At 43.1% G+C, this 72089-nt stretch overlaps 1 protein-coding gene and 1 pseudogene across 2 annotated transcripts; both read left to right on the top strand.

Annotated features, from left to right (window-relative positions):
* The first annotated feature begins 21624 nt into the window (after nucleotides 1–21624).
* On the top strand, nucleotides 21625–54055 carry ENTPD4 (ectonucleoside triphosphate diphosphohydrolase 4). 2 transcript variants are annotated; one of them, XM_044225141.1, is made up of 13 exons: nucleotides 21625–21766; nucleotides 29202–29300; nucleotides 30520–30717; nucleotides 31224–31429; nucleotides 34739–34889; nucleotides 35497–35600; nucleotides 42966–43025; nucleotides 43723–43877; nucleotides 45791–45957; nucleotides 49327–49651; nucleotides 51412–51497; nucleotides 52419–52580; nucleotides 53610–54055. In XM_044225141.1, exons 2-13 carry the CDS (start codon nucleotides 29293–29295, stop codon nucleotides 53836–53838), a joined length of 1851 nt encoding a protein of 616 aa, XP_044081076.1. In that variant the 5' UTR covers nucleotides 21625–21766; nucleotides 29202–29292; the 3' UTR covers nucleotides 53839–54055. The 2 variants fall into 2 exon arrangements, with proteins under 2 accessions (XP_044081076.1, XP_044081077.1); XM_044225142.1 differs by having other exon boundaries at nucleotides 43723–43853.
* On the top strand, nucleotides 46285–46988 carry LOC122889674 (annotated as a pseudogene).
* Nucleotides 54056–72089: the final 18034 nt, after the last annotated feature.

The raw sequence follows: 72089 nt of genomic DNA on the forward strand, positions 1-72089 counted from the left end.
CACCCGGCTACCCCATCTTCCCACCCCTTCCCTTCTGTAATCCTCAGTCTTCTCTAGGACGTGCCGTGAGCTGTGAGCATTTGTACCCAGATGCCTTGCAGGGAAGGCAGCCTGGCGGCTGGGACCATCCTCATCTCTAGACCTCCAGGTGCCTCACTGCACTCACTCCTCCAAACTCAAACCCCATGTCTTGTTTCTAAGGAAAACAGCTTCCAAATGATACCTCTGGGTGCTTACTGCTCTCGGGGCACCCTGCTGTACTGTGGAAGGGAAAAGATCAGAAGCAAGCAGCTGACTTTTCCCTCGAGAGCACCCAAGAACTCGGGGAAGCCCACACCCAGATGCTCTCTGGGCTTTGTGGGCTACAGGATTGGGAGGCAGTGAGCCTTCTCCCCCACTCAACTGGGGGCCTCCATGGCATTCATTCTTGGGAGTTAGTCCTCTTCTTGGTAACAAGCTTTCTTCCAAGGGTCCGAATCTCATGGTTTTCTTTTCTGGTTTGGCTCCAGCTATGCCCTAGGACAGTCCTAATCCCCGGGCCCCAGGATCCCCAACTTCTCGTTAGGTGGGTCGTGCTCAGTCGATCACAGATAAGCAGGAGTCTGTACTAGCCATCTCCCAGTATGGCCTGCTCACTTGGCAGATCAGGAAACTGAGGCCCAGAGAGGGGAAATGACTAGGCAGAGGTGGGAAAGAATTTGGGTGTCAATTTCTGTCTTTGCCTTGTCTCCTCAGCCAACTCCTCAGTAACTCAGAGGCAGCAGCTATGGCTTCCTGCCTTTTGAATCCTTCCAGGTGCAGGCCCATGGGTGTTGGGGTGGGGGGCATGTAGACGTGTATCGACTGGGGGGACCTTGTTAATGGAACACAGGATTGGTGGATTCGGGTTGTCAAGAGCGATCCAGATTGTAGCAGGCCCACAGGGGCAAGTGCGGGGTGGTGGCAGCCCCTTACTGTCTGGGTGACCTTGGCCAAGTTTCTTGACTTCTCTAAGTCTGCATTTCTTCAACTGTAAAATGGGGGTTTGCAAGTATCTACTCCACATCGTTTGAAGATTTACTCGAATTCACTAAGCCTAATAGGCTCTGTAGTTACCGGCTTATTTTTGTCGTAGTTCCCATTATGGTGTAATTCCACAGGAGCAAGTGCAGGGTCCCTAGGGGAGGTGGAGAAACAGTGAAAATATCAGGGAAAGATGTAGGAAAGCACAAGGTAAGCAGTCCCTTGCACGGTGGCGGGGCTGCAGGAAGTTCTGCCGAGTCTGCTGGAGGTGCGGGGAGTGGGAGGAAATAAAGCTATTCTCCTTCCTCGTGAGCAGAAGACCGGGGGCTCCTGTGGGCAGCCCAGAGCCAGCAGCACCAGGTCCCCACAATGGGGGGGGGGCGCCCCTCCCTGTTTGCACTCCTGGCCTCGGGGGTAGGGGACCCTTTGAGACAATTCAAATACAGTGCTCCATGTTGTTGAGGACCTGGTTTCCCCTGGGAACAGAGGAGCCTAATCCAGGGCAGAACCCCCCCTTGGTGTGACCTCCTCCTGGACGTGCCTGCTCCCCCAGACAGCATGGGACCCGCGGCCACCTCCTGCAAAGTGCTTGGGACAATGCCGGGCCGTGGAGACAAGATGGGCCAAGCTCCAGCTGGGTGGGCCACTCAGCTAAAGGATGCAGACACAGCTGTGAGGGCAGCTGTTACCCTGGAAGAAATGGTGGCAGAGAGACAGACGGCTTGCTAAGGAACTGGAGCGATCTCACTTGGCGGGGTGGTGGGGGGAGGCCAAACATAGATATTCATGCCTAGGTTGGCTCATTTCTGGAAGTGGGCCCTGGCCGACAGGTGGGGCTTGGCATGGGTTCAGGGGGGTTCTTCCAATTCCTCAGGTACAACTGTCTCCCATTTGTCACAATGTGATCATGTCCTCAATGAACACCTGCTTATCACTGCAAAAGTGTCAGCTAATAATTCAGCAGTGAGATAATTGCCAAACCAGAGGAAGGGATCTGACATCTTAAAGAGGGCAGAGTGAAAGGGAAACCCAGTTAAGACCAAAGAGATTGGCTCTGGAATCTGAAGACGGGTTTGAGTTCCAGCTGTACCATAGCCTTGTACAAGCCGCACTTCTTGGTTAGACCTCAGTTTTCTCATCTGTGAAACGGGAATGACTATCTTTCTTGGCCCCGATGGTCATGGTGAGGCTCAAGTGGGATATGTGTCTGCAAGGTTCTTGGGAAAGTCTAAATGCTTGGTACTTGTAGTGGAACGCTATAGCCAACCGTCCCTCTCACACTTCGTTCCAAGGAGCTTTAAAGTTGGGAAGGGAATTCTCAGCTGTACCTCAGATGACAGAGCTTGGGACACCCCCATACCCGCCATACTGCTTTTGGAGAGGAGCTGTGCCCTCCAGTCTCCAGACAGAGCCGCCCTTCTTAACCTGGCAGTCCTATGCTTGGTTGAATCCTTTCCTCCAACCTGATGGGAATGAAGATTTTCCACCAAGTCAGAGCAGGCCTGCTAAAAATGGCCCCTTTAAGAAGGCAGGGATGGTTGGGTCCTGTGCTGGCCACCAGGTGACTGAGTCCTTCCCAGGGTTTGGAGGGCTTTGCCCACCTGGGTGATCCTGAGCCTTCAGGATTCCCTGAGTGTGGGAGCAAAATAAGATAAAGACTCTACTAGCTCTCCAGGTGGGCTGTGTTGGCAGTGAGCATGGCTGAAGGGGAATGTGTGTGTGTGTGTGTGTGTGTGTGTGTGTGCGCGCGCACGTGCACAGGGGACATGAGAGAGGGGAAGCAAGCGAAGGGGAGGGGGTGGATGAGTCTCATTCACTCTTCCACACCAAAATGCTGTTTGAGAGTTGACTGTATGTAGGTCCTGGGTGCGTAAGGAAGATGGGAAAAGAGTCAGGAACACGAGAAATGGGGAAAGGCAAATGAACGCAAAAGGAGACTGTTTGCTAGAATATATTCCCAGGCAGGTGGTTGGACAGGAGAGACTTCCCCCAGAGAAAACCTGTCAGGGGCTGCATGGGAAACCTCTTCTGCAGGGTCATCTTAACCTCCTGGGTTTCCTTAACTCCTGACATGCATTTAAAGCAATGAAAAGGGCTCTGGCCTGAAAAGCAGCTGCAGCCCTGACCCTTAGTGGGTCTCAGCAAACAGTGATGGAAGGCCAGCGTGGTGGTTCCAGGCCTCAGTTCTCCAAAGGAAGCTGCAAGTTTTAAAATCCTGAAGCCTGATGCAGAGCCCTGGGGCCAGCTCTCAGTGGGAACCTCTCTTGGAGATTCAGGAATACATTTTGTATGTGGCCTCGGCATGAAGGAGGCCGACAGCACAATCCACTTCAGGAGCTTAACAGCAGAATGTCCTTCCCTGAGACCAGAGCAGGGCATACACCGGGACCTACTTTGCCCATTCTCAGACCCCTACCAGGAGCCCGGGGGAATTCACTCAAGCCTGCTGGTTGTTATTGACAGTACATCCTGTCTATGGACAACGCAGCGAGGGCTTGAGACACACTATGAATGCAGTCCATTCCCTGCCCTCCGGCAGCTCCCAACTCAAAAGAGAGAGAGAACATCAGATCTATTTTACAGATGAAGAAACTGAAACCATATGTGATACCATTGAGACACTCATGCGTTCTTCCTCTCATTCATTCATTCAGAAAACTTTCCTTGAATCCACATGAGGTGTCGGCCCCGTGCTAAGTGCTGTAGGCTGATAGAAAAGTCAGGCTGATGGAAAAGACCCAGCAATGGGACACCAACACAGATGGGGACAAATAAATGGGACACTCTGGAATTTATATTTTGGTTGCACATTGGGGCCTTGTGATTTTATCTGTGTAGATTCAGTTTGATCATATAAACGCCATTCAGAGGGATAAATGAGAAAATGCCATGGGGGGGTGTAAGTGTGTGTGTGTTTGTCTGGGGACACACAAAGGCCACTGAAATTGCTGCCTCACATATCAGGGAATTGAGGAGAGAGGGATGACTGGAGAATGATGTGGGAAAAGATAGCCCTAGCCAGTTTAAGTGGTGGGGTGGTACCTACGAGAGGAGGGGGAGACAGTATAGCTCAGAGCCTGGGTTGGGGGTTCAACATGCACCAAGATGGTCTAGAGCACAGACCAGGGATGGTCAAGTAGTTCTGCCACTTACTAGCCATGGGATCTTGAGGAAATGGCCTAATCTCTCTAAATCTCAGCTTCCTGATCTGCAAAATGAGGAGAAATCTGTGTATCTTTCAAGGGTGTATAAGCTTCACTGTGACGATTCATGTAAATATAGTTGGCACATTCTAGGAGCTCAGTAAGCTACTGTCATTCATCAGCATCAGCATCAATATCAAAAGTGTCCCATGGGGAAGGAGTTAGGAGAAGGTGACAATGAATGAACAAGGAGATTTTTCTGGTCAGGGCAGGCCTGAGCGGACAGAAGTCCCCTCCCTATCTCCCTGGGGGTTTCCAACACCTAGGGGAGAGACCCGCATCGTGGACCGAACCTTGGGGGCCCAGGCTGCATGGGGCTGGGACAGAGAAGGCTGCATCTGACAACAAGTGAGTGGCGGGGGCCCCAGAGGCCCCCCATCTGGGGTGGGGCCCTGGGGCTCTTGAATAGTCAAGGACAGCAGTTATCAGTTCTGTCTCCCCACAACCCCACAAGGAGGCTCCTCAGAAGGAGATAAGCTCAACCCACCCATCTCCCTCCCAAAGAGCAGGTACTTTTTAGTTTTAAGTAATTGTATGTTTCTTTTCTATTTACACAAACGGTTGTCTTTGGAAAGTGTAGAAAAGTAAAAGTAACGTTTTACAACAATCCTTAGCCTACTACGGACACAGTCACTCTTCTACAGTCCAGATTACTTTCAGTACTTTATTTTTTGCCTTTAAAAAAAAAAAACAATAGAGTTGCAATCAGCATGCAATTCTAATCTGTTTTCCCACTTAACATTACTTCGGAAGCTTTTGTTACTACAGACTTTATACACATAATTTCAAAAGTCTGCCTTTGGTTTTAAGTAGATTAAGTGCTTTTATCTAATCATGCCTGCATTGTTAGACTGTTTCCAATGTCATATTTTTATAAATAACATTCATGTCTTTGCAATTATCATATGATCTCCCTGATATGAGGAAGTTGAGATGCAACGTGGGGGGTTTGAGGGGTAGGAAAAGAATAAATAAAACAAGATGGGATCGGGAGGGAGACAAACCATGAGAGACTCTTAATCTCACAAAATAAAGTGAGGGTTGCGGGGGTGGGGGCTGGAGGGTAAGGAGAGGGTGGTTGGATTATGGACATTGGGGAAGGTATGTGCTATGATGAGTGCTGTGAAATGTGTAAACCTGGAGATTCACAGACCTGTACCCCTGGGGCTAATAATACATTATTAATAAAATTATTAATTAACTAACAACCATTAATGATAATTATTAATAATTAATAATGTTATTAATTAAAATTTTAAAAATCACGTCTTTGTACACAGCATATTCTGTAACTTGAATTACTTTCTCAGATTAAGTCCTCCAAGTACCACTCATTTAGTTAAAGGGCATAAACATTTCAAAAGCCTTTAATGTTTTAGGTATCTCCCAATGTTTTCCATTTTTTTAAAAAACAGTATAAGTAATACATACTTGCATAAAAATGTTAAAACCTAGAGCTAAATAAAATGAGTGGAAAAAATCATAAATAATCTTACCGCCCCAAAATAACCACTTCTGACACTTTTGTATACTTCCTTCCACGTTGCTCAGGGATCATTTTTTTAAAATAAAATCATTATTTTCATGTATTTCTCCACATCATTAGAAATCTGTCTACCACATGAATTGTAATTACTGCAAAATGGCCCTTTAGGTAACTATATCATAGTTTCTTTTTTTTTTTTTAAGATTTTATTTATTTATTTGACAAAGAGATCACAAGTAGGCAGAGAGGCAGGCAGAGAGAGAAGGGGAAGCAGGCTCCCCACTGAGCATAGAGCTCGACGTGGAGCTCGATCCCAGGACCCTGAGATCATGACCTGAGCCAAAGGCAGAGGCTTAACCCACTGAGCCACCCAGCCACCCCACTATGTCATAATTTCCATCTTATTGGTTGTTAACAGGATTTCCCCCTGATGTCTATTATAAATAACACTCAAGTGGATGATAAAAGACCACTGCCTTCCTGAGGACACTACCCTGTGGGAGCTCAAGCACTTTTGTATTTCAAGAGATTCACTCATCCAATGCCCTGCAGCTAGACTCAAGACCATGATACCCTTGCCTTACATATCAAAGATACTGCACACAGAGCACTGGAGTGGCCTTTCGCAAGTTCATAGATCTAGGAAGCAGCAGAGATGAGAATGGAAACCTAATGTGTTGGGTCCAATGCTCCTACTGAACGGAGGTGACTGGAGCATTCAGAGAAGACGTGAGAATATACAGGGGAACGAGGCAAGCTCTCCACCCGTCTTGGAGAGGGCACAGTGAAATGGCCTCCCAGAGCAGAGGGGTGGGAGGGTGCTTCAGGTTAGGAATTATATTACGACTTTGCAGTTTCAAGTGTCAGAGATCCAACTCAAATATAATTAAGCAGAAGAAAAGAGAAGTTAATTGCTCACCTACCCAAAGTCTCGTGGGACTACTGGCTTTAGTCGCCAATGCGTCAGGGACCCCAAACGTGGGCTCAGGGTGCTTCCTCTGCGTTGGCTACATTCTCAGGCAGCTTCTCCCCACAGAGCAGTGAATGGCTGCCCTACAGGTAGACATGGTCTTTAGCCACTGCCTCTCCCCTTAGCGCACCAGTGAAATCCCAACCCCAGCCATCCGCTGGGGTTAGTGCGGAGGCGTCTCTGATTGGCCAGGCCCACATCCCCTGCCGGCTTAATGGTGCACAGCACTCACCAGAACCACATGTTGGCAAGTAAGGAAATGGTTCTTCAAAGGCAAGCTGCAATGTTGTCACCAATAGGAGGAGGGCCCCGCACCGGACTGGCAGAACAGGTGATGTCCATGTTGGGTGCACGTGGAGCAGGATGGGGATGAGAGGGTGATACTGATCGGTGCAGAGGCTGAGATTTGGACGTCTGGTTCACTGAGGAAAGCGGGTGTGATGCAAGATGGCGTTGGCAGTGACGGCTTGTTAGGGACAGAGGGCCATCTTCAGCACCAGAGTGGGGCGTTGGCCATCGCGCCATCTAGCGGCGCGCCGTGGCATAACCGGGAGGCCCAGGAGCAAGATGGCCGCCCGGCGGTGGTTCCCTCGCTCTGCGCCAGGTAGTGCGTGGTCTAGGAGAGCCAGCAGTCCTCTGAAAAAGTCGGAAAGCAGAGCGGAAGCTGGGGGAGAAAAAGCTGAGAAAGATATGACTGACAGCAGCTCTTTTCAATCTGAAGAACTGACCTCTGGAAGAGGGAGGAGACTTAATTTAAGGGGTCCCAAAGCCGAATCAGCACCAAGGTGTATTGATGAGGGAGAAGTTTTGATCTAATAATCACAATTAGAACTGTCGAATGAAGACAGGGCTTTCTTCTGAGGGGGTGAATTCCCTGCCCCTAGACGTGTTAAAGCAATGATTTAAATGCCTCTAGCCAGAGATATTATGTAAAGGCTTCTATTTTGGGTATGAGATGAAACCAGAACACTTTTAAAGTAGTCTCCAGATTTAAATTCTGTGACTTTATTCACACGAAGGAAGAGGAAGAAATCATCAGCCAAATGGTGCGTTGGCTAAATGTTGTCTTCAATATCCTCTCACTTCCTTTTTTTTTTTAAATTCCTTTTTTCTGTCTACGGCACCTCCGTCCCATCCATAGAAGCTTGATGTTCTCCTGCTGTTTGTTGGATTCCCATCCAGCCTGGCCTTGTAGACACAATGTCCCTGCTGTAAAATTAGTCCTCCTTTCTCATCAAAATGTTCAGCCTACTACCAACAATACAAATGTAAACTGACACTGTCAAGGTCAGACTATGAAAAGCTGAGCCTGTTGGGGGAACTATAAACTTAATTATAAAGTATGTACCATGAATTGTTAATCATTTTTTATATATTGGCTTCTGTGCTCACTCTTTTTTTTTTTTTTTTTAAGGTAGGCTCCCTGCCCAGTGAGGAGCCCAACACGGGGCTTGAACTCCCAACCCTGAGATCAAGACCTGAGCTGAGATCAAGAGTCAGATGCTTCACCAACTGAGCCACCCAGGTGCCCCTGTGCTTCCTCTCAACTGTGCCATGATTAATCTTGTCTGGTCCAATCAGTTTGCCAGAAACTTCAGGCAGGAGATACAATCTTCTGAATCCTCCACAAAACTTGGCATTTCAGTAATAGCAGATTAGTCTATTAAGATGAGTGAGTTCTGGGGAGCCTGGGTGACTCAGTTGGTTAAGTGACTGCCTTTGGCTCAGATCATGATCCTAGAGTCCTGGGATCAAGCCTGCTCCTCCCGGAGCCTGCTACTCCTTCTCCCTCTGCCTGCCACTCGTCCTGCTTGTGCTCTTTCCCTATGATTGGATCCAGAGAATGAAGCAAAAATTGCCTCATGTGGACAGGAGTGGCTTTGTCTTACTAAATAGAACTCGGTGAGCGATCCTGTCCAGTCCTGTGATGAGCCCGACTCCACCGAGGTGCCTCCGAACACAAGTTTCGGGCCTCCTTGCTGCACAGGGAGAGCAGTGGCGCGGCTGCCATCTAGTGGTGAGTCTGCAACCTCGTTGCAGAGCTTTGAGAAAGGATCTGGCGCCGATATTGCTTTCACAAGGCAAGGAGCTAAGGCGCAGTCCGTTGTTTGGGCTGAGTCTTGAATCTCAGGCCTAGAGCCCATCATAGCATCGCCAAAGAAATTCACCGGCTGCCCACGTTGTCATCAGATCTATATCCTTGAACTCAGTGGAGTCTCTCAGCCCACACCTTCATCTTCTTGGCTTTCCAGAAAGAAATTTGAATGCCCTTCTATACTCTCCTTTGTACTTCCATTGATGTGATAGGTGAAAAAAAACAGGACTCAGTTAATCTCTCCTTGCAGCTCCAAACCGCCCCCCCGCCCCCGGCCACACACACACACACTCAGGGTCATTCACCAGGAAGCCTCTCTAAGGGAATTTTCCTAAACACGAGATTCAGGTGGAAAAAAATCAGCAGCACGAGAAAGCTAAGCGATGAAAACCACCAAGGAGGAAAATTCTATTCTTGCAAAAGGAATCCCCCTAAACAGAACCTAACAAACAGGAGACTCCTCAGCTCTCTGTCAAGGGCCTGGCTACCTTTGGGTTCTCCCTCCAATTCTCCCATCCTCTCTCTTTGCCTGGATGGCGCATTCCAGCTCTGTCCCCACCTTCCATAGGACAAACAGTTGCGCGGAGCCTGGACCTGGACAGGTGGGGAGACTGGAGGTTTCAATGATCCAGAGCTGTGGATTTGGCCTTGGTGTAAGAGATGCTGGAAGAATCTACACGGCCTCCTAGAGGATTTTCTTGACTACACCTGGGTGAGGAAGAGTTCTCCGCGTTCATTCTGACTTTTGTCCTGATTCACCCAATGTAATCATTCATGAATAATGTGATATGTTCTGTGAATACATATACTTTAATTTAAAAATAAATTTCCATTTGAGGTCTTCTGGTAGGCAGAATAACCCTCCCTCCAAAAATGTTCATCATCTTCATTCCCAGGACATATGAATACATTACTTTGCATGGCTAAGGAGACTTTGCATATGTAATTAAGGTTAAGGATGTTGAGATGGGGAGATTATCTTGGATTACTGAGGTGGGCCCAATCTAATCACATCAGCCCTTTAAAAGCAGAAAACCTATTTAGGCTATGGTCAGAGAGAGAGAACAACATGAGGTAAGTTTGAGAGATTTGACACACAAGCTTTGAAGGCAGATAAAAAGGGCCATTATGAACCAAAGAGTGTGGGTGGCCTCTAGAACCTGGAGAAGGCAAGGACTTAGATCCTTCCCTAGAGCCTCCTCCAGAAAAGAATGCAGTCCTGTAGACATTCGCTCTTAGCCCTGAGAGACCATGTCAGACAGCCTTCCAGACTTCTGTGAAGCTGGAAGGTAGTTTGCATTGTTGTCAGGCGCTACATTTGTGGTAACTTGTTAGAGGAGACATACAAGCTAACAGAGGTCTCCTTGGGATTTGAGATCTCACAGTCTCATTCAGCATCAAAGCAAGAGCCTCCTGGAGCCAGCTGTCTCTCAGAGACTGTGCTCTGATACAGGCCAGGGTTTTGGGATTTTATTTCAGGACCTGGGGGAAAGGCTTCATTTCTGTTAATAACCGATTCTGCTATTCAGAAACCAAAAGATCTACTCAGCTGCACCTCATGGGCCTCCAACAAACATTTTCAGACTCTTCAAAGAGTTTTGGATTAGGGAGTTCTTGGGGATAGCTTCTGTGCCCCTCATCATTGACTTGGACACACCCAAAAAATAGATACGTGAATATATACTGGAGAGCAGGCATAAATGGATTGCCTCTCCCAGAAGCACTGGCTGCTTAAGAAGTCTTTATTGAGGGATGCCTGGGTGGCTCAGTCGGTTAAGCATCTGCCTTCAGCTCAGGTCATGATCCCAGGGTCCCGGGATAGAGCCTCACTTCAGGGTCCTTGCTCAGCAGGAAGCCTGCTTCTCCTTCTCCTACTGCCCCTTGTTGTGTTCCTGCTCTCTTTGTCTGTTTGTCAAGTAAATAAATAAATTCTTTTTAAAAAGGATACCTTTATTGAACCATAAAGTTGTCCAAAGCTCCTAAACACACAGTAATTCCATTCTTGGGAATTTTTTTTATTTGAAACTGATTCCAAAAAAGCTAAATAAAATGTGCATTAAAAATTTTATGATAAGGGGCGCCTGGATGGCTCAGTGGGTTAAGCCTCTGCCTTCAGCTCAGGTCATGATCTCAAGGTCCTGGAATCGAGGTCTCTGCTCAGCCTGGAGCCTGCTTCTCCCCCCTCTCTCTCTGTCTGCCTCTCTGCCTACTTGTGATCTCTCTCTGTGAAATAAATAAATAAAATATTTTTAAAAATTTTTATGATAAGATTATAAGAGTAAAAACATTGACAAGTGAGGAAACATCAAAATTCCAACATAAGGAAAGCTTTTATGAATTACTATCCCATACTATTGTGGAAGCATTAAAGATTGCCATTAGTCATGCTATGGAAATACAGGGGAACGTTCTTATGACACTAAATGGAAGGAGCATATTATGAAATAGTATTCATTCAGTAACCTCTTATTGGCCCCAGGCTATATATCAGGGATTGTGCTAAGCAATTAAGTGGATCCAAAGTAGATAATACTCATGGCCCTTGTGGACTGAGGTATGCCAGTATTGCAAAAATGTAAAATCATCGATACACATGGAAGGAGATATGTCAAAAAAATGAAGCAAGGTGTTATGCTAGGGCACAGTAAATATATATGTTTATTAACCTTCTCAAATTATCTTTCCATCTATAATCATTATATTAAAGGATGGGACAGGACAAAATGTATGCCACTGGACCTAAGTCCCGATGCAGAACAAGAATGACATCAGGCTCCTCAAGGAGAAAGTAAGGTCTGGATCTACTGTTTAAAAATACAGTGAATAGGAGCACCTCAGTGGCTCAGTGGGTTAAGCATCTGCCTTCAGCTCAGGTCACGATCCTAGGGTCCTAGGATCGAGTCCCACATTGGGCTCCCAGCTAAGCTGAGTCTGCTTCTCCCTCTGCCTTGTCCCCTCCCCCTGCTGGTAATCTCTTCATTTCTCTCTCAAATAAATAAATAAATAAATAAATAAATAAAATACAGCAAACAACAAACTGGCAGTTCAGGAGGCCAAGCTCTTTCCCACCGGGGGAGCAGGAATCCAGCTGTACACACATGTCCCTCCCAAAGGGGTCATCTGAGCCTGACCTGACCCCTCAGTTCTGTGTATTTGGGAAACTTTCACTGTACCAGGCGCAGCTCCGAGGGACACCACCTGTCTCTACCTGTCTCCCCGGTGGCTGAGATATTAACTGTGAAAGCAGATGCTGCATTACCCATCATTTTATGCCATTGTCTGTATCTGGCAGGGCACCTACACTGGGCTGAACAAGGAAAGTCAGAGCTGTTCATTTCTAAAGTGCCTTCTAAAGGCTGGGGCGTTGGCAGCTGTTCTGGGTTCTGGCCAAGCGAGATGGATCCTACGTAAGCACAGCTCTGACCATGACTGTAATCTAAAGATGCTTTTCTGATGGCACAGGTCAGAAGCCCACTTAGATGACTGAACAAGAGCAGAGCTCATGACAAAAGTGAAAGAGAGACTTGTTAGCAATGAACGTTAATTGCACAACGTGGATATGTAGGGTAGGGTGTGGTTAGGAAAGGCATTCATAGAGGTCTCTTCTTCTCTTTGGACTTACCTTCTCCTAGCAAGCCCGAAGTTGCTTTTAAGTCAGATGAAAATGACAAGTGTTGGTAAGGATGTGGAGAAAATAGGACACTTGTGCACTGTTGGTGGGAATGTAAGCTGGTGCAGCCCTTATGGAAAACAGTAGGGAGGATCCTCAAAAAATTAACAATAGAATTACTGTATGATCTAGAAATCCCACTTCTGAGTATCTATCTAAAAGAACTGAAAGCAGTCTCGAGGTGGTGTCTGTACACTTGTGTTCATAGCAGAATTATTCACAATAGCTAAAACGTGGTACCATCCCAAGTGTCCATCAGCAGATGAGTGGATAAACAAAATATGGTCCATCCATACAAAGGATATTACTCAGCCTGAGAAAGGAAGGACATTCTGACACAGGCTACAACGTGGATAAACTCTGAGGACATTATGCTAAGTGAAATAGACCACTCGCCAAAGTGACTCCTCTTATGTGAAGTATCTAGTGTAGTCAGATTCACAGAACCAGGAAGTAAGGTGGTGGTTGCCAAGGGTTGGGGGAGGTGGGACCAGGCAGTTGTTACTTAATGGGTATAGAGTTTCAGTTTTGCAAAACAAAAATGTTCTGGCTATTGGTTACACAACAATGTGAAGATGTTTAACACCACTGAACTGTACACTAAAAAATGGTTAAGGTGGTAAATCTTACGTTGTATGTATTTTACCACAATTTTTAAAAAGGGGGAATGAAAATCTTTCCTGTTCCTCACTTTGATTGCTCCCTTTGTATCCTCCATCCTATTTCATGCCACTTTTTTTTAGGAAACGATTCCTTCTGTGTTTGCCCTTCCAGAATGGACACAAGCATCTGTAGGACGGGCAGTCAGAGTTCACGTACCTATTCAGAGATGCGGAAGATTACAAATCCAGATACCACACGAGTAAACAGCATGCTTGATCGCCCTAACTTGAAAGATAGATCTTTGTAACAACAAAATGGGAAAATACCTAAAGCTGTGGTTTCTAGAACACTGGAAGTGGGCCAACTATCAAGGCTCTGGCTCTGTCCTCCGGCCAGGCTCTCCCCGACTCCTCCAGCAATTTCCTTGCAGTGGGGCAGCCCGGGCCAGCACATACACTCGGGCCACAGCAGGGCCAGACGGCACCTTCTGGCAGTTTCTTTGCTGCCAACAGGCTATGGGTTCCTGCAAGTGGCCACAGAGCTACACAGACTTAATGGAGTCAGGCCCATGGGCCCACATCGGAAAACCCTTGTACTTGCTTTCATACTCTGCCATCACTGACATAAAATTCTTGATAATTCATGAATTTTGAAATTCCTGCACTTTCACTTTGTCCTGAGTGACAAACCCTCCTGGGAGAGCGCTAAGCCTCAGCCTTGGGATGGGGACACAAGGGGGTCAGGGACACTCCCCCGGTCCTCATTTCCCTCCTGTCCACTCTTCCACTGCCCAAAGCCTAGACGTAGTAGATGTTTTGCTGCATTTGCTTCTTCTGGACCATTCTATGAAATCTCTCTCTCTCTTTTTAACTCTCTTTTAGTAGTTAAGCATGTTCTATTAGGTAGCAGTTCTTTCTATTAAAATTTTCCTTTGGCATAACATGTATGGTTTCTGCCTCCTGTCTGATATAGGGAGACAAAACCTTAAACTGACAAAATAAGAAAATGGATGGTATTTCAGATAGTGATACGGGCGACAGAGAGAGAGGAAATTGGGGATGAGCAAAAAGAGCAGGGTAAAAGGGTGACCCTGCTGGAGGGCAGAGAAGGCTTCATAGAGAAAGATGCTGTAAATTCGGCTCCAATTCCAGCTGAAATGATGAGACAATGTAAAAATAGGGTTCAATCTGCATCAATCGAGTGGAAAATTTTCTACCCAAGTCCATTAGAGTCTAAACTCTAATGAATTCTCTGCTAGGCACACAAGGTGAGTAGGATCCAAATGTTGTGAGAAAAGATATCTAGCTTATCTCTAGGTCACCCAAGGCTTTCTATCCCTTTTCTGTCCCCTCACTTCAGGGACTTTGAAGGGTAGTAAGCAGAGAAGTGACCTGTTTTGCCAAACTCTGCATATAAGGAAAGTAATATCATTCATTCATTCTTCCATTCATTCATTCATTCATTCATTCATCACTTAGCAAACGTGTTTGGGCACCTTCTGTCTGCCTAGCACTGGATTAAACACTCTGGAGGGTATAAAGTAGATGTGGTACTGTCTTCAAAGGGATTACAGTCTACTGGGAGAGGATATGAGGACTAAGACGTTTATGCAAATAAGAATGATTCCAAGCTAAGAAGGATAAGGAGCAAGTTGGATAACAAAATATGAATTCCAGAGACTCTGACAGATAGAACTGTTGGTTTGACTTGAATAAGATGAAATATCCACTTCAGTTCGAGTAGATACTATTGGGCAGCTACCCTAAAAAATAACGTGTGGATCTGAGGCAGGGATGAACTTGGAGATCAGGCAAAAGCAGGACCATGGCAGCAGGAGATGGGTGGAATCTATTTCTGCTGTGGAAGGCAAGGTAGCTAGAACATTAGTTCTGCAGGGCATGGGAGGAACGCATCACAGACACACAAAATGTATTTGTTGAATTGACCTCATATTTGCTCCAGGCTAGGAATACACAGAGGAGTAAGATAGTAGCAAAGACCAAAACAGTTATACCAAATGATGGTGCTGAGCAATAAAGGAGAGAGACTTTCTTGCCTGCGAGGTTAAGAACAACTTGGTATTAACACAGCTGCAGAGGGGCAAGCTGAAGGATGAACAGAATTTTTCTCTAGGCAATCAAGAAAGAGTAAATTATTCCAGTCCTAGGAAATGTGTATAAGACGCAGAGGCATGGAAATGAGGAAGACTGGGAGCAATCAAGCAGTTAAGCATGCTAGAACCAGGGGTTATGGAGAGAAGTTTTCGGACTTGAGGCTTAAAAGCTGGAGAGAACTCAGTCATGACCTTGGGGAGTCATGCTCAGGAGGCAGGCATAAGGCCAACCTGCCAATAACATCCAATCACCCACTGATTCCCAGAGCAGATGGGCTCCAAATTTCAACTCTAACCTCAAGGTGATAAGGAATGAATGAAGGATGCTAAGAAAAGTGGTAGGTTAGCTGGAGTAAGGAAGGAACACAGAAGTGGCAAGATTCAAGGGGCCCAATGAAAAACCTGCTACCTCCTGGCCAAGTCTGAATGGTTTGTGAAATGGAACAAAAACCCTATGAAAACCCAAATCTCATCCTTTCAGCAGATGAAGCTGACATCAAAGAAGGTAGCTTACATTGATCAGAGTAGAATGATGCACGTGCCAGTCACAGTGATCAGGAGATGAAATTACTCTACTCTACAAGGCCAGGGTCAGTGTTTGAACCCAAATGGACCAAGTGTGAGACAGGTATATTCTTTCAGAAATTTGAGGTACTCCTACCAGAAACAGAAGGGTGGGTCCTGAGCAGCAACCAAGTCCATTCCACACGTGCGTATGTGTGTGTGTGTGTCTGTGTGTAATGACCCACATCCCACATGATCCCTTTACATACAGTTGATCATGTTGTTGTGATGAGACAAAGTTAAAGGAAACCCCAAATTATGATGTTGCTTTAAACAAGTCCGTTGCTCCTTCTGGATCACAAGCACTTTCCCTCCAGAACAAAACACCATAAAAATAAGAATTTTCTTGGCCCATTCCCTGCCTTAGGATTGCTGAGCTTATAAATGAGGTCATGTCTGTCAAGTGCTATGATCTCCTCGAAGACAAATTCTGTACAAGTATATAGGATTATTAGCCAAGTTGCTCAAAACTAGTCTGTGCATGAACGCAGTAGAAGACAAACAGGACCAGAGGAGAACAATATGACTCACCATTTCCAAGGGCCACTTGATTCTTTTGTTTCTGTGACATCCAAAGCCGCACATCCACACAGCCAGGAGGGACAGCTCAGCCAGCTTAGGCTCCCTGGGATGATGGGTTAAACCATTTGAAGAACAAAACCAGCAGGATGCCAAATAGTTGTCGTGTTAGAGGGGTTCTTTTTTTCAAGAAGATAATTTAAAAGAAATCCTGTTTGCATTTGAAAGATTGATGGTTAAATACTGAGCCATTCATCAAGGCTCCCATGGGCATAAACTGAGAGCAATCCAGAGTTCAATGAAAAAAGGAAAGAACTCTTTTATGTTTGATTACATAAGGAGGAGGAAGAAGAGGACCTTGTTCCAGTCTTCCCTAGTGCCTCTTAGAAATTACGGGTTTGAGAACTGAAAAGGACCTTAGAGGTCAGCCTAGCCACCTCCCCTCTCCCTTTTTAAAATAACATATTGATGGTGAGGTAAACTAAATTTTCTGAGCTTACACAATAGATGGGCAACACAGCAGGGGCTAGGACTCAAGTGTCCGCCTTCCAGTTTGATATTCTTCATGTTCAATTATCCTGTCTCCCACTCTTAGAAATTGGCGTAAGCCGATCTGCCTCTGAGAGCCCACCTGTATCATCTATAAAATGTAAATAAATCCTACACTACCCAAAAAAAAAAAAAAAAAAAAGCTGCTGGGAAATAAGACCCTTGAGGAAACTTCTAGTTTTCGATCAACCAGTCCAAAGACCTGACAGCAAATAATGGAATATCCAGCCAAAACTAATTTATACAAACAAAAGCTGTATTTTTCCTTCCATTATGGGAAGTAAAGAAGTAGACCCAGTAACTGGCAGTGTTCAGTGGTGTCTTAATGCCACGATAGATCCAAGCAACTCTTTGTTTCTATTTCATCATATTTCGTATGGCCTTCTTATTCACATTACTATTGCCTGATGGTTGCAAGATGGCTTCTGCAGACCAGATGTCACGTTCTTTTTCAAACTATCATTTAATACTTTTAAAACACCAAACAGGTAGTGAGATATTTTGTTCTTGCAGCCACATTAGCTATAGTTCTGTAGATGTATAATTCTATAGATCTTGTATCAAACTGAGGAACATAATTCCCATTATAGTAGATAAGATCTTTTTGGCTTAAATCATGAATGACTGTTGAGTGTTGTCAAATGTTTTTTCTACATTGACTGAGATCATGTGAATCATATGAATTGTCTCCTTTACACGGTTTATGTAATGAATGACATTGACTGATTTTAAAGGGTTGAACCAGCCTTGCATTTCTTGAGGAAATTCCACTTGGTTAAGTTATCTTACTCTTTCTAGATATTGCTGAATTTGATTGGCCAATATTTTATTAGAATTTTTGCATCTATGTTGCTAAAGGAACACAATATCCTAAAGGATATTGAGGTGTAATTTTCTTTCCTTTTTTTTCTTGGTATCAGGATCATTTTGACCTTATAGTATGAGTTAGGAATTGTCCCCTCCTCTTCTATTTCTCTAAGTTTATATAAGATTGGCATAACTCCTTTCTTAAAAGGTTGATAAAATTTACTTTTCTTATTCTAACTTCTATCTTTTTTGAAGATTTTATTTATTTATTTGAGAGAGAAAGCACATGAGCTGGGGGAGAAGCAGACAGGACTGGGGGGAAGAATCTTAAGCAGACTCCTCGCTGAGCATGGAGCCCTTTGCAGGGGCTGATTCCATGACCCTGAGATCATGATCTGAGCTGAAACCAGGCATCGGACACTTAACTGACTGAGCTACCCCGGCACTCCTCTTATCTTAACTTCTTAAGATGGAAACTTAGATAATTGATTTCAAACATTTATTTTCATTGCCAAGATAAGCTTTTCAAACTATACATTTCTCCCAGGCTCCTACTCCCACTGCATTCCATGAACGTTGATGTATTGTCATTGTCATTTGATTTGAAATGTTTTCTAATGCTCTAGAACTGTGCCTAAAATAAAGTACTCAGTAAATGTTATCTCCAGTTAGCTTAGTTTTTTATTTCTTTTGCTAACAAGAGAGAGTAAATTGTTGAATCATTCTGACCATTGTGTTCCTTCCCCCTTCAAAGCATCTTCATTGTTTCTATTGCACTGCACTGCTTCCTCATATGTAGGCCCAGAATTCATCCTTCTTCTAGTTAATTCTAGCTCACCTGGCACGTGTGACCTCAAACACCACTTCCTCAAGGAGGTCCTTTCTGACAGCTTAGACTGCAATGGTCCTCTCATGTACTGGTTGAACAGTGTCCCCCAAAAGCTTACATCCACCTGTGAACCTGTGAATTTGACCTTATTTGGGAATAGAGTCTCTGTAGACATAATTACATGAAGAAGACATCAAATTGCATTATGTTGGGCCCTAAATCCATTATGACTGGTGTCCTCATAAGAAGAGGGAAATATGAACATGGAGAGACACACAGGAGAACAGTACACAAAAACAGAGATGAAGACTGGAGAGATGCATTTACTAACTGAGAAATGCCAAAGAGAGCTGGGAACTACTAGGAACTAAGAAGAGGCAAGGAAAGGTCCTCCCCTAGAGTCTTCAGAGAGAGCATGGCCCTTCCAATACCTTGATTTTAGACCTCCAGCCTCTCGAATGTGAAAGGAGAAATTGCTGTCATTTTAAGCACCCAGTTTGGGGTAATTTGTTAGGGCAGTTCTAGGAAATGAGTACACCATATTACATGTTTTCATACTTCCTTTATACTTTTCTTTCCTAGCTTTGGTCAGATAATTACTATATATGTATTATAAGAAATGCTGATGGACTAATAACACTAGTCTGTCATTTTAGTGGGGGCCTCCTTAAGAGAGACCACCATAATCCAAACCAATATATCAAATGGAAAGGGCTTTGAAGGGCACATCATTTTAAGGGAGAATGACCCTTAAATCACAACATGTTGGTAGCTAACTACTTCAACTTCTAAAAACTAGACTTAAGTATCATAGAGGTGCTTCATGTGTAAGCTATCCAAACTGGGCATTTAAAAAATAGAAACAGATTGCCACCAAAGGGCACTGACACAGGAGTCAGAACCATTGGTACAGCTTCTCCCCAGTGTCCAGGGATCCTGGGCGAGTCACTCTATGCCTCTGGGTCCATGTTCCTCAACAGCAAAAGGGGGTAAAAAACAAACAAACAAACAAACAAACAAAAAAACAGAAAGTCTGTTCACTCCCTCTGGCTTGAACATTCTGTGGCTTTATGATTTTAATGTGAAGCAGTAGTAAAAAGATAGTATGTGTTTTCTTTTTTTAAAAGATTTACTTATTTATTTGAAAGAGAGAAAGCAGGAGAAGGGGCAGAAGTAGAGGAAGAGAGAATCCCAAGCAGACTCCCTGTTGAGCACAGAGCCAGACTCAAGTCTCAATCCCAAGACCTGAGATCATGACCTAAGCTGAAATAAAGAGTCAGATGCTCAACTGACTGAGCCACCCAGGTGCCCCAAGATAGTATTTACCAGGCTTCTTGGTCACTACTAGCTTGCTTCCATGAACAGTATCAGAGTCTGGGGATGAGTAGATGACTCAGGCTGGTGCTGGACCAAGAAGGATTCTGCTTGAAATATGTAACTACTAGTTCTGTCCAAGTTTATTTAACTTGATGGAAGTAATGATGTAAAAATTTTCAGAGCTCTCATTTAGAAAAAAAATTAAGTGGCTAAGCTAGCGGGTCACTTCCTATCTTTGGACACCAATGTATTCACCTGTAGAAAAAGGGAAAGGGGATGAAAGTTGTGGTTCTCAATGTCTCTTCCAGCGCTGTGATTTCAAGGCAGGTTTTTGTCAAGCTAGAGAGAGAGTGTGTCCTTGAACCAAGTACCAGGTCATCAGGTCAATCTCAGAAACTGGTGTTCACCCTACTATTTCTTCTCAGAACCATTATGTGTATGTTGGGGGGTGAGGGGAGGTAGTCTGTCTCCTCCAGAGCTTGCTTTTGCAAGGATGAAATCCTAGCTCTTCCTAATTATGTGGACCTGACAGAGTCACTGGATGGTTTGAGCCTAATCCTCCCCACATGTAAAACAGGAATAGCTACTTATTTTGCTTACCATAATACCCTACTCTCTAGTTCCATCCAACTCATTGCAAGGGGCAAGATTTCATTCTTTTTTATGGTTGAGTAATATTCCATTATACACACACACACACACACACACACACACACACACACACATACACACACCACATCTTCTTTATCCATTTATTTGGGCTGTTTCCATAGTTCAGCTATTTTAAACATTGTTCCTATAAACATTGGGGTGGGTGTATCCCCTGGAATTCATATTTTTTTATTCTTTGGGTAAATAACTTCTAGTGTGATTGCTGGATCAGGACAGTTCTATTTTTAAGGTTTTAAGAAACCTCCACACTGTTTTCCAGAGTGGCTGCCCCACTTTGCATTCCCACCAACAGTGCATGAAGGTTTCCCCACATCCTTGCCAACACCTGTTGTTTCTTGTGCTGTTGATTTTAGTCATCCTGACAGGTGTGAGGTGGTATCTCATTGTAGTTTTGACTTATATTTCCTAGATGATGAGTGAAATGTTGAGCATCTTTTCATGTGTCTGTTAGCTAGATGTATGTCTTCTTCGGGAAAAAAAAAATGTCTATTCATTTCTTCTGCCTTTTTAAAACTGGATTATTCGTTTTTTGGGTGTCGAGCTTTATAAGTTCTTCATATATTTCGGATACTGACCCTTTATCAGATACGTCATTTGCAAATATCTTCTCTCATTCTGTAGGTTGCCTTTTAGTTTTGTTGATTGTTTCCATCACTGTGAAGAAGGTTTTTATCTCGATGAAGTCCAAATAGTTCATTTTTGCTTTTGTTTCCCTTGCCTCAGGAGACATATCTAGTAACAAGTTGCTATGACTGATGTCAAAGACGTTACTGCTGTGTTCTCTTCTGGAATTTTAATGATTGAATCACTAAATCGTACACCTGAAACATACTACACTGCATGTTAACTAGAACTTAAATAAAAACTTTAAAAAACCAACACGGATAGCTAGTGGTCAAGTTTCGCCCATAGTTGAGCGAAAATGCGTAGGTTTTCAAGCATTATTTTCCATAATCGTTGGGGGCACAAGGAAAGATAACCGCGGTGTCGCAATACATTGCGACAGACCGGCGGCGACTGGCGGTAACCAAGCCACAGCACCCGTTACTTCTGTAATACCACTGTCACTTTCCGCACTCACCCACCGCTCCGCACTCCACGCCACTCAGCCCGGCTCAGGCCCCGCCCCCAGGGCCGCTCTCCACCCGCCCCCTCCCGGCGTGCGCGCTCCCTGCGCCGGCGGTGACACGCACGGGCCGGCGCCGGGGCGGCGGCGCGGCGGCGCGGCTCCCGGAAAGGAGCGCAGCCTCCAGGAAGCCGGTACCGTGTCGCCGCTGCCACCACCGCGCTGCGGTGGCCGGGATGCCCTCCGCTCACAGTTTCCCGCTGCCGGGAGCGCCAGACGCCGAAGGGGTGCTGCCGAGCAGGTGAGGCGGCCTTACAGGCACGGACGAAAGGAGGGCGGGGAAGCGGCCGGCAGAGCTGGGACGGTTGAAGTGTGGGGCCCGGCGGGGCGGCGAGGGCCGCGGACCAACCCCTGTGTCCCGGGAGCCCTCCCCGCGCCTGTGGCGGTCACCCCGGTGTCCGCGCCGCCCCCCGGCGCCCGATCTGCGCGGCCACATCCGGGCGCCCGGGCGGTCAGCCTCCGTGACCCCGGGTGGCAGGTGCTCTCCCCCAGCCCCTGGCGAGAGAAACTGGCCTGGTGCTGTCGCGCCTGCTCCAGTGACCACGCTGGGTTTTCCCTCTCTCACACGCAGTGTGGGCGGATCTGGCCCCCACTGGGGAGGACCTGGCCTCGGACAGGGGATGCTGCACCGACTGCTTCTTGCCTGCCGCCTTGTCCCTGACATTGGTACTTTTCAGCCTTGGTTTTGCTTTGCTCTGCTTTTACTAAGTTTTATGCTTTAGACTGCTCCTTGGAAGAACGGAACTATTCGGGCAATAAAGTGATAGAGCAGTTTCTCAAACTTGAATAATGCGTGGGGACCCTAGTTAGATGAACACTGGTGCAGAGCATTTTCAGAGAGCATTTATCACGATTAGGGAAGAAAAGAGGTGATTTACAGTTCGGGAACTTCAATGCTAGAAGATAAACTAGGAATTACTAAAGAATTCTAAATTAGAGATCCCTAGTTTGATTTCACAGGACAGCATTTAACCTGTCAAGCTTTGTGTAATGAAATTTTTCCAACCTTGGAGGCTTAAAAGAATTATATTCTTTGTGTTATTTGTGTAGTTGATGTTATCTTGTCTTTGTGTTAGGTTTATTCAGTTTGACACATTAGCACAATTTTAGAATGCGGTACATAAGTGGTTTACTGTTTACCTTAACATTGATCACTTGTGATTGTTACATATTGTAATCTATGATTTACATTCTTTCAGGAATAGGAAGGCCTGACCTCAAGTCCTGTGTCTATAGTCTAGAAGGAAGGGGGAAAAAAGGTGATCTAAGGATTTATATTCTGTACATATTTATTCAGCATGTTTATTTAAAATAAACTACACTTGGGGCACCTGGCTGACTCAGTCAGTAGAGCATGTGACTCTTGATCTCTGGGTCAGCAGTTTAAGCCCCATGCTGGGCACAAAACCTACTAAAATAAATAAAATAAAACAAACTACACTTGAATAAAGAGAAGATTCAGAATGTGGGAAAACATTAGAAAGTAAAACAGGTTAAATCTTGTCAAAGAAAAATATTGGACCAGTGCTTTGAAAGAAGTGTAATATTGAGAGTAGGACATGCTGGGAGAAGTAATATTAGTAAAGGCCAGAGGCAAGAATTAGAAGAGTGTATGTGGGCAACAAGAGACCCACCTCACTACAGCAGAGAGCTGTTATTTGGGGCTAAGGAGAGAAGTTGATAAAATTAGATGGGACCATTAGTTGGATGTTAAGATTTCAGTTGCCACACAGGAAAGTTAGTGTTGACCCATAGGCTCCAGAAGTTTCTTAAGCTGATGATATTTTGAAGGCAGCATTTTACACAAGGTGTTTCTGAAGTGTGGCCTTCAGAGTAAAGGCAAAAGCTAGATGATCTGCCTAGAGTCTGTCTTGAGGTAGTGATGTCTGCTGTGGTGATTTTAGATGTGTGAACTAACTGATACAGATGTGTGTTTGAAAAAGACTTGACAGGACCTAATGAATGATATAATATGTAGACACACAGATAATTAGGATTCAAGGTTAAGAACCAGGTGACCCTGGTCAGTAGTGATATCCCTCTTAGGCCTAGAAAATTTGGAAGGTGGTCTTAGTTTCTGCCAAAAGATTGTGACCCCAGATTTGGACTAAAGAAGTTGTAACAGGATGTCAGTAAGCTAGGATGTGGAATAGGAACTTGAGGAAATTCCAGATATCAGAAATTGCAGAGGTGATTTAAAATAGGGACCAGAATTTTGCAAATGAGTAGTGAGAGGTAGGAAAAGGTTTAATTAGGACTTGTTATTGAAAAATAGAATTTTTAAAAATAAATACTGGAGAAAATGTAGATCATAAATACAACTATGTGCATTCTTCTCGAAACAAAGAATGAATTAGTTATTTTGATGTCTTTCCCCACAACCTAGTGAGACACAACATCCTGGACTCACTCTTCCAAGGCATTTGTTTCTTTTTCTTTTTCTTTTTAAGATTTATTTATGAGTGAGAGAGAGGGAAAGAAACATATGTGCTCGTGAATATGGGAGGTAGCAGAGTGAGAGAATCTCCAGCAGACCCCACCAAACATGAAGTCCGCTGCAGGGCTCCTCCCGCCACCCATGAGATCATGACCTTAGTATCCAAGACTTGGATACTCAAACTACTGAGCCACCCAGGTACCCTGACAGGGTTCAGAAAAAGAACCTTGTTCTTTTTCTTGTTTTTTAAGATTTTGTTTTATTTATTTGACAGAGAACAGAAGCAGGGGGAGCAGCAGGGAGAGAGAGAAGCAGGCTCCCCGCTGAGCAGGGATCCTGGGATCATAACTTGAACCAAAGGCAGACGCTTAACCAACTGAACCATCCGGGTTCCCCCCACCCCACAGTTGTTTCTTTACAAAGTTCTGCCTAAGTGTTTGTGGGCTCCTTTGATTGTTCAAGATCCTCTTGTAATCCTGTGGTATTTATATCATTCTTTTCTTCATGTCATCTTACCTTTTCTTACTCAGAGATCTAGCTTTCCCAGAGTCTGGTTTGTCTATGATTGTGTTTTCTTGTGATTTGAGAATATGCTAAGGTCTGTCTCATTGTATGCTGCATTTTTCACCAGAAGAGCCCTTTCACTTTGCAGTTGATTGATACTGTTTTCACTGTTTTCTTTAGGACTAACAGTGAGAAACTGACACATTTAACCATGACCCTATGGACTTCCCTCTACTAGAGAATGTTCAGCAAAGGAGGGCCTTCTCACTAGCTGAAATCATGAGTCTGTGCATCTCGCTGGTGGTAGGTCTAACACAGTTTAGGCCTTTTAAAAACATGGCAATTTTATGTAACATTAGAGTTTGCCTTCCTAAACTCTGGTGCCAAGATTCTTAGCCACAAATACAATTGGAGTTTACATTTTGAGATCAAATTACCATATTGCTGACTGCTGGGTAATACTCAGTCATACTTTTTGTCCTAAATAAAAGTAATTACTTCAGCAGTTTATAAGCTGTCCTATTTTCTTCTCTCTTTAAGCACAGATTGTGTCACTTACAAAAATATCTATTTATCCTTTTTGTTAAAATCCTCACGTATCTCAAAAAAAGTTCTAAGACAAACACTAGATTAAATAATGTTTACCAAGTTTGCTATGATCATTCTAAACAGTGCAACTTGCCTGAAATGTGTTCTCTTTTCCCTTCTCCCACTGAAAGTATACCTTGCACCCCCAAGAATCTTTTCCTGTTCCTCAGCCTTCATTGTGCTCTTCTCTGAACTGTTACAACAGGAGTCCGGATAATTTAACTTTGCCTTCTATTATCTTCTTGATTATTTTATGGATATTAGAATTTTCTCTGTAACCAGTCTGCACAGTCCTTGAAATCTGGAGTCAGGTTTGTTAATCCTCTGTGCCCTTCATATTCCCTCCAAGTTCGCATCATTGAATCATTAAAGGTCTTTTCCCCCCTAGTAACTTGACTTTAAGCTGTTAACTAAAACGTTCTTTTCTTTTGTTCTTAGTTCAGCTATCACATAATTATCGATTTTTTAAAATGTTCAGATTCGAATTCCCATGTCATGGTTTTTAAGATAGACTTTCTTGATACATCCAGAAGAGGATTTGATGCTGGAAACTGGAGCGATCGGTTGAAGGTTATTTGCTTATTTGGTTAATTTCCAATTATCCTTGTGCATTTTTCTATTTCAGTGTTTCTCTTATTTATTTACAAGAACATTTTATATGTCAGGGATGTTTACCTTTTGTTATGTGTTTCAAGTAATTTTCCCAAGCCTTGTATTTGGGAAGGGATTTTCTTAAAAACATGCAGAAGTCTTAAACTCATATGGTCTGTTTTCTTGCATTTATGGATTGAGACATTGATGTCAACTGTAGAAAAAACTTACTCATTCTGAGTTGGGTACATTTTCATCTTACATTTTTATGTGTATTTTTAACATTTAAAATTTTGAACCATTGGAATTCTCATAAAAGTTGTGATGTAGTAATCTCACCATATTCAAATGCTAAAAGATAGCTGCTTTATAAAAACACATTAAAATTCATTTAAATAGCTCAGGAATTGACATTCTTTTTTTCTTTTTTGTGTAAACTTTTAAATCACAAATATTGTTTGTCCCAAGTTTTGGGTACATGGTATGATGTGGTTACCATATTGAAACCTGAATGAATTAAAGTGATTTTTTCTGTTTTGTCAAGTGGGCATTATTAATACTTTTTACTCTAATATCTGTGTGTGTGTATGTGTGTGTGTTTTATCCCCTCTACTGCGTTATAAATTATTTCAGGGCTGGGTCCATATCTGGTTCATCTTTACTTATCCCATTCCCAGCCATCCAGGAAGCAGACAACACTTGTGTGACAGGTACTTTTCCCAGGTCCCTGGGAAAACAGAAGAATAAGAGGCTGCCGCTGCCAATGAGAGGCTTGCCATGTAATGAGAAAGTCAACCTCAAGTATATTACAATAGCCCACTAATGTGTTGAGCAAATGCTCTGGGGATATGAGGACTGGAGACGCCTTCACAGAGGAATCAGGCCTGACTTGTGTTGCAGGGAGTACATGGGAACACTAACAGATGGACCTGAGAGAGGCATTCTAAAAAGGTGGAGGAATGTGGGGGCATTTCAGTAACTCGCTGCTTGTGTTTAGTATGGTTAAAGCAGAGGGTACATACCTGTCTAGTCTGTCAGGATAGGACTAGAAAGACAGGGGCAAGATCAGTGCTGTCTAATGCAGAAGCTGCATGTGCCTCTTGAGCACTTGAAATGTGGCAATTGCAGCTCAGGAACCGCATTTTTCGTCTTAATTACTGTAAATAGCCACACATGGCAATGGCTACCCTATTGAAAGGCACAAGACTAGACTGGGAGAGCCCTCCTTTACCATCCTAAGGAGTTAGGACTTCTTCCTGAGGGGGGGAGAAAAGAGGTGGGGAAGAAAATGGAGCCCCTGGGTGGCTCAGTTAAGCATCTCACTTGATTACAGCCCAAGTTATGATCTCAGAGTTGTGAGATTGAGCCCCACGTCAGTGCAGTCTGCTAGTCCCTCTCCCTCTGCACCTCCCCTTGTTCATGCGTGCTCTCTCTTTCTCTCTCTCCCTTCCAAATAAATAAATAAAATCTTTTTTAAAAAAGGAAGGAAGGATGGAGGAAAAAAAGTTTGGGAGGAGGGGAGGTGTCAGGATTCCCAGTTATTTTGGAAAGATCACTCTAGTGTGTAAGTTCTTAACCTTTTTTGGGTCCCAGCCAACTTTTTGACAGGCACTTTCCTGGGTTTTTTTGGTACTGGGAATGCAGCAGTCAGTCAAGCCAACAAAAATCTGGCCCGTTGTAGAACTTGACCCATGAGCAAGAGAAATGCAAACAAACGTGCACACACTATGTTAGAGACAAGGATGAGAGTGGGGTTCTCATGCTGGAATCTCAGCTTTTTTGTATATAATCATCTTCTGTTAGCTGCATGACCTTGAGCAAGTTACTTAGCCTCTCTGCCTCTCCTGTAAAGTGTTATACAAATAGTGCCTACCTTGTGGGTCATTAAGAGGAATAAATTAATATTTGTAAGTAAGCAGGGCCTGGCACATAATAAACTCTATATAACTATTTAATAAGTAAAAGCTTAGGGAAAAAATAAAAGAGGTGGGTGGAGAAGACAACTTGATAGATGGGTTGGGTGATCAGGAAAGGCCTCACTGAGAAAGTGACACTGAGTGAAGACCTGGGGGCAGTGAGAAAGTGAGTCAGATGATTTCTAAGCAGAGGAAGCAGCATGTTCAGAGGCCAGGACACCAGAATGGCTGGTGTGAAATGAAAAGGGAGAGCAGACGATGAGATCAGAGGAGTGACAGGTGGCGAAGTCGTGTGGAGTCAGAGTAAAACCTTCAGCACCTACTCTAAGAACAGTGAGAGCCACTGGAGGTTCAAACACGAGAGTAACGGGATCATAGGCCTGAGCAGGGACGGGGTGAGTGTCAACTTCTGCTGAAGAATCTGTGCCTAGAGGTCTTGGATGAAGGATTGGAGAGCCACTGGGTTGACACTACAGGGAGGAGACTAACTTGTTAGTCTGGGCAAGAGATGAGAAAAGGAACAGGTTTTAGATGAAGTGAGGTTTAAAAAAAAGGAAGGAGGAAAAATAAATAAATAAATAAAATAAAAGGTGGAATCTGCTAGAAACTGGCTGTGGAAGGTGAAGGAGAACAAGGGGTCAGGCCTAACTCCCTTGTTTCTGGTTTAAGCAGCTTGGAGGAATTGAGACTGCGACTGCAGGGCGGGGCAGGTTAAGGGAGAAGGGAGTGAAGATTGCGGCACGAGCTGGGTTTTAGAACTGTTTTTCATGGGCAGGTGCCATGTGCAGCTGGAGGTATCAGTAAGTGCTTGAAGATCTCTGTAGCTGTAGCTTGGAAGAGAAGCCGGGGATGGTAAAAGAAGTTTTTGAGCGATCTGCAGACTGAAGCCGTCAATGAGGTTGAGCAGGAGCAGAGCTCAGAGTTGGGGGAGAAGGGAGCCACGCCAGGAAGAAATCCAGGACACGGCGAAGCAGCCAGGCCTTTAGGAAGGAGACCTGGGAAGTGTCCTGAGAAGTTGCTGCTCAAGGGCTAGGAAGCCGGAAAGGGGAGATGGCTGTCTTGAGAGGCCTGGAAGAGATAAAGCCACAAAACCAAGGAATGGATCCAGTAGGTCAGAAGGAGGTCCTGGCTGCCAGCCCCTGCTAGCCCTTGTTTTCTCTTCGAGTTGGAGCCTGGGGGCTGGAGGAGTATAAGGCCGGGGGAAGCACCAGAGCGGATTAGGAGCATGGGACCTTGTGTGGTACCTTGTGCGTAAGCTGATCTCTCTTCTAGGAGTCCCTATTTCAGATTCCCTTTCAGTGAAGCATTCTACCTACCACCTACTGCCTGGCGTCACCCTGAGTCTTCCTTAATTCAGTACCTGTTTGATGAGCTGGTATTTTGGGGTCACTGATTGGCTTTTAGGTAGAGAGCACTAACTAGTGCCAGACTGTTGCCATCTCTTGATTTAGGCCTACATCCCTGACAGCATGAAATTGACTTACAAGTAGGGTGCTCAGAATAGGCCCTTCCAACAGCTTCAGTGCATGGTTCGTGTACCAGATTATGTGTGGTTGGATTTAAACCCATACTTGGTAAAAGAACATAGATGTCTTCTTGGATAATGCCATCTTTGTGACTTTTCTCACTTTCTGGAACAGGAGGTCTCTAAGTCCGGGAGGACCCCATTATTTCTGTAATGGTGTATGAAGACTGACTCCTAGAACGTCACCTGGCCTCAGACCCGTCAGCATGGGGAGGTAAGTGATGGCATCTCATCACTAGTACTTGTAAAACCCGAGCCTCTGGTGCCACGGAGACAGATTGAAAGGGAAAAAAAACAAAAACAAAAAACTAAATTGCAAGTGAGAAGTGTTCAAAGTTATGCTACACTTCTGTTTCACAGCTCTGATCTTCCAGGCTGCTCTGGGGCGCCTGTTATAGAGAGTGGTTATGCCAGGTGGATTCTGCAGGGGTTGGGGTAGCTTACTGTGAAGGGCAGGTGTGTTGGAATCTGAGGGGTTGTACTAAGCATGGGATAACTGTCCAGAAGCCTCGGAGGAGTGGGCAGGGGATGGCGCACTCTGTGGAGTGGCCCAAGGACCCAGATGGAGACTGGACACTGCAGGTGGAGCACCATTGGGTTAGCAGTATGGCTACCCCTTCTGTGACTTATTTTAGTCGAGGAAGCACTCTTTAAAGGGAAGAGTATAGAAATTAACCACAAAACATTTATCCTAAAAGTAGCAAGCTTTTCTTCAGCCTAATAATCATCACTTATTCCTGACATACACAGAGAAGAAAAGTGTTTATTTGCAAAAATGGCTCAGAAATAATTTAAAAACACAGGACATACAAAACTCATTTATTGACTGTACTGTGCAGATATTGTTAAAGATATTGTTTTTTCTCCCATTTTGTCACTCAGTCATCAGGGAGAAATTTGCCTTGGGATTCAGTGTTAAGAAAATCTTCCTCCTCCTGATCTGTTTATATGTTTCTAATCAAATGCACAAGGTTTTGGCCCCTAGGCCACCTTTATAGGTCTGTCTTATTACATGCATTTCTTTGTTCTGAATTGTTTTTTGGTTTCATTATCCTTAAACCTGCGTTCATTGTAGATTTATATATTTATGGTATTGAACTTCTACTTGTCTCTGATTTTTATGTTTGTTTGTTTTTGAAACAAAGCAGGGAACAAATAATCTACACAACATTGTCAAGAAAGGTGGAAAAACACAGAAATGTGATTACCATCAGGGTGTAATTTTCATTCATGTAGTTTTATAATAACGAGTAAAATAGCAAAATAGCAACAGGGAAGGTGCTGGTGTACAGATACCTCCCAGCAGGAAAACGGGTGGCTTGACCCAAATGTTAACCTTGAGATCAGTTTCGGTAAGGTGAGACCTCTTTGGATCAGATTGCTTTAAAATCTGGTTGTTGGTTGTTTTTGTTTTTTGTTTTTTTGAATTTTAGAATCGGCATCTCCTGTCTTTTTCCTGCTTCCTGGCATTTTAGCATCTCTCCAGTGGGGTGCCCTCGAATTCTGAATACCAATTTACGCCAGATTATTGTTATTAGCGTCCTAGCTGCCGCTGTTTCACTTTTATACTTTTCTGTTGTTATAATCCGAAGTAAGTATGGGCGACTATCCAGAGACAAGAAGTTTCACAGGTAAGAGAAGAAAACATTTCTAGATGGGATGCTTCATGTTACAGCTTCAGGACTTTGGGGATTAGGTTGGAATTGAAGGAGCATGTGGCTGCAGGAAACAGAATCTGTAGAGAATACAATGTGGCAGGAAAAATTAAACTGTCAGAAGCTGTTTAATCATTAACCACCAAATCCACATAGTAAGAGGATTTAAACATAAGCTTCTCTTGTGATATCTTCTAAGCTGATTTTTCAGTTAATGTCAATAGTTTGGGAATAGTTTTGGTTCTCAGAACTTGTTTGAACTTCTTAAAAGGAGTAATGACTGTGTATCTGGTTTAGATTAGCTTTATCACTATCACTGGGTTCTGTTTTGACTCTTTAATCGTTTGGCCCGTTGTAAAAATGCGATGATGGATCAGCTCAGAATTCATGGACTTGGTGTTTGTTTATTGCATTTGTTGCGTTCGGATTCAGGATGATAGTCTCTGTTTCAGTAAAAGCATATGTTCATTTTTCTGAACAAGGTACTTGGCACGAGTTACTGACATTGAAGCTACAGACACCAATAACCCCAATGTGAACTACGGTATCGTGGTGGACTGTGGTAGCAGTGGGTCTCGAATATTCGTCTATTGCTGGCCAAGGCACAATGGCAATCCTCATGATCTTTTGGATATCAGACAAATGAGGGATAAAAACCGAAAGCCAGTGGTTATGAAAATAAAACCCGGTATGTAAAAGATAAATATCTGATTGGTAACCAGGTTCTGTCCTTTATTCTCTGTGAGGTCTTTCATGTCCTTCTCTCCTCTCCCCATAAGTCATCACCCTGGTTCAGAGCTCACGCCAGGACCTGATTGTTTCACTTTCTTTCCCCTCTTCTGTCTATCCCACATGAGGTGACTACTCCTTGATAAAATATACAAAACCATGTCTTTCTTGTGTCTCCTGCAGCATTTATCACAGTGCCTTACTCATGTGTCTACTCAGGTGTTTACTAGTTGACATTAATTATGGAGGGATTTTTTTTTTCTATTTGGTGGCCATCGGTTGCTATCCCTGAAAACAGGATAATTTCAGATAATTCATGGATATCTGTAGTCTAATACATTGGTATATATTTCTCTTTTTTCCCCCTCATTTTTAAAAAGTGCCCCAATGTGGGGGCACCTGGGTAGCTCAGTGGATTAAAGCCTCTGCCTTTGGCTCAGGTCATGATCCCAGGGTCCTGGGATCGAGTCCCACATCGGGCTCTCTGCTCAGCAGGGAGCCTGCTTCCTCCTCTCTCTCTCTCTGCCTGCCTCTCTGTCTACCTGTGATCTCTGTCAAATAAATAAATAAAAATCTTTTTTTAAAAAAAAAGTGCCCAATGTATTTCCTTTTTTTTTTTTTAAAGATTTTATTTATTTATTGGACAGAGAGAGATCACAAGTAGGCAGAGAGGCAGGCAGAGAGAGAGAGGAGGAAGCAGGCTCCCTGCTGAGCAGAGAGCCCGATGTGGGACTTGATCCCAGGACCCTGAGATCGTGACCTGAGCCACCCAGGCGCCCTTTTTTTTTTTTTTTAAGATTATATTTTCCTTATTTATTTATTAGAAAGAGGAGAGCTCGTACTAGTGCAGGTGGGGGAAGGGGCAAAGGGCGAGAGAGAATCTCAAGCAGACTCTGCTGAGTGCAGAGGAGCCTTGAGATCATGACCTGAGCCCAAACCAAGAGTCATACACTGAACCGACTGACCCATGTGCCCCAGTGCCCCCCCAATGTATTTCTGATCATCTAGATTATTTAGTAAGAGTGACTGTAGAACTTAGAAGAGCCAATGTTGTTATGTCCAGTTTTTAAAGATATCACAGTTTCTAAGTCAGTGTGTTGTGTAAAAATTGGGATTTGCCTTTTCCATTAAATAATTAAAATCCATCATTCTCAACTTTTTTCTACATGTATAGTTTCCATGGGCATTGCCCTTCTATCAGAAGTATTAGGAATGAAAGGGGTCCAGGAGTACCTTGCAATAGGCATTTTATGTCTTGATAGTTGATAATCACTGATTTAAACAGCGCACCACAGGGGTTCTTGGCTGGCTTATTTGGAAGAGCATGTGACACTTGATCTCAGCTTACCCCACGTTGGATGTAGAGATTACTGAAACAATAAAATAAACTTAAAAAAGTAAAACACTGGACCACAGATCTTAATAGAGATTGAACACTTTTATTTCATTTTGCTATTGTGTTAAATAGTAAAATATTAAACCCAAATAATCCCAGGAATTTGTCTTATAAAATATTAGAGAATTGATGATAAAAAATAATCATCGTAGCTTATTCTCTCCTATTTCAAATAAGTAAATGTAAAGGAAGTTCAGTTTTAACGATAAAATACCCTTCCTCATAAATGACATTGACTCATAAATTGACTCAAATGACATTCCTCGTAATGGCATTGACTGTGGGTTCTTTGAGAGCTCCCCCCGCCATTCTTCACTGAATAATTTAGGCCCCACTTCCTTCTTCAGGCAACCCTTAATAAGGTGATTGTTCTTTGATATTTTGGCATCTGGGCGCCAGCATATTGTCCCAAAATCCAAAACCTCTACCTTGTTTCTTAGGTTAAAGGGAGGGGATTTAATCGGAGTCTCTCATGTAAGCATTATTTTAATATCAAAGTAAATTTCCATGAACAATGATCATTTTTTTCTCTAACTCTTAATGAGTGATTGTGAATTTTTACTTTTCTGTTTTTCCATTCCTTGAATTTTGATGTATTCTTAATCTAGAAACATTTTCAGGGTTAATGTAATGTTGATCAAATAAAAAATTCCCCAGAAGATTGAAAAATAAAGCTCTATAAAGCACATTGCTTTTCATCTAGTTTCACATATCAGGTTCCATCAGCGACCAAACTGCTCACCTGAAATAAGATAAAACCTGTCATGCCTTGCAGTTGTCCTTTGGGACATCATAGGCTTAACATGGTTCTTTCTGATGCTACAGAAAGTATTTGAAGTAGAAATTCAAGTACCTTTTTATAGCTCTTCTTGGTCCTGAAGCAGGGACTCTCATGTATAGCATTTCAGCAGAGCTCTAGAAATTTCCTTACTGAATAGATTCTGAATCAGTTGGGGCTTGGTGTCTGTTGAAACAGCATTGTAGGTGGAGTTAAAAAAAAAAATCTGTCTTTTAGTCTGTTTTCTGCTGACTGCTCTGACAAATCACTTAAACCTTTTTCTGGATCCAGAGTTTCCTAATCTGTGAGATGAGAAATTTGGGGACTTTTAAAATTTGAAGTCAGGAAGATACTCTTTACATAGGGAATGATCAAGAGATCATGAAGACTGGAGCAGAGCCTGTGTTGGATCAGGCTGCCAGAAGAGATGAGGAGAAATGAAATAATGTGAGAGGAACCAGGGAGATGTGATCAGGGACACCCAGAACACATATTTGGGAGAGGGAGAGGGATTTATCCAGAATCCTGGCTTGGGCTGCTGGCTGGCTAGTGATGGTGGTCACTGGGGTAGGTAACAAGCAGTAGGAGCAGATTTGTAGTGGAAGTTCGATTCAGGTTTGTTATGTGTGTGTGTTGAGTTTGGGGTCTGTAAGGGCCAGTGTCTGGCCATGTCTAGGGTACAGTTCCCACATGCTGATCTGGAGGTTGGGAACATGATCTGGTGACTACTGGTGAGATTTGGAGAACTGAGGTGATGGTGGCAGCCAAAGGAGTGAGTGAGCTTGCCTGAACAACGTGGAAACATGTTCTGGAGGGCAGGCTCGTGAGCTCATGTGCTGTCGATCCCAGTGTCTGGCACATAGTAGTTGCACAATCAGGTCTCAGTTTCTTGGAGACTGAGAAGAGAGGGTAAGACTGAACATTTAGTACCACCACCACGTAAGGAAGAGAGGCTGTGAAGGTTGTTGCTAGAGGGATAGGGAAAAACTAGGGGAGTGTGGTGTAGAGCCAGAATTTCTCTCAAATATGCCCCGTTGAAGAAACATAGCATATTAATTATCTGCTTGTTAACAGAAGTGCTCTCTTTTCTGTAGGCATTTCAGAATTTGCTACCTCTCCAGAGAAAGTCAGTGATTACATTTCTCCACTCTTGAACTTTGCTGCAGAGCATGTACCACGGGCAAAACACAAAGAGACGCCTCTCTACATCCTCTGCACAGCTGGAATGAGAATTCTTCCTGAAAGGTGATCCTCCACATGGGGCCAGGGCAGGCCAGGCCCTGAGGGTGGGGGAGGTGGGGGGTGGGGGAGAGAGTGGGGTGGGCCATGGTGGTGGTGTATTCCCCACCTTCCCTCCTGTCCCTTTTCCTTCCCTTCCTCCTCGTTCATTATCATCACCAAAAGGAAGACAGTAAAAATTCTTTGTTTATTCTTTGGAATAAAGCCTGGAATAAAGCCTGAACTATTCCCTTAGCCAGAATGCACCAAAAATCTTCTCATGTATTTGATTATAAATAGTGAACTATCAAGTAAACAGTAAACCATAACCTATAAAGTGGTCATATAAAAAAACCCTGATTTTCTATGTTATTAATTTAGGGATTATAGTTGTAGTTTCATATCTGGGAATCACAGAATTCACACAACTCATGAGATTTTTTCCTAAAATAGTTTTAGTCAGTGAATTACTTTGGCTTTAAAATTTACTGTTTTTGTACAGGACATACCAGAGCCATAGTTTTTGTTTTGTTGTGGTTTTGTTTTGTTTTGTTTGTTTGTTTTTTTCTTTCTCTTTTTCAAACAGAGAAATGTAGGCTCCATTTGATGTGTCAATTTTGGGGTTGTCTTCCAGCCAGCAGAAAGCCATCCTGGAGGACCTCCTGACTGATATCCCCGTGCACTTTGACTTCTTATTTTCTGACTCTCATGCAGAAGTGATTTCAGGAAAACAAGAAGGTTGGTATATTGGTCTTCAACTTGAAATTTGGGAAGTTATTCCTTTAAATCCTCCCCATTGTTTTTTCCAGTGTACGCATTATTCAATTACTTTTACTATCTTAAAATTTAGGAAATCATAGCTTGAAATATTATTTTTAAATGGCAAAGTTAGTTTGTTATATGAGTGACCTTTATTCTCCAAACCTTAAGCCATTAAAAAAATAACTTAGCTTGTCTTCACCACATTTAGGAAACATACATTGGATTCATTTGGATAGGAAAGATTTGTGTTCCTTGCCTAAGGTATACACCTTTTAGTAATTATGATAATTACTGAGTTATTGGTGCCTTCTATCAACTTATTTGCTACAAAGGGGAAATTCTTGACTTTGATACACTGAGAAAATATTAGTTCTGCTTTCAAGTAAATGATTCTACTTGAGAATGAAGTGAAAAATCAGTGGGATATTATTTGGGGACTAGTTTGCTAGAAATGAAGACCAAAAGCACCTATTTCAAAATCATCGTTCATGCCTCCTCTGGGAAGGACATTGTAGAAAATACAAACTGGGTGAAACTCAAATACTGCCATTGAGCTGTTCACAGACGAGTGAGGTACACAGTTAGCTGCCACATGAGATAGTGTTAGGTGCCGTAAGGAAGATAAGCAAGAGTACTGTGGGAGTTTGCAAAAGGGAGTTTTGCTTCGTTTTTTCCTTGCTAGGGACATCGTAGAGCAAGTGACAGTTTAAACTGTGGGATAACTAGCAATAAGTGTGCCAGAGCCTAGTAAGGGTTGGGCTCTGAGAGAAGGATAGGAAGTACATTCCAAGCAGAAGAAATGATCTGAGTCTGCATAGGTTAGAAAAGCTGTACTGTGGACAAAGGAACAAAAATAGTTTGAGTGGCATATGGCCCTTTTGAAAAGTGGTAGTAAGAAGAAAAGTTGGACAGGTCTTGGTGATGTCCGTGTTGTGGCAGCGTGAGTTGTTCCTTTTTTCCCTTCCTTTTGATTTAAAACTAATCAAACATCTATAACCCAGAGAAAGCAGCTCTGCATAGGACACTCAGCACATACACCCATCTGAAAATGGGTGACTTGAACCTCAGAGGAGGCCATGGAGCCAGGCAAGTGGCGGCAGGGGCAGCAGGGGACCCACACGATTTTTGTAGCAGAGGAGGCAGAGGATGAAGGTGGTGAGTTAGGGGTTTACCCGGCAGTTCGTGCCAGCTGATCTCTCTGAGTAGAGATCGCAGTGACTGAGAGGAGGGAAAGGAAAAGGGAAGAAGGCTCAGAGAACTGAAGGCATGTATTTCCTGCTCTCTGCCCCAGGGTTCTGGCAAGAGGATCACCCATGGACCCCTGGATCCCCCACCCCCACCTAAGGATCACCTATCAGGCTGTGGTTGCCCCAAGTACTAAACACAGTTCCACAAACTCTGCGGTCATCCTTTTTTTTTTTTTTTTAAATTACCGACATTGTTAGAACCAAAGTTAAAAAAAGCCTTCCCTAATAAGAAAGGTGTCCATGACTTGAAATGCAGCAGAAAGAGCACTTTTTAATCATACATTGAAAAATCATGTTAATATGGTATCACAAAAAGAACATGGCAGTTTTCCAGTAATTGAGCCTAAAGACATAGAATATTTAAATCTAACTGATAAAGAATTTAAAATACTATTATAAAGAAATTCAGTGAGCTAATACACTGATCTCCAGAATAAAATTAATGAAAAGAAGGAATACTTTACCAAAGAGATTAAACTTCTAAAAAACCAAACATTCTGGCACTGAGGAAGTCAATACATGAGATGAGGAATGCACTCGAATGCCTTGGAAATAGAGCAGATGGAGGAGAGAATAAGCAAGCTTGAGGATAGGAATATAAAAATGGTTCCCGTAAAAGAGGAGCAAAAACTAAGGTTTCCTCTTTTCCCGTAAAAGAGGAGCAAAAACTAAGGAATATAAAAATGGTTCCCGTAAAAGAGGAGCAAAAACTAAGTGAAGAAACCTTGTGAAAACTATCAGACTCCTTTAGCAGAACCAACATAAGATTAGAAGGTATCCCAAAAGGAGAAGAGAGCATATTTAAAGAGGTAATAGAGAACTTCCCAAACCCAGGGAAAGAACTGGATTCTTTCTGGTCTATGAAGCTAACAGACCACTTTATTTATCTTAGTGCAAAAAGACCTTCTCTGAGACACATTACATTAAAACTGTCAAAAGACAGTAATAAATTATTTTGAAGGAAACTAGGGGGAAAAAAACAGTAACCTACAAAAGAAGTTCTGTCAATATCAGCATATTTTTCAGTGGAAGCTCTACAGGCCAGGAGAGAGTGGAATGACACCTTAAAGTATTAAAAAATACAAATTGCCAGCTGAGAATACTCTGACAAAGTTATCCTTTGGATATAAAGGTGAAATAAAGGCTTTCCCAGACAAACAGAAGCTAAGGGAGTTCACCACCCCCAAACAACTTACAAGAAATGTTGAAAGGAGCTTTTCAAGCTGGAATGAAAAGAGGAAGGCACACAAAATCTGATTAAGGTCATAAGTAGAAAAACTAACGTTTTTGGAATAGTATATTAAACAAGTACAAAGGTTAAAGGAAAAAGAGCATTAAAAGTAAACATAGCTCCCATCCAAGTACTAACCAGGCCCGACCCTGCTTAGCTTCCGAGATCAGACGAGATCGGGCGCGTTCAGGGTGGTAAATAATGAATACTGTTTTTCTGAAAATAAATAAATTGGAAAAAAAAAAAGTAAACATAGCTGCTATAACTTGGTCACAACATCACAACATAAAAAAGATAACTTGTGACATCAAAAATATAAAAAGGGAAGAGTAAAAGGGATAGAAAGTTTATAGGTGAACAAAGATAAATTGCTATCAGTAGAAAAACGACTTCTATCTATGAGATGTTTTATGTAAACCACAAAGCAAACATCAGAGCAGAGAGACACAAAACATTAAAAAAAGGGGGACACTAAGCAAACTGTGGAAACCTTGGAGGACCACAAACTTACAAGGGTAAAGAAGGAAGAAAACAAGGGAGAGACAAAATAACCAGAAGGCAAAACATAAAATGGCAGTAGTAAATCCTTACAGATCAGTAATCACTCTAAATGTAAACAGATCGAATTTACCAATCAGAAGTCACAGAATGGCTGGATAGATTTAAAAAAACAAGACCCAACTATATGCCACCTATAGGAGACTCGTTTCCGCTCTAAGACACAGATAGACTTTTCCAAGCAAATGGAAACCAAAAGAAGGCAGGCATAGCCATATATATATATATATCATATCAGACAAAATAGACTGGAAAGCTAGAAGGGTAATGAGATAAAGCAGGTCATTTTATGATGATAAACAGGCCAGTACTTCAAGAAGAACATAAGTATATATGCTCCCAACATCGAAACATTGAGATATATTAAGCAAATACTAACAGGTCTTAAAGGAAAAATAGAGAACAATACAATAATAGCTGGGAACTTCGGAATCCCGCTATCACCAATGGATGAATCACCCAAACAGAAAATCAGCAAGGCAAAATATTGGAATTGAACCACATGTTAGCGCAAATGGACTTAACAGGTATATACAGGACATCCCATCCAATAACAGCAGAATATACATCTTTTCAAGTCTACGTGGAACATTTTCCAGGTTAGATCATATGAGAGATACAGAGGAAGTCTTAACAAGTTTAGGAAGATTGAAGTCATGGCAGCCATCATTTCTGAACACAATGGTATGAAACTAGAAATCAACAAGAGGAAGGTGAGAAAATCTACAAATATGTGAAAATGAAACAGCATACTTCTAAACCAGTAGGTCAAAGAAGAATTCAAAAGGAAATAAAAAATTATCTCAAAACAAATTAAAATGGAAATAGAACATAGCAAATATTACAGAATATACAAGAGCAGTTCTGAGAAGAAAATTTACAGCAATAGAAGCATATATTGAGAAATTAGATCTCAAATAAACAGTAAAACATTACACCTCAAGTAACTAGAAGAACAAATGAAGCCCAAAGTTAGCAGAAGGAAGGAAATAATAAAGAGCAGGGTGGAAATAAAATAATCATGTGATCATCTCAAAAAAGTATTGTAAAAAATGCACTTGACAAAATATAACATCTTTTCATGATAAAAATTCTAAACAGTGGGTAAAGAAGAAACAACATAATAAAAACCACATTTAACAAACTCAGAGCTAACATTAGACTCAATGGAGAGAAATTGAAAGCATTTCCTTTAAGATCGGGAATAAGACAAGGATACCTGCTCTCATCACTCCTGTTCAGTATGGTACTGGAAGTCTTAGCTAGAGTAACTAGGCAAGACAAAGAAAAGACATCCAGATCAGAAAGGAAAAAGTAAAACTATCATTATCTACTGATAATATGATCTTAATTATAGAAAATCCTAAAGAGTCCATCAAAAAGCTGTCAGTCATTGAATTAATCAACAGTTTCTGTAAAGAGGCAAGATTGAAAACCAACATACAGAAATCAGTTGCATTCCTTTACCCTAACGGTGAAGCATCTGAAAAAGAAATAAAACTATCTCATTCACAATGGTATCAAGTTTTAGATAAGAATAAAATAAGAATAAACTTAAGCAAGGAGGTGGAAGATCTTTACAATAAAAACTGTTTAAGACTTGACTGAAAGAAATGGAAGAAGACAAATTGAAAGACAACCTATGTTCCTGGACCGGAAGAATTAATTTTGTTAAAATTGCCATACTAGTCAAGGCCATCTACATATTTTTTTAAAAGACTTTATTCATTTATTTGACAGAGATCACAAGCAGGCAGAAAGGCAGGCAGAGAGAGAGGAGGAAACAGGCTCCCTGCTGAGCAGAGAGTCCAACTTGGGGCTTGATCCCAGGACCCTGTGATCATGACCCGAGCCAAATGCAGAGGCTTTAACCCACTGAGCCACCCAGGTGCCCAGCCATCTACAGATTTAATGCAGCCCCCATCGAAATACCAAAAGCATTTTTCACAGAAACAGAAGAAACAATCCTAAAATTTGTGTGGATCACAAAAGACCCCTAATAGCCAAAACAATCCTGAGAAAAAAGAGCAAAGCTGGAGGTATCATGCTTCAATTTCAAACCATTCTACAAAGCAATGTTAATAGAAACAATATGGTACTAGCATTAAAAAAAAATAGGACACATCAATCAGTGGAACAGAATAGAAAACCCAGGATTAAATCCCAGCATATATTGCTAACTAATACCCAGTAAGGGAGCCAAGAACATCCAGTGGGGGAAGGATAGTCTCTTCAACAAATGGTGCTGGGAAAACTGAGGAAACACATGCTAAACAATGAAATTAGACCCTTGTCTCATACCACTTGCAAAACCTAATTCAAAAGGGATCAGAGTTAAACATGAAACCTGATATCATAAGCTCTTAGAAGAAAACGTAGGGAGGAAGCTCATCAGTATTAGTCATGGCAATGATTTTTTGGACATGACACCAAACAGCACAAATAACAAAAGCAAAAGCCAACAAATAGGACTATATCAAACTCAAAAGCATCTACACAGTAAAACAAACAATTAACACAATGAAAAAACAACGTACAGAATAGGAGAAAATTTTTGTAAGCCATATATTGGCCAAGGAGTTAGTACCCAAAATATATAAAGATCTCGTATGACTTATTAAATTAAGACACAATTTGATTAAAAACTAAACAGACATGGGGCACCTGGGTGCCTCAGTCAGTTGAGCATCAGACTCTTGGTTTCAGCTCAGGTCATGATCTCAGGTCGTGATCTCGGAATGTGAGATGGAGCCCCACATCGGGCTCTGTGCTCAGCAGGGAGTCTGCTTGAGATTCTCCTTTTCCCTCTGCTCCTCCCCCCATCCTTGCTCACTCGCTCTCAAATAAATAAATCTTTAAAACAAACAAACAAAAAAACCTAAATAGACATTTTCCAAAAAGGACAGCAAAATGGCCAATGGAACATAAAAAGATGCTCAGCATCACTAATTGTCAAGGAAATGCAAAGCAAAACCACAGTGAGATTTTATTTCATACCTGTTAGAATGGCTGTCATTGAGAAGACAAGGTAGCAGGTGCTGGCAAGAATGTGGTGAAAAGGCCTTATACGTTGTAAGTGGGAGTGTAAATTGGCCCAGGCACTACAGAGAACAATGTGGAGGTTCCTCAAAAAATTGGTTAGGTGTACCATACAATCCAGTAATAACATTTCCAGGTATATACCCAAAGAAAATGAAAACTGGATTTCAATAGGATATCTGCACTTCCATGTTTATAACAGTGTTAGTTACAAGAACCAAGTTAGAGAAACAACCCAAGGGTCCATCAATGGATGAATGGTTAAAAATGATGTAGTACATATACACAATGTAATATTCAGCCATGAGAAAGGAGGATATCCTGCCATTGGTGACAAGATGTATGGACCTTGAGCACATGATCCTAAGTGAGATAAGTCCAATGGAGAAAGACAGTACTGTTTTATGTCGCTTACTTGTAGAATCTGAAAAAGTCAAACCTATGAGAAAAACGGAATAAAATGGCGGTTACCAGGGAATGGGGGTTGATAAGATCGATGGTGTTTAAAGGTGCAAACTTGGAATGAGTAACAAGCCATAGAGTTCTAGTGGACAGTATAATGAGTATAGGCAGTAATACTGTATGAAACTTGGCAAGGGCCACAGTGTATAGACCTATCAAAGTAATACAATGTATACCTTAAAGTTACACAATGTTACATGTCTGATTTATTCAAGAAAAACAAAAAGGTTTTATCCAAGAGGTCTTGGATTGTCAGGCTGTGGGGTGTTTGCCCTTTGTTCTAGAAGTCAGGCCAATAGCAGAGAATAGCATGGGTTGGAGTGGGGGAGGAGGACAGGGAGATTGACTGGGTCTCTGTAACAGCTTAAATCAAGGTGGAAATGAAGTGGGTAGAGGGAATGTAGAAGGGGAACGAGGCTTGGCAACTGAGTGAAAGCAAGGGATGAAGGAACTGGAAGAGTCAGAGTTTATTTGTTTTTTTCAAGCTTGCTGTTGATAGGCTTAACTTCATGAAGTAAAAACTCCATTATTTCAGAAAAGTTCCAAATGAAAGCTGGCATTGAGGGAATTCTATTTTTACCCATGTAAATGATAAGAATTACACATTTTAAAGTTGAGAGTTCTTGGAAAGCCACTAGGAGAATACAAAATACATTATCAGGGATGCTTTATTTCAGATAATGTGTTGGTAGGTTGTCAGGGAGTAAAGTAAATGAGTTGTTTGTGCTAACTGCATGGATAAAAGTTATAAAAAGTATCTTAGAACTTTATCCTTCTTATCTTCCCCCTGTGAAATGTCTGTAGGTGTGTATGCTTGGATTGGCATTAATTTTGTCCTTGGACGATTCGAGCATATTGAGGATGGTAAGTATCATGTTTCCAACCAACTTGTCTGACTGGAAATGAGGCTGTTCTGTCTAATCCCAAAGGATAAAAAGGGGGCTACGTTTTGTTTTATAAAGATTTTATTTACTTGAGGGTGCCTGGGGTGGCTCAGTGGGTTAAAGCCTCTGCCTTTGGCTCAGGTCATGATCCCAGGGTCCTGGGATCAAGTCCTGCATCGGGCTCAGTGGGGAGTCTAGGGCTTCCTCCTCTCTCTCTCTCTCTCTCTCTCTCTGCCTGCCTCCTGCCTACTTGTGATCTCTCTCTCTGTGTCAAATAAATAAATAATCTTTTAAAAATATATATATATTATTTATTTGATACAGCATGAGTCGGGAACAGAGGGAGTGGAAGGAGCAGACTTCCCGCTGAGCAGAGAGCCTGATGTGGGACTTGATCCCAGGACCCTGGGATCATGACCTGATCTGAAGGCAGACACACTTAACCGACTGAGCCACCCAGGCACCCCCAGGAGCCAAGTTTTGTGACACAGCTAAGTGGGTATGAGTAGATAGAGGAGCTGCTCTTTCCCACTATGAACTTGACTATAGGTGGGAGGAGTAGGCTGAGTTTGCCCAGATGGGCTTAAGATAAGTACCATGGAAACAAGGGGACTCACAAGAAGATCCCCATTTTCCAGGGTGGTTCTGTTCCAACGGATATTTCTTGTTATTTGCAGATGAGGAGGCAGTTGTGGAGGTTAACATTCCTGGTAGTGAAAGCAGGGAAGCTATTCTCCGTAAAAGGACAGCCGGTATTCTGGACATGGGCGGCGTGTCGACTCAGATAGCGTACGAAGTTCCCAAAACTGTAAGCTTTGCCTCCTCACAGCAGGTTACTATCCGTACAAATTTTCTTCTGTTTGGTTTGGTTTTCCTTTAACATGTCTCCATCCATTTTTGTCTTGTTTTCTGAGTCTGAACACATCTTTACTATGCTTGCTGAGGCCCTACCTTCCCAACCCAGGAGAATGGAGTCAGGAGAAAGCCACGCAAACCTCCGCTAAGCCGTTTGTGTTTGTTCATTGAAGTCAGCTGGTTTGTTTTCTGAACTGGGCGTTTTTGTTTGGTATAAATTTTAGTCACATGCTTGAATTTTTTTTGTATTTTCTCTTCAGTCACTTCTTTTCTCAACAGATACTGTAAAACATAATGTAATAGCATCACATTTCTTAAGTTATAGCTGGGGAATGTACTGGGGTTTCTTTCAAGGCTCAGACAGCTTTTGACTTTTCTAGAAAGAATTGAGGTTTGTATGCACTGTTTGCACATTTCTGAACTTAGGATTTCCACTGTTTTCTCCCGTGCCCCTCAGGGTCCGTAGTCATTACCTATAGTTTCCCAATAGGCTGGGCAGCCTTGTCTAGAGAGCACCAGGAAAGTTTCCGGATGTGTTCCTGAACTGCTACACATCTTTAAGACTCTCTTTCCACTCAACTGTAAATTCCTACTAAAACCTGGTTTCCTGCACTTCCCCTTAGTGTGGTGTAGTGGTTAAAAAAGCCTGGCCTCCATCATCACGTGAGCCTCACTAAACGCGACCTTAAGCACATCGTTTAACTCCTGGGAGGCAGGTTCTTCATCTGTAGAGGTCCATGCAGGCAGCTCTCACACGGGGCTTTTATAAGGCTGAGATGAGATAGTGCATATAACATAGCTGATGTACTGCCAGCTGCCTAGTGTTCGCTGTTACTGGCGTATTTATTAAGCTCTTTACAGAAATGCTTTGTAAATTCAAATACAACGATATCTGTGTCCTGCTTCTCATCCCCACATGCCTCTAGAAACTATTATACCTTTTGTTAAAAGTTGTGTTTTCCCCCTCAAGACAAAGTAAAAAATACATAGAAAGCAAGTTTCGAAAAAAATACTGAAAAATCAGGGTTAAAACTTTTCTATGGGTGTGTCATCCAAAAACAATCATTGTAGCATTTTGGTGTATTTCTTTTCATTCATTTTTCTGTATTTATAGTTTTATAGTTTTTTTTTAAAAATATGGTTGTTGTAATCTTACTGTTTATATAATTTTATATCCCTCGTTTAATAGTGCATAAGCATGTTCCTCCACATACTATTGATTACCATAATTAACTAAGCCCTCCTTGGAGTTGTAGATTTTTTTCTAATCTTAAAAATAATTTTTTTAAAAGATTTTATTATTTATTTGAGAAAGAGAGTGAGAGAGAGAGCGCAGGAGCAGGAGCATAGGGGCGGAGGGACAGGGAGAAGCAGACCCTGCGCTGAACAGGGAGCCTGATGCAGGCTCGATCCCAAGATCCCAAAGTCATGATCTGAGTCAAAGGTAGACACTTAACTGAGCCACCCAGGTGCCCCAGAGTTGTAGATTTAGATGACACTTGTTTTTTTCTCTCACAGAACACAGAGGTCATCTTTGTATGTAGAGACTTTAAAATGTTTAGAATTATTTCTAAAACATAGGCTTCCATAAGTATGTATACTACATTGGAGGGTATGAACTATGTCTTTCCAAAGTACGTATATTACATCGGAGTGTATGAACTTCCCTTTCCAAAAAGCAACAGTATCACAGATGTGCAGCAATCTGAAATCTCTTAAGTCAAAATTGTCATATTGAATTCAGAAGGATGCTTGGAAGGGTCCTTGGGAAATGCAGAAGCAGACATTTTTGCTGCTTTTAGATGGGAATCTTTTTAGATCCTTTTTCACAGGAGGTTATTGTTTTTGTATTGCTTTAAATAGTGAAGTCTTTTATCCTTGCACCTGCAGGAAGAAGTAGCTAAGAACTTGTTAGCTGAATTTAACTTGGGATGTGATGTTCACCAAACTGAGCATGTATACCGAGTCTATGTGGCCACATTTCTTGGGTTTGGTGGCAATGCTGCTCGACAGAGGTACGAAGACCGAATATTTGCCAGCACCGTTCAAAAGAACAGGTAAAGCACCTTCCACTTCGTAGCATTCACTTTCAAACCTTGGTATCTCCTCATAGAAAACATATCCAGGCAAAGCAGGGAGACCTCAAGCAACAGAAGTATATCAGCACTGTCAGCTTTTGACTCCCCTGGCAGCTGAGAAATGAAGGGACAGCATATGTCTTTGGCTCTGAACCCTTCCAGCTTCCGAAGGAAGATCTCTCCCTCAGACCCAGACCTCCGTAGATTAGAGATTTCACTGTTAATGTATTGAGGCAGTTTTGAGCCCTGGGTAGTGTATTTCACATTGCAGAGCCCTTGAGAAACGCAGCACCTGGGCCTCTACAGATGTCCCAGAGGCCTCCAGTAAGTGATGATCAGATTGTCATTGAGGATGGAAGGGGATTACCTGATGTTCTGATGGTGTTCTGGAAAACCAGCCTGTGCAGTCATTTAGTGGATAAGACCATAGAGAAAGAAGTTATTCAAGAGAAAGAAGTGATTTACAAGTCTAAGTTAGTGATTTTAAACATTTTTAGCAGTGAAACTTTTAAAAAATGTGTTTATGAGGGGCCCAAAATTGTGACCAGCTGCTATGAGCATTTCCTTAAGCTCTGTGAGGACTGGCCAGTGGATGAGAGCAAATAGGGCTGGGACTTGGGCACTTACCTGCGGCACAGGGTAAGACAGGCCTTTAAGGAGGGAGAGAACACCCATATTCCAGAACCTGAGGCCTGTGGTCAGATGTATGAGAGCTTAGCACAACTCCATTTGAACTATTACAAACACAAGTACCCTCGTCCCAGAGACACAAGCTTCAGCAGCCTGTTCATGGAGGAGTACAAGCTGATCCTGTCCACAGACAACTTGAGAGAGTTTAAGGAAATGAATAAAGACATATGGGAGACACTGCAAGAGAAGTTTGCCCCCAGGAATCCCAAGGAGAAGCAGAAGGCCTGGGCTCGGTCCTTATCTCACCCATGCATCCAAACGTGGAGTCTTGGGTATTTATGTCATCCTAAATTTACATCATCATAAATAAAATTGCCCTGATTTTTACCGAAAAAAAAAAAAAAAAAAAAAAACTGAGTTTATAAAAAATTCTGCTATAGAAAATATATAAAACAAATAAAAGCAACACTATTGTATTGTATTGTATTTATTTGTCAGAGAGAGAGTAAAGGCAGGGGGAGCAGCAGGCAGAGGGAAAGGGAGAAGCAGCCTCCCCACCAAGCAAGGAGCCCGAGGCAGGACTCAATCCCAGCATCCTGAGATCATGACCTGAGCTGAAGGCAGACGCTTCACTGACTGAGCCACTCAGGTGTCCCTAAATCAGCACTTTAGTTTAAATTTATAAGTTTAAGTATATAGCAATTATTTATTTGAAATTGGGGCATAAGAAAAGCAAAGCTGTTTGGATGAATAAAAATACCTGAATTGTGGAGTTATATAAGATATCCTGTTAATTACTGTGTTTAGTTTTCCTTGTTTCGATGATTGGTTTTGAAGGGGAAAAAATCCCAATTTATAGAGATAAATGGTAGTATATAGTTCTTTGATCTTTCCTATGTGAATAGGAAGAGCCATAAAAACTTGTTCTTCTTCTGCTCCAGACATTAATTGAATGGTGTTAGTTAAGAGATTGGTAGTCCCATAGTTTCTTTTAAATGTAGTATATTATATACTACATTTTGGTATAATTATTTTTTATAATAGTCTTATATAGGAATACTTCTTTAGTGATGTTTGAGTTAGAACTTCAGAGAAACACCTGCAATGCTAATTTTTAGTAATTGGCTTTAATGTCAAACGTGTATGACAGTTCAGTGGCCCTTCTTAATGTAGTTGCAGGGGAGCTAAAAACAGTAGTGTTGAAGTACATTTGACTAGTCTCAGACTTATTTTTTTAAGATTTTATTTATGGTGTATTTAGAGCAAGTGTGTGTGAGCAGGGGGAGGGACAGAGGGAGAGAGAATCTCAAGCAGACTCTGGACGGAGTGTGCAGGCTGATGAGGGGCTCGATCACACAACCCCAAGATCATGACCCGAGCTGAAATCAGGAGTCGGACACTTTGCTGACTAAGCCATCTTGGACTTTTATAATGATTATAAACATTAGTCATCATTTTTTATATATGTGAGGAATTGAGCCTTGAAATACATAGTTATCTCTTCGCCATCAATAGCAACTGAGTTTTTAAAATAAGACATTTTTAATTAATGGCAAAGACCTTAATTTATTACATTCAAGTGCATTTTGAGTTGCCTTGATCTTAGGAATAAAAAACTTGTCATTCGAGTGACGGATAATAAAATTTAAACACCTTTTTAGGCCCGTGTGATGTCACAGTATCAAACACTAAAGTAAACCCAGTGGTTGTGAGCTCTTTCCGGTTCCTCAGTGGCTTAGCAGTGAGTATGTACAGGGGACGACAGATCTTAGTGCAGGGAAATCATATCAGGAAGTCAGTCCTAAGCGCAGTGCATTTCAGAGGACAGTTAAGATATCTTGTCCATGGAATGTCTTAGAACCTTGAATTAACAATAGAAACTCTTATCTGTAGCAATTGGGATCAATAGTTGATTAATTTTTAAAAATCAGTTGAAGTAGAATCCAAAATGGAATGTAACTGTTGGCACTTTGTTTTAGCTTAGGTATTCATGAGCCAGTCTTTGTTCCAGACTGAGGTTTTTTCTTAGGCTACCGCCGTCATAGCTCTTTCTTCTTAGGCTACCGCCGTCATAGCTCTGGCCTGCCCTGCATCTGCTCATCTCAGTGTCGTTTGGCTTCTTTAAAGACTACCAAGGGCTTAGCAAACATTTGTGAAGCAACTTGATACCAGTTCTTCTAGATTTTCCCAATTTTTTTCAGCTTTGCTAGTACTGAGTTTGACAGTAGTTTTCAAGTAAGCACCTTGCCTCCAAGGCATGGAGCCTGGGGCCAATGACCTTTTTCCACAGTCACATTTCATCTCTATACACTGAAACCCACAGGCTCGAGTGGCAGAACAGGATTGGGAATGACACAGTTGGTAGGCATTCAGCTGCAGTGAACTTGAAACCAAGAGGAGCATAGGCACCCAAACAGGCTGAGAGCATCAGGCCACGTTCCTGGGCACTGAAAGCACTGGTCATCTCACCAGGTAGCTGTTTCACTGGACCCTGTTACAGTGTCTGCCCTACACGCATGTGCATGGATGGTGAATCTCCAAGAGGGGTTCAAGAACCTGTTTCCCTAACCTCATGACCCCAGAATCCATTTTCATTCCCACAGAACACCTTGCTGAGCTCACGGTCCATAGAATGTCTTGAGAAACACTGACCTGCAGCTGCTTCTTCAAAAAATGGTTTTCTGTCAGTCTCAAATCAAGTTTCTTTTTGTCCTGTAGGCTCCTGGGGAAACAGACGGGTCTGGCTCCTGATACTCCATACCTGGACCCCTGCTTACCCCTAGACATTAAAGATGAAATCCAGCAAAATGGACAGACCATGTACCTCCGGGGAACAGGAGACTTTGACCTATGTCGAGAGACCATCCAGCCTTTCATGAATAAAACGAATGAGACACAGACTTCCCTCAACGGTGTCTACCAGCCCCCAATTCACTTCCAAAACAGTGAATTCTATGGCTTTTCAGAGTTCTACTATTGCACTGAAGATGTGTTACGAATGGGGGGGGATTACAATGCTGCTACGTTTACTAAAGCTGCAAAGGTAACCTTCAAAGACATCCTCTTCCTCCGCATGCTTCTGAGAGACTCATGTGGACAGTGGCAGCTTGTGTCCCTCCTGCACTTTGAGAGGCCTGGGTCAAGAGAAAGGGAAGGTGGAGGATGGAAGGATGTAGGGCAGTCTGCTGGGGATCCTGTTCCCTTGGTTGAACAAGAGATGCAGTCCTAGTAGGAGTGAGAAGTCCACTGACTTCTGCCCACCACTCCATGAGCCGCTCTGAGCATTAGTGGCTTCCAGGTGACAGACTTGTGTACTTCGAGGTGATAATGTAGCCATGATCTGGCCACTCCCGGCAGATTTTCTGTCGCTTAGCTGCCAGGACCCCTGTTCTCTTGCTGGCTCCTGCCTTTCTGATGGTTGCTTAGGCTCTTTCAAGGGTTCCCCACCTTTATACCCCTTAACCCTGGGTGATCCCCGACAGCCACCTTTGGCCCTTGGACCTTCAGGCTCTTTGATGGTCTCATCCATGCTCATGAGTTGCTGCCACTGCCTGTAAGAAGACGCTCCAGGCCTGACCCCTGCCTACTAGATTTCATGACACAAAACAGACCCACCATTTTCTCTCTGTTCCCTCATTCTGTGATGCTGCCTGGTTAATGGCATCCCTGACCATCCAGTCCACCTCCCAAAATTTGAGTTCTAGGCTTCTCCCTGCCATCCATTCCAGCCTCGCCACACACGCCCCACAATCAGTCAACTAGCACATTACTTCATGCATATCCTCTCTCAAAGCCTTCCCTGCTTTGTGTCCTGCTCTCACTGCCCTAGTGAGGCCTGTGGCTGTCACCTGCAGGAACCTCCCAGTCGGTCTTCTTGCCTCTGGTCTCCCTCCTTCGTTCATGCCTCATGCTGCTCCCAGAGAGTTCTGTCCAAGACACAAGTGCTGGCCCCTCTCCTTTTTACAGTCTTTAGCAGCTTCCTTTCATACCAGGATAAATTGAAGATGCTTTTGGATGTCTTCCCCTCTCGGGGGCCTCCTCTCCCCACCCAGCATGCCCTTACTCTCATCACTGCAGACAGCTCTTAGTTTCCCTGGCATCTAAGCTGCTTGCCCTCTTGTCTTCGTTCACGGGGTTTGCTCTGCCCTAAATGCCTGTCCTTGCCTCTCACCCCAGACCGAGTGTTGTTCTGTGTCCCCTTTCGCACGCTTCACCATCTCTCAGAGCCTCCGTTTCTTCATCCTTGAAATAGAGGTTGGAGTCCTAGCCATGCCAAGGAATGGTTTTAAGTATTGTGTTCAGAAAAGACACTTAGTGCTCCGTAACTGTTAGCTATCAGTATTATTACAAATAACTTCAGGAAAAGATGGCATGTCTTTCCCTTCTAAAGGCGGGCCTTTTGGAATCCTGTTGGTGTTCCCAGAGCCTTGTACTGTGGTGCCACAGAAGCAGGTACCCACTCTGACCTAGCTAAAGTACCACTTCACTGTTCCAAAGTTTATGCCTGGCACAGGCAGTCACACAGGGGGAAATGTAAGCAGTGTTGAAGAGGTTGGTTATGGGCAGTGAAATTCTCTGTCACTATAACTTCAGCAGCATTTTAAGACAGAACATGCACTCTCCACTAATCAGTGTCTGCTGGAAGCTTGTGCATCTTGTCTTCCCGTTATGTATAGAAATTAAGTTTGTGTTGCCTGATTGGAAGTATCTCTTGGTTAGGAATATGAATCTGGTAAACCCTTTTGAAAATGAAGAAACTGTTTCACCTTACCGATGATTTATTTGGGGTGAAATTTCTTCCAGGATTATTGTGCAACAAAGTGGTCGATCTTGCGGGAACGCTTTGACCGCGGACTCTACGCTTCCCATGCCGACCTCCACCGGCTGAAGTAAGCAGAGGGTGGCTGAACCACGCGCTTTCCAGAAACCATGCTTCAGTGTTGGCCCCTGGCTTGCCACACCCTGACCCCAACCTACTTTTGCATCCTCATTGATCCCGGTTTCTCCTTCATGTACCCTGGGCTCCTTTCAAACGGGACAGCAGATACTTGTGTGCAAATGTATCCGACAATTTTTATTCAGTTTTGCTATTCCTTCCATCTAGAGTTCCCTTGTTCACCCCCTGCTTTGTTGAAGTCCTGGCCAGACCTCAGAGTCAGGTCAGACGCTGACCTTGTCGAGTCTCGCTCTGCCCATTCAAGCAGACTCCATCCCTCTCTCAGTGTCTAGAGGACACAGTATGTCTCCCTAGTGGCATTTATCAGGTTCTGCCTTATTTCATAATTATTTGTTGCTTTTTAAGATCCTGTCATCATAAGTCATTTAAATGACATGGGTTATCTTATTACTTGCTATTATATCTCATTACTAACTTAGCCCAGCACTTTGCAATAAGTAAGCCTCTGATATTTAGAATCCTACACTATCAGAGCTGAAAAGGACCCTTCTGCCTTCTCATTTTATAATAAAGAAACTGAGGTCCAAAGAAGTTGGAACTTGCTCAGTATTTATCAGAAAGTAAATGAGGGAATGCCTGAGGAGAAAAAATCTGTCATGGCAAGGTGTGAAATCCTGCTGAGACCAAGTTCCATGCGCTAAGTGATTCTGGCAGGTGAACTGTTTGGGTTGTGGGACAAGGGGTACAAACCAAGTCGGTCAACTAGAAGTGCACACAGTTGGTTTGTCTGCTCGGAGCGCCGGCCTAGTGAGGCCTCTGCACCCACCGTGGGGGCGGGGGAAGGCCGTCCCCCCGAACGGGTCGTGTTGACAAATAAGTGAATCCCACTTAGGTTTGTGCTTGGTGTTTCTAGGTATCAGTGCTTCAAGTCGGCTTGGATGTTCGAGGTGTTTCACAGGGGCTTTTCGTTTCCTGTCAACTATAAAAATTTAAAGACAGCCTTACAAGTTTATGACAAGGAGGTTCAGTGGACGCTCGGAGCAATCCTTTACAGGACCCGTTTTTTACCATTAAGGTATGGCTGCAAATCTGGTAACAAGAATCAAACAAAACAGGCTTTTCTACATTATGATAGCACATGGCAGCTGGGGCTGGCGGGTGTTTGGGGAGCATGCTGGCCGTCGGCAGGACCGCAGACCAGAGTTTGACTTTGGTCTGCCACACCCATGCTTCCTTCCCACCCCGCCCATCCCATCGCATGCAGCACAGAAGTGTTTGGTTATGTCAAGCATCTTTCCCCAACCCCTGCACAGAAGGGCTAATGCTGGGGCCCTTCATCTTTATGGCTTCAGACTCCTCCTCAAAATATTGCTCCTAAGGTGTGTAAATAAATAACAGGGTTAGAGGAAACAGCCGTATTGAAATAATATTTATCAAAATATTACAGAAGACATATCTGTGGTACAGTAATATATATTCTGGCAGCAGAGCTAGTACTTCCCATAATTCCCATACAGTGACGTGTGTCGATATTTTGAGGTGTTTGCAAACCACCACAGTGTGGTATAAGAGCTCTCTGAGCGTCGCCACGATCCACACTGCCGTAGAAATGCCAGTCAGAGACCGGCAAGTGACGGACATTTTCCCGCTCCCCTTCACAGCTCTGCTGCCTGCTGACCCCGGGGCACTGATAAACGAGAAATGCGCTTCTTGGGGGATCCCCCCCTTCTTCCAGTGGAGCGTGTGCCAGCAGTCCGTTTCTCTGGGCTGCCTGCAGACATTGTGGGCGGTGGGTATTACTGCTCACAGACAGGGGCCCTCATTCCACAGTGGCTCCTGTGTGTTAGGGAAACTGTCACCGTTTGTTTAAAATTCTGGGTTTTATTTCCCAATGACAGTGACGGTAACTGCTGCGGATGTACAAATGAGCTCTCACACGTTCTCTTGTTACTGCTTACAATCACCCTCTGTTAGGCCACGTTGGCCTACCTTTCGGAGGTGAGGAAACTGAGTCCCAGAGACCCCGCACCTGTTCCACCGCGTGGCTTGGCCTGGTCAGTCCCGGTCTCACGTGTGGTGTTTGCTTTTGTTTCCACGCGGGCAGGGACATCCAGCAGGAGACCTTCCGGGCCAGTCACGCTCACTGGCGGGGCTTCTCCTTCGTCTACAATCACTACCTGTTCTCAGGCTGCTTCCTGGTGGTCGTGCTCTCCATCCTCCTGTACCTGCTGCGGCTGCGGCGCATTCACCGGCGGACGCCCCGCAGCGCCTCGACCGCTGCCCTCTGGCTGGAGGAAGGCCTCCCGTCCCAGAAGATTGCTGGCGCCCTGTGAGGCGGTTCGAGAGCCCTGGAAGACTTTCTGAAGGAAAAGCCATTTTTGCCTCAGGGTTTCTCCTCTTTATTCTCACTTGGTTTTGTTTCTCCTTTGCCCTTTTGTTCCTTGAAACAGAAACGAAATCCATTGTTTGTAAGCTCCACTGTTTTGTCTACAGCTTTAAATTGAGGAGCAGGGAAAAGGGAAAAAATCACTTCATTCTTGCTGCACAGGATAGCAACCTGAGATTGTCTGTTTTTCTTTGAGGTGTGTTACATTTGAAACATGCACTTGGATAGTGAAGGGAATGGCAAAGCTGTTCTCCATCAGAGAAGGTAGTGCTGACGGCTGATGCTTTCTCCAAACCAGAACCCAACGGGCTGAATCATAGTCCTCTTTTTGTCTGTCTCAAAAGCTCTGACCTACACAGGGTGATGCATTGTTTTTATTGTTCAGGTCTGTCCTGTATAGTTTCTTCATAGACTTAAAAAATCAAAACCATTTACATCCAAGATAGAAATAGAGGCACCAGGAGGTACTATTTTTAAAACCAGTAATCCTGGAAGATGTGAAATAATGACTAGAGCAGTGTGTTTGTGTGTGTGTGTAAGAGAGAAAGAATGTGTGAGAGAATATGTGTGAGAGTATGTGAATGTGTGTGAGAGAAACCATGTGAGATTATGTGTGTGTGAGACAATGTGTGAGAGTGTATGAGAGAGAAATGATAGAGGATGAGAGAATGCAGTAGTCTTTCTTTTAAAAACACACACTTTAGAATTAATTGTTTCAGTTCTTTTTATGTAGAAAAATCCCCATTACCATTGTCTTTCCTGACACAGATAATGACTTAGTCCCACCTTTCAGCAGCCCTAGAATAGTATGTCTTTGAGTGAGTTGGAAAATCCATCAAGTTTCACCAGTGTTGAGGTCATTAGAACTGGAGCTAGTGTCTACCTCCAGACAGACACATCACTGTTTCTTAGTGGTACACTTCTGTTGATTTAATCACACTCCAGTTTCTTCAATTTCAAGTTGGTGTCCCCCCTCCTTCAAGAAAAATGGTCTCAGCGGTTTTATCTTGGAGACCCCATACTTAGCTTGACCGGTTGTCTTTATTACTGTCATAGTTGAGGCTATGGCGGTAGTTCCACAGTAAATCCAGACTAAGAGAAGGCTCTGGCTTTAATACAAGAAATAAACTCCCAATTTGAGAAAACAGGTTCAACATCTTAAACAAAAACTGAAAGAGAGCAGCTAGATTGGCTTACGTGAGATGAGTTGTTTTTCACCTGTTGTTTAGTTTAGAGGCTTTGGGAATTCTCATACCTAGATTTTTCAGACAAAGTTCTTTTTGTGAGTGTGTATATATGTACGTATGCTATTTCTTAATCCCAGAACAGTTAAATTGACCTGGTTGGTAGCAAATGTGTATTTTGAGAACCAAGAGCTTCTTCTCCAGACATCATTTGTTAGAGAAAGGTTTCAGATCCTGAAGACTTTTTTTAACTTAAAAAAAAAAAAATTGGACTTTTATCTTGTTTATTAACTATTTAAAATGGCATATATCATAAGTATATTGATGACTTGAAAAGATCACAAATACAGAAAAGAGAGCAAATTCTCTTACTGTGCTCTTCCAAATGAATATTCTAACAGTGAGAAAGTTATTGTTAGAATCTTTGTCTCACGAATACCCAGAAGGTTGGAGGAGCTCCGTGGTGGTACAGCCTCTCGTGTCAGAGAGGAGGGAGGTAAATGTCCCTGTGGGAGATCTGGCTTCCAAAACACAGGTCTGCAGCTCTTGAAGTGCTTGGTCCCTGGTAAATACTATTGTTCCTTATCAAGACCCAGCCTCAGACAAGCTGTTTTAGGTATCCCTAGAAGTAGAGTGAGCTGGTGTGTTTCCTCTTGACTTGCCAGATGGGGTTTGTTCTGTAGACTATGGGTGGCATCAGTGGTGAAGAGGAAGTGTGTTCACACTTGAGCTTTTCTACCACCAACCATTGGCAACTTACCATTGGTAAGTAACCTGGAAATGAAACTCTTCAGACACCTGGAGTATGTGATCTTGCCTTTAAAACAAGGCAAGGATTAGCCAGCCCAGGCCCAGATTTAAATGGACCTTAATTAAGGCTTCCCACCATAAGTTGCCACCTTTTAAATAAAGGGTGCCATTTGGGCCTGGTCAGTACCATTCGGGGAGCAGAATCAAGACAAATGGGAGTTTTGCTTTATGCATGCTCTAAGGATCCCTCAGCAAGGACCTACCTCACTGTCTAAAAGAAATCCCCAAATCAGGGTTCTGAGGCCCAAACAGCCTTATGCTTTACACAGTGAAGTGCCCGTGTTCCCCTGCCAAAGAACTTCCTGGAGCCAGGACTTGGCACACTTATTGGCCACAGGGAAAATCTAGAAGAGCCTTGAGCTGCAAATAGTTTTTCAGTTTTGAAAGGGTGGTTAAAGGAAAAAAGTGGGGGCAGAGGGGGATAGAATAATGCAACAGAGACTGAATGTGACCTGTAGAGCCTAAATATTTACTAAATGTCCCTTTATGGACAGATATCCCTTTAAAATATTCACTGACCCCTGCACGAACAACCCCATTCAAGAAAGGATGTGCATTGGCATTCCCTCTTAATTCAGGAGGCTAGTTGTCATTTGTGGAAATGGAAAGATGGACAAGAGAAGAGAACAGACTTAAATCTTAAAATATTTGAGTGTGCACCAGAATTCCACTTCTTCATCTTTCCCTCTAGATTATTTTCAAGATCCGTTTTCTCATAAGCCAGCAAACAGGCCCTTCCCCGCAGACTGAAAAAGTGCTATTCCAGCCGGCTCACTGCATGGTGCTGAGAAGCCTGCGGTCTCGAGAGGATTGCACAGGGGTCTTTCTGATGCCAGGGAGGGCCAGGCTGCGAGGCAGGCCCAGGAGGAGCTTAATTCAGGAGTGTAATTCACATCAGTTAAGGGCTGGCCAAGAAGGCAGGGAACTCGGAATACTTGGAATAGGAAGCAAAAGAAGTTGGACTGGTAGAAACTTGCTAAGAGCCTTGTGGAAGAAAACTGCTCTGTGTTGAGCTTTGTTGGAAGCACTATGGGAAATGCTGTTGTCCCCTCCTCATACTGTGCAATGCTTCTTTCTAAACCTTCCGAGGATGCTAGTAAAGATTTTATAGTCCACTGAAGGGCATCACAGCAAAAGTACAAGCATACCCATTTATACCAATGCTTTTTGCATATTTTCACCCTAAACTGCTGGCCATAGGCCTGGGGGTAAGCTGGAGAGGCTGCAGGCTGCTAGGCCTGGGCCCCCAGGAGGCTGGGAAGGCCGCTTGTTCACCACCCATTGTCCACACCTGCGTGCCCAGGTAGGCAAATTCTAGACTGACAGGTATTTAAATTTTAAATATCAGGCCTGCATAGAAGAGGCATGCATCACTTACAAGAAAATTAGAAAGGCAAATGTGTTTTCTGAGCTTTAAAAAAAAAATCAGCTTTAGGATTTTGTGTGGTTATGTGCAATGCAGCAAAACTACCTACATGTAAATTATTTTATTTATTTCTACTTCCGTGTTTCATTTTTTATGATACTGATTTTCCTGTTGAGTAATGAATGATGTGACCAACCCAGGAGAATTCTTTGTTCGGTTACTGAGATGATACTTTACAGTTAGGAATTACAAACACCGAGGGAGAACTTTTAAACATTTTGTTTGTTTGTTTTTTAATTTAAGTGATGTTTTCTGTTCAAGGTAAGAATACATCTTTGGGGTGTTGTGGTGTCGTATCATTTTCCGTGTTCGGCCACCTCACGTTGCCACACTTAACACACAGATGGGTGTTGAGAGCCAATGAGATGAAAGCTCAGCTACTGGCCCATAGGGTCTTGGTTTCTTATGACTGACATGGATTTTTCTCCAATGTTTGAATCTCATTACCTGTTAGAAAGCTTAGTTGAACTTGAATCTAAATTCAGTAAAATAAATCGCCTGAGTCTGAACACTTCGCCTTTGCCATATTTATGTGCGTGTAACAAAGCCCTGCTGTCTGGATTCTGGAGGGAGGGTTCTGTGCGTCCTGCAACCCCAAAGCCCAGCAGTACCCAAGGACAAGCATTTCCCGCCATGTCGTATGCACCCAGGCGTCAACAATAAAGGCCATTCTGAGGCAACTCTTGACAGGGTTACCATTTTAAGATACCTGTGAACGATGAACATAGGCCAAAAAACTGGAATTAACCAATTTTTTATGCATGTTTCCTCACGAATAGTAATTAAAATGCTAACTTGATATTACATGATTCTGCAGTTAGATCTAGGTTTAAAGTCATCGGCTCATTTCCAAAGAAATGTGAATCTCACTATTGTTACTAGTAGCTATTAGAAACTACAGCTTTTTAAATTGGAAAAAAAAAAAAAAGAAAGAAACTACAGCTTTTTTTCAGCAACTTGAGAATATATAAAATAGAGATTTCCCCTGGGATGGGGGCGAGGTGGGCCTGAGAAATAAGCCAAAAAACGGATGATAGAGACAGATGGAGAAGGAAGGCACCCGCTGTTAGCAACAAAAAGAAGAGCCTAGGAAAGATGTCCCGGAAGGGCTGAGGGACTAACAGAGCAAAACGGGAGTGCGGGGTAAGCACAGAGGCCCGGGGCTTGGAGGGCAGGAGGAATGGGATGACAGTGTTGAGAGAGAACTGACTTCAGTGATTTCTGAGGTAATATGGTGAATGCAGGTCTTTGAGCCTGAGGGTAAATACACGAAATACTGAAGGCATCTAAACATGTCCAAATTTTACTCCACTTGATTGAAGAGAAGTAAGTACATTTCCGACGGCTGCCCATGTTACCGGGGCCGAAAGGCAGTGGCTTGGGGTTTTGTTCCTTATCTGTTTTGCATTTGTCCCACGAGTCTGGAATGCACTGGTGCCTCTTCTTCTTCTAATTTTTTTTCAAGATCCTGAAATGCTAATGGTTTGCACAGGTTTTGGCGCTCACACTGGTCTGGAAGCAGAGACACAAACGTCATCTCTATCAGAGTCAGGCTGTCTTCTTACGGAAGGGTCACCAGAGGACAAAGGAGTGTCCTTTTCTCCCAGAGGCCTACATGGCAGATTGGGCTGTTTGCCTGGAGCACCAGTGCCTGCATGAAACCAAACACCTTGAGGTGTCCCCCCAGCCCCACCTTGTCTGGGAGCCGGATGGCTCCCGTAACAAAAGGAGAGTTGACCTGTCAAGGCATTTTCCTTTGTTCTTAACAAGCCATTCGTTCCTCCTGCCCGGTGCAGGGTTGCCTCTATCTCTGAATGCGTCCATTAAGCGGGACTAAGCCATGCCACAGCTCAGACGGGGGCCGCTTCGGCCTCCTACCTTTGCCCTTCGAGCTTGATCCTGGTTGGCAGGTGAATTACCTCTGGGCTCCAGACTTCACGGCCACTTGACCATTTCTGTCAACAGCCCGCTGCGTGTGAGAGACCCAAAGAAGCAGCCTAAACAAGAAAACCCAGTCTTCAGAGGGATCTCTGCCCTTAGAAAAATACCAAAGTCTCCTCACAGAACATAATGGTGATGGCCACAAAAGACAGGCATCTTGTCTAAATACATATAAACAACTAAATGGAGGAGAAAGGGGGCTTTTTTTTTTTTCTCCTGAAAAAAAGGAGAAGGGAGAAGAGTTGGTCTGTGGTCAGGTCATCGGAAGACAAAGAGTGCCCTCCTCCTTCCAGGTGTGGAACTAACTCTGTCCCCGTATTATTTCTGGAAAGTACCCAGGCCAGCCCTTCTCACCGTTCTCACAGGCTTTTAATTGGTAGTTTTGATTCCACCTTTCACCTTTTTTTGGCCTCCATGGTAATCAGGCTTTGGCGTGGGCAATTTCGGAAAGAGGAATCACGCCTTTTTTGCCAGTGATTTCACAGCTTCCAATCCAGGAACTACGCCCGCACTTTCTCCTAAAATTCCAGCTTTTCCACCCAGCACAAGCTTTATTACCTAGGTCTGAGATTCAAAAAGACAGACACGTAAATATTTAATGGGCTCTACTTAGCCTTGTGAAGTTTTTTATTCTGGTCATGGCAGCATAAGAGGACTTTCTGGAATTTCCTGGCCTTTCTCCATTCTGTTCCAATTACATGCTTAAATCACTTTCAGCCTTCGGGGACCCTGTGTCTGTCCACCCTGAAGCCCCTTGCACGTGGGTTATGATGTGCTCACTTCCTGTGTTTGTATATTTATAACTAAGCTGGTGAAGGAATACTTTGTAGCATATAGTTCTTCCTAAATATTTGTCCTAATCAAAATCTGGTTTCTTTGTCACATCACCACTTTAGGTTCCTAGGGTTTCCGAAGCGGATCTTTTTACACATCTCTCATTCTCCATCATCGGCTTTCTTCTTTTGGGATTGCCAAGCTTTGTGCCCTTTTAGCGTGATGAGCGGGGGACACAGTCTCCAGGCCCCTCAGCAGCAGTCTCCCGGCCCCGCTTCCTCCTCTCACTGAGTGAAGTTCACTCAGGCAGGAAGCAGTGCGTTTTAGAGCTCTGTTTAGAAAAACTTGGGAAAATCAAGTGGCTTCCTTTCTTCTTAACGCACTCAGTCCTGAGAAAAGGAGAAGGAAACCCGGAATAAGGTAGAAACAAGAGCGGCAAAGTAAGATGGATGTTTCCCAAAGGCAGCTTAGAGGAAATGATTTCTGTGTATTGGTTTTATTCTAAACATAACTTCAGAATTTTTTTTTACTCTAAATTATCCTTAAAAGCCAATCACTTTTTAACAGCACCCCCCCCACACACACACGCACATCCTAAAGCACAAATGTAGGGGAGAAAGAATGAAGGCAATACCAGAAGAGGGTGCCTGGGTGGTTCAGCCGGTTAAGCTATAAGTCATGATCTCAGGGTCCTCGGGTTGAGCCTGCTCAGCGGGGAGTCTGCTGCTCCCTCTGCCTGCTGCTCCCCTGCCCATGGTCTCCCTCTCAGGCTCTCCCTCTCAGGCTCTTGCTCTCTCTCAAATAAAAATCTTTAAAGAAAAGAAAGAAAGAAACAGCAGAAGTAAGAATTTCTGTTCAACAGCTACCATAGACAAAGTGAATAGACAGACCAAGCAGGTATTTGCAGTGACTACAATGGACAAGGGACTAATACATATTTACAAGGTTTCTTGCAAATCAACAAGGAAAAGGAAGTCAGAAGAAAAATGGGCTATGCTCCAGCCCCCCTGGCCTTGGGACCATCAGTAACTTGCTGCCCCAAGAAAGCCCACCAGCTACCTACTTAAAACTGACCTTTCTTCCTCTCCCCAGCACTTTCCAGCCTCCTTACCCTGCTTTCCTTCCTCCCCACCCATGGTACCACCTTCCAGCATACTCTACATCATGTTCATTGTGAAGCTCTCTACTAGAATGTAATCCATGGGGACAGAGGGCTCCTGTGTTCATTTCTGTGTCCTATCCTAGCGCCTGGCCCAGGATCTGATACACCATAAAGGCTCAATAAATATTTGTGGAAAGAAAGAAAAAAAGATCCTTGTGGGAGGGGGGAACTGTGGGCTGAGAACTGAGGAATATACTTACCTCCACCTTCTGCCACTGGGACGTGAGGCAGGAAGCAGGGCTCAGTCTCCTTCCTTTATTGGGAGGGGAAGAAACTCCTTGCTGTACAGAATCATTCCAATGGCATAAGAGTGGTCTACGATGTGCCCAACAGGATATTTAGACACTTTATTAATTTACGTGATCCTGAAGACAACATCATGAGAAGGGGCATTTACGATGCTCATTGTACGGCAGAGAAACTCATGTGGGGAAGTTATGTAACTTCACTGTAGCTACACAGCTAGTAACACGGGGGGCTGGGATTGGCCACCAGGCAGCCTGGCTATCCCAAAGCTACACTGGCCAGTATGGCACATGAAATGTGGCCAGTCCTAGTTGAGTCCTAATTGAGATGGGCTATACATGCAAAATACACACCAGATTTCAAAGACTTAACACACAGAATTCCATAAAATATCTCAATTTCTTTATATTGGTTACCTAAGACATGATAGTATTTTGGCTGTATCAAGTTAAATAAGAGATTACTGCCACCTATTTTTAATTTTTCATGGGGACAACTAGAAACTTAAGTGACTTGTGTACTTGTGTTTCTATTGGACCGCACTGGTCTAGGCACTTCTCAAAGCACAGTCTCGGGACCAGTGGCATCAAAATCACAGAAGCCTGATAGGTGGGCTGGTCTCAGATCTCCTGAACCTGCTTCTCTATTTGCAAGGTCCCCAGGTCATTCGTAATGCACAGTGAAGGTGGAGAAATGCTGCTCTAGATCAGGAGTCAGCAAAAATTTTCACCAAAGGGCCAGGTAGTAAATACTTTAGCTTTGCAGACCATCTGATTTCAGGCCAAAAATTACTTCACTGCTTTTGTAGTGTGAAATGTTTCATAGACCATACCTAAATGAGTGCGTGTGGCTTTCTGCCAATAAAACTTTTTTCCTTCACAAAAAGCAGGAGTGGGCCAATTCTTCCCACCGGCTGTAGATTTCCAGCTCCTACTCTAGACCCTACACTATGGTGGGGCTAATTTTAAGAAAACATATCCTGCCTCCAAGATCCCATTCTCTGCCTTTCATTTCCTTCCAGACTTCTCTCGGAAGTTAAAGACCCTGATTTCTGTTTCCTACTGGATGTTACTTAGGTGTCCCACGGGATCCTGAAACTCACGTTCAGATAGGCACCCCTCCTCCCGCCATACCTCCTCTCTATGCACCAGTTTGTAACTCAGACCAGAAACCTGGAAACGTTCTAGATGATTTCTTACCATGCTCTCTCTCCATCAAATCAGTATCAAGTATCAAGTATCTCTACCAATCAAGTATCAGATCCACCATTTTCCTTGGATATGTTTCAAGGTGCAGCTTCAGCCAGCCTATCTGGAGAGTTTTCCCTGAGAACCGGACCAGGACCCTGAGTGGCGGGGCAGCACTTGGTCAGGGACCGACTCTGGCCACAGACTAACTAGGGAAAGAAATGTCGCCACCTAGTGGTGCTCTAACTCCCATGCTCTCTTGCTCCGCGCGAGAACCTGAACCGCCCTACTGATGAAACAATGTGTCCTTTGCAAAATAATCCCAACCTAGGAGTTACTCACGTTATCGGTGGAAACCCAGAAATGCTGTGTAAATTGTACAAGGTGATAGAGACAGTGAATATGACAGTGTCCAGGCCCCCATCTTCACATGGCCTTCTTCTCTGGATTTCTTCTGTGTCTTTCTATCTCTTTTTACAAGGACACTCATCATTTAGGACCTGTCCTAATCCAGTACAATCTCATTTTTAGTCCGTTCCATCAGCCGATCCTGATTTCCCAGCAAGATCAGATTCACAGGTCCTGGTGTTAGGACGTCATCCAATCTTTTCGGGGGACAGAACTTAACCCACAACAACGGTGGTGGGGGGTCATTTACTAAGCATCTTCTAGAAAGAAATGGTTCTTGAGATGACATGGCTAATAGGACAAATGTAGGGAATCCAGTGAGAGAAATTAGCAAATTCACTATGGCAGAAGGTTTTAACATTTTTCCTAGTTATTAATAGATCAAGCAGCAAAAATCAGTTTACCACCCTTGAATAATAACATGCCAAGCAAACCTAAAACATGAACGTCTTTGAACACACACTTTTCAAGCCTATATGGAACACTTACAGAATTTAAGCTTAGCAAATTTTGTGCAATTCATTTCACACCGGCCACGTTTTCTGACCACAATATCTTTGTGTCAAAAATATCTTTGTGTCAAAAATAACAAAAGATAATTTTTAAACTCTTAATAGTTGAAAAATAAAAACATTTCTAGGCAATCTGTATGCCAAAGAAGAAATCATATCCAGAATTAGAGAATAATTAGAACTGACCATTAATGAAATACATCTGAAAACTTGCTGGGTGTGGCTAATGTTCTCTTAGTAAGAACATTTGTATCCTTAAAATGTATACAATTAGAAAGACATACATAATAAAATTTAAGAAAATTAAGTAGAAAAAGGGATAACAATGAGAAAATAAGATAAAACAAACAATAAGCGTGCAAATAGACCAGGAAAGCCAGAAGTTCATGCTTTGAAAAGACTGATACAATGAACAAATTTATGGCAAAATTGTTCAAGAAAAAAAGAGAAGGCACAAATAAACAATTTTATGATAAACGAGAGCTATAACTACAAATAAAACAGATTAAAACAAAAAGAGAAGATTATGACTATATTAATGCCACTACGTTTAAAACTTGGATGAAACGAACAAAATCCCATAAAATTACGACTTTTCCAAAACTGATTCAAGAAGAAATAAAGAATCTGAATAGTCCTACATTCATAAAAGAATGGATTAGTAATTTGAAATCTTCTCACTGGGCCCAGTACTTTCATAGGAAAATTCTACCAATATTCAAAGAACAGATAATTCCTGTCTTTTGCAAACTTTTCCAGATAATATGAAATAGAGGAAACACTCCCCAGTTCCTTCTGTGAGGCTAGCCTAATGCTAAAACTAGTAGAGGACAGGAGGTAAAGGAAAAACCAAGAAACGTGGTTCCATAATTCCAATACCTTAATTAAAGTCAAAGATCACATCAATATGTGATAAAATTCAATGTATCTGTAATAAAAAATATCTTCAGACAAACAGGGAACAGAAGGGAGCTCCCTGACCCTGTTAAAAGTTATGTGCCCCAGCCTGCAGGCAGCCTGATTTGTAATGGTAAAAAGTTACATGTTCTCTCTACAATCAGAAACAAAACTGTGATTCCCCCTATAGCCACCTCTATTCAACCTCTTACTGAATGACCAGGTCTGTTCATGAGGCCAAAGAAAACAAACAAAATTATAAGAACTGAAAAGGAAGAAATAAAAGCATCATTTTTCACAAATAATATGCTTGCCTACATGGATCCTAATAAAAGAGTATTTATTGGAATTAGTAAGAGAGCTAGCAAGGTTTTAATATCCAAAGAGCAATTGTATTTCTATACATTGGCAACAGAATTGGGAAATATAATTTAGAGGCACCTGGGTGGCTCAGTTGTGTAAGTGTCTGCCTTTGGCTCAGGTTATGATCTTGGGGTCCCAGGATTGAGTCCCACATGGGGCTCCCTGGTCCATGGGGAGCCTACTTCTCCCTCTGTACTCTCCCTCTCCCTCTCACTCCTTCAAATAAAATACTTTTTTAAAAAGACTCTCCCTTTGCTCCTCCCCTCTGTGCGCTCACATGTGTGTAAGAATGCATTCCCTCTCACTCGCTTGCTCACTCTCTCTTAAATAAATAAACCTTTTAAAAACTGGGTGTACATTGCAGGATATATAGCTGACATTCCTGAGCTTTTGTGATACAACCAGACATAGTTCTATACTCCTCTTTATGTGCATAACCTCGTTTAATCCCTACAACAATTCCACAAAGCGAGAGTTCTTACTCTCTCCCCTTATTTCACGTAAGGAATGAAAGTCAAGTCCAGCAGCTTGGTAAAGCACACAGCTCGGGTGAAACTAGGATTCCAGCCTACGCAATCTGTCTCCCTAGCAAACAACCCTAAACACAGAAATTGCTTGTGATCACAAAAATAGAGTCATCTGAATGTCCTTCCCCAGTGCAATGAGTGGTCGAAAAAATCATGAAAACTCCATGCTACAAAATATTACAGTTTTTAAAAGGAGTGAGTGGGGTCTAAATGTATTATTTAGACCTTAGAAGGTTGCCTTTGATACACTTTTTAAGTAGATGAGCAATTTTCTGGTAATTCATATGTTATTAAATGATTTCAAAAATATATTATCTATTTTTATATATTTGAATAACAGATTAAACAGTGAAGTTATTAATATCAATATTTGGAGCTATATTTGTTACTATCTTCTGGTTTGTGACTTATATTCTCACTTTCTTAAAGTTGTATTTTGATGGACAGGAGTTCTTAATTTTAACACAATGAAATGTATCAATTATTTTTATGGTTTCTGCTTGCAGTTTTCAGTTTAAGAAATTCTTCCTCATCCCAAGGTTAGAAGGATACTCCCCTTTACTGTCTTCTAAATTTTTTAACCTTTGACTTTGACATTTATGTTATTAATACCCTAGGATTGCTCTTGTGTATGGTGATAACTGGGAATCTGATTCCGTTCCTTTCATGTATCTTAGATAACTACATTTTCCAGCCACACTCGTTCAATAGTTCCCTTTCCCTCAGTCATCTGCCTTGACTCTTGTCGCAAATCAAAAATCTATACATGCGTGGGATTGTTTGCAGCCTCTCCATTCTGTTTCCTTTCCAACTGGCCTACTCCATGCCAATACCGCCAATTCCTTAATAAATGTCCTTTACAAAAAAAAAAATGTCCTTTACATTACAGTACATTTTTAAACCTGGTGGGTCATTCTTCCCACATCATTTGTTTTGTTTAATGGTATCTGCGCTATGCTTGATCTGCTGCTTTTCCATATCATCTTATAAAATTCCTGGCAGAATTTTTTACTCAAGTTGAAATAAACTTCCAGAGCAACTTGGGGGGAGAATTGGCATCTTTATGAGATTATCCTCTTAATTCATGAACATGGGATGTCTCAGAAATGACATACAGCTCAGAGAAAATATGGGCCCAGCAGCCCGAAGGGAAAAATGAATAGGCACAGGAGAAAAACCCGTCTGGCCAATAAGTACACGGAGAAACACTCAGCCTCACTAGCAGTCAGGGAAATGCAAATCAAGGTCACAATGAGATATCATTCTACTCTCATTCAAATGACATTTAAGACGCCTGATAGATTTTGGTGAAGAAGTGGATTATGTCTAACTTGCTGGTAGGAGGGAAGTTGGTAAACATCCTGATATTATTACAGAAAGTTGATATTCTCACAATCTAGGATCCAGAAAGGGCAGTCTAGGTCTCCACACACACGAGAGATAGGCACAAGAATGTTCCCGATAGCACTGTTTTTTCATTGTATTAAACTAGAAATAATTCAGACCCATTGAAAGTCTAGAAAAACAAATTGTGATGTAGTCACATAATTGAATATTATACTACAGTGAGAATAAATATACTTCAACTACGCTCAACAGGATGAATGTCAGTAACATAAAACCGAATGAATAAAGAAAGTTCCAGAAGATTGCATACAGTAGTGTACACTATGGAGAAACACAAAAATCTACCAAAATGAAAGAGAGACGGATAGATATTGAACAAGCAGAACAAAAGTTAGAAGCTGACAAATACAGACTTCAGGAGAGAGGTTGCTTCTGTGGAGTTCTAGAGCATGACATATGAGAGGGGTGTGTACGTAAATGCTCCAGTTTTTTGGCCGGATGTTGTACTCATGAGTGTTCCTTTTATTAATAAATAAACAAATGAAACAAAATACATCTGGCCATGCACAATGGATCAAAAATGTATGTCATAGTATGACATGGTATGACCAAGGCATGTCATGAACCAGGGCTGAGGAAGAGTTTGACTCCAGGGCCCTGGATTCCAAATTAAAGTACACACATGGAAGGATGCACACCATTTACACTGTTTACTTCAGGGAAGGATTTTGGGGGAAGAGGACTAATCTCGTTATCCACCTTCATAAAGTTCAGACTGTTACAATGAGCTCCATGTGCCAATAAATTGCAGCACAAGGGTCCATTTGGGTTCCTCCTGTCCCTTTGGGGGAAACTCAGCCACCGTGGTGAGGATGTCTCACATCTGTCCCTTCTGGAGTGCCTTCCTATGGTCTTTTGTAGAGCTTCCAATCCATTCCACACCGTATCCAGACGCCAAGGCATGACCTGTGAACTTTTTATCAAGAAATCCGCGTCCCCTAGCATTTTCATGGATCAGAGCTTCTCCCAGAAACATTGGGTTACCCCCAGGGAGAGAGCCTACAGCTCTGTGCCCTCGCCACAAAACCACCCTCTCACACTGTGTGGGCTCCAGATCCTGCACCAGAAGCACGCCCCTCCCCGCCTCAGGGGGCCTCTGGGGAACTGCCATCCCAGCTCCTCCCCCAACCCCTCCCCCCAACCCCTGCCGCCGCTCCTCTGATACGGGGGAGCCCACCAAGCAGTTTGGGTATTTCCAAACTACTCCTCCCTCCACCTGAAACTTGGTTGAAGAGAAATTTCTCCATCTTATTACATTTTATTTGTAAGATGGGAATAAGGAGACCTCTTCTATGCACCTCATGGGCTTATTATGAGGATCTAATGGACCTCATGAGTTAATTGGCTGTATGTCTCCAAGAAGAAGCAAGAATAGATCTGAGATTCCCTCCTTTTCAGTCAAGATCTGAGTTTATGTCTTTAGTGGCACACCATTAAGAGCCGCCAATTAAGAAATAAATAGAGGCCCCTGGGTGGCTTGGTCGGATAGGTCTTGGCATTGAACTCCCGCATTGGGCTTCCTGCTCGGTGGGAAGTCTGCCTCCCCCTCTCCATCTGCCTCTCCCCCAGCTTGTGTTCTGTCTTGCTCTCTCTCTCTCTTTCTCTCTGTCTCTCAAATAAATAAGTAAAATCTGTAAAAATAAATAAGTAAATTAAGGGGCACCTAGGTGGCTCAATCAGTTAAGTGTCTGCCTTCAGCTCAGGTCACGATTCCAGGATTCTGGGATTGAGCCCCACATCAGGCTCCTTGCTCAGCGGGGAGCCTGCTTCTCCCTCTGCCTGCCTCTCTGCCTGTTTGTGCTCTCTCTCTGTCAAATAAATAAATAAAAGCCTTAAAATTAAAAAAATAAATAAATAAAATACAGTGTATCCCTGAGCAAAACTGGGAAGTGACTCTATGGGCCTAGGGAAAGGACCCACCCAGAACCTGAGAAGACCTTCAGTTTATACCTCAGGAGGATCAGTGCCACAGAGGCAGCCTACAACAATAAAAAAACCAGTAAACAATAACAATAATAAAAATCCCCAGCAAACACAAGGGAAAGGTGAAGACCTGATTCCCAGAGTTTCCTGAGTTCCAGACTGATAGGATCGAACTGTCTAGTTTTCAACAAAAAATCAGAAGGAATACAAAGAAACAGGAAAGTATGACCCATTCAAAGGGAAATTTTCCCTAAAAAGGATCTGATGTCAGACCTACTAGACAAATACTTTAAAACAGCTGTCTTAAAGATGTTCAAAGAACTAAAGGAAGCTATGGAAAAGGTCTTGAAAACAATGTACGAACAGTAGAAATATTTTTTTTAAAGATTTTATTTATTTATTTGAGAGAGAGAGACAGTGAGAGAGAGCACGAGTGAGGAGAAGGTCAGAGCGCGAAGCAGACTCCCCATGGAGCTGGGAGCCTGATGCGGGACTCGATCCCGGGACTCCAGGATCACGCCCTGAGCCGAAGGCAGTCATCCAACCAACTGCGCCACCCAGGCATCCCGAACAGTAGAAATATTAAGAAAGAGAAAAACTAAAAACAAACACAAGAGAAAAGAAAATTCTAGAGCCAAAAATTACAGTAACAGAAATAAAAAATTCACTGTCTTCCCTAGACTGACAGAGAATTTTTTGCCATGGAAGAAATGAAACCAACACAGGGGGAGAAGGGCTGTTCGAGAGTAAGCCTTTGGGATTTCCTCCAGGTGCCACGGACCCAGGGGTGCTCCAAAGTTGTTGGAGCCTTACTCCCCAGAACCGAGGACAAAGACCAGACAAATTCTTTCTTATACAACAACTCCCAACCAACACACACACACACACACACACGCGCGCGCGCGCTCGCGCGGGCACACACTCTGTGAGAAACCCGCAGCTACTGTAACACAGCCAAACTCTGAACAGCATGCTCACTCTCTTGTACCTCAGTTTTCCCTCAGCCAAATGGACATAACTTTCTCCAGCTTTGTAGGGAGATGTGAATATGTCTGTAAAATCATCATGAAAACCTAGAGAGGTGCGAACTTCTGATTTTCTGAGAGACGTCAGGAGGTGATTGTGACTGAGCACGCTGAGATGAGGTGCTAAGTGGGAGACATGACGCGCTTGGCATCCGCTCCTCCGGCTCCCCTGGTCTCAGAGAAACCCGTTCATTCATTCCACAAGTACTGTTTTAGGTACTCGAAATAGCAGTGAGAAGAGAAAACCAATTAAAAAAAAAAAAAAGCAAGGTCTGCCCCTGTGGAGTTCACACACCAGTGGAAAAGGAAATGAATGAATAATGTATATGGTATGTCTAGAAATTTTGAGGGCTACATGGAAAAAATACAAAGCTGAGATGGTAACCATCTCAGCCAAAGTTGGGAGGAGGGGTTGGAAGCTAAACTATTACCGTCAAGAATGTTCTTCCAGGGGTGCCTGGGTGGCTCAGTGGGTTAAAGCCTCTTGCCTTGGGCTCAGGTCATGATCCCAGGGTCCTGGGAGCCTGCTTCCTCCTCTCTCTCTCTCTGCCTGCCTCTCTGCCTACTTGTGATCTCTGTCTGTCAAATAGATAAATAAAAATCTTTAAAAAGAATGTTCTTCCAGAGAACATGGCACAAGAGCAAAATCTTGAAGGAGGCAAGAGAAGAAGTCCAAGGAAACCCTGGGAAAGAGAGTTTCAGTGTGACAGGAACCTGTGCAAATGCCCTGGAGCAGGAACAGACGTGGGGCATTTGAAGAACAGCAAAGAGGGCATCTGGAGCAGAGATAGCAAAAGGAAGATAAGGTCAGAGAGGCATGCAGTTGGGGGCAGAGCATCTAGGAGTTCATGGACTAGTTGTAAGAATCTTGGCTTTCACTCTCGGTGTGATGGGAGATTATCACAAGGTGATGCCAGTGCAGAGACCGAATTTGACTGATGGGTTTGAAACCAGCTGTTGAGGCAAAGATAGAAGTGAAGGGATCAGTTGAGCTGTGTTTAGTTATCTAAATGAGAGATGATGAGTACCGGAAGTGAAAAGTCGGGATTCTGGGGATCCAGTGATTTGGAGTGAATCTGGGGGGTTAGAAGTGAATGAGTCAGCAGGAAGGATGGCTTTATCCTTTCTGATATGGGCAGATTTGGGGGAGAGGATCAGAAGTGGAGTTTGAGGTAGCACTCAGATACCCAGGGGAGACATGAAGCACAGAGTCAGACACCAGGAATCTGAAGGGCTTTGGAGAGGAGCAGGCTAGAGGTCCATGTTTGGGAATTGGTCGCTTGGAGAAGCAGTTAAAGCCAGGGGCCTAGAGGGTAAAACCCGCCCTGATCCCGGAGCCTCCGACAATAAGACACCTGGGAGAGACTACAGGAAAGTCATCACCATTTGTGGAGCATAACAAATAGCATGGAGGACAAGGGGCATTAGAGAGGAGTAGGGAATTTGGGTAAATTGGAAGGGGAGGTGAACCATGAGAGAATATGGACTTTGAAAAACAATCTGAGGGGTTTGAAGTGGTGGGGGAGGGGTGGGAGGTTGGGGTACCAGGTGGTGGGTATTACAGAGGGCACGGCTTGCATGGAGCACTGGGTGTGGTGAAAAAATAATGAATACTGTTTTTCTGAAAATAAATAAATTGGGAAAAAAAAAAGAGAGAGAGCGTTGGGGGAAGGGGCTTGTGTTGTGGGGATGTTTCTGGGACGCCAGTAATATTCTAATTATCCAGCTGGACCATAATTAGATGTTTATTTATATTAGCTCATTATGCTCATATTTATATATTATACGTTTGTGCGTGTGTAGGTTATATTCCATCATTTTAAAAGTTTTGAGGTGATCAACAGACAGATAGATAATGAGACTGAAGGGCCAGAAGTGATATACACCGAACCGCGGAGAACGGGGTTTTGTTTTGTTTTGTTTCTTACTACAGCTCCACAGCTCCAGGGATCCTTTAAGGAAAAATGATTCCAATTCCTAAAGTAGAAGCTGTTGGAGAGACGGCTGCTTTGGCTTGAGCCTCCTGGATGCAGTCTCCTAGCAACCAAGGAGGCTGGTAGCTGGGGACCGGCCTCTGACTTCCCTGATGTTTATTGGGTTGTCCCACTCACCATAATCACACTTGATAATTGGGGAGCTACTTTCCCCATCTAGACCACATGCATGTTTAATTTCTTTTGTCTTCTCAAGAGCTCTACCATGTAGGTGGGGGAAGACACAATTATATCCTAATCTACAGGAAAAACACCAAGATTCCCCCCCTCCCAAAAATAGAGTGATGCCACTTTTATAGATAGAAGGATCCTTCATTATCTAATTCAACCTATTGTTTCCTGAAGAGAAAACCTGAAACCGAAATCCAAGTTGCCTGACATTCCTGGAACATTCCAGAACACCTGTTTATCA

The sequence above is a fragment of the Neovison vison genome, chromosome 11 (assembly GCF_020171115.1).
Source record: "Neovison vison isolate M4711 chromosome 11, ASM_NN_V1, whole genome shotgun sequence".
In the NCBI taxonomy this organism is placed as follows: Eukaryota; Metazoa; Chordata; class Mammalia; order Carnivora; family Mustelidae; genus Neogale; species Neogale vison.

Coding starts and splice junctions, on each gene's coding strand:
- ENTPD4 (XM_044225141.1), top strand. Junction 43,878..45,790: donor GCTTTGCCTCCTCACAGCAG/GTTACTATCCGT, acceptor TTGCACCTGCAG/GAAGAAGTAGCTAAGAACTT. Junction 51,498..52,418: donor GCCGACCTCCACCGGCTGAA/GTAAGCAGAGGG, acceptor TGGTGTTTCTAG/GTATCAGTGCTTCAAGTCGG.